The following is a 72,089-nucleotide window of genomic DNA, read 5'->3' as shown; positions in this document are numbered from 1 at the left end:
TCAACAAAATAATTATCATGTGAGGCATAATCCAATTGAAAACTAAAATCATGATGACAAGTTTCATGGTTATCATTATTCCTAATAGCATACAAGTCATCACAATAATCATCATAGATAGCTACTTTGTTCTCATAATCAATTGGAACCTCTTCCGAAATAGTGGAATCATCTCTAAATAAAGTTAACACTCTTCTAAATCCACTTCCATGTTCATCATAATAAGATTCAACATCCTCCAAAATAGTGGGATCACTACTTCCTAAAGTTGACACTCTTCCAAACCCACTTTCATCAATATAATCATCATAAATAGGAGGCATGCTTTCATCATAATAAATTTGCTCATCAAAACTTGGGGGACAAAAAATATCATCTTCATCAAACATAGCATCCCCAAGCTTGTGGCTTTGCATATCATTAGCATCATGGATATTCAAGGAATTCATACTAACAACATTGCAATCATGCACATCATTCAAAGATTTAGTACCAAGCATTTTAATGCATTCTTCTTCTAGCACTTGAGCATAATTTTCCTTTTCATCATACTCACGAAAGATATTAAAAAGAAGAAGCGTATGTGACAAACTCAATTCCATTTTTTTGGTAGTTTTCTTTTATAAACTAAACTAGTGATAAAACAAGAAACAAAAAGATTTGATTGCAAGATCTAAAGATATACCTTCAAGCACTCACCTCCCCGGCAACGGCACCAGAAAAGAGCTTAGTTGACGGGGTGTGAGTGCCGTTTACCTAGCATCCCCGGCAACGGCGCCAGAAAAGAGTTTGATGTCTACTACACAACCTTCTTCTTGTAGACGTTGTTGGGCCTCCAAGTACAGAGGTTTGTAGGACAGTAGCAAATTTACCTCAAGTGGATGACCTAAGGTTTATCAATCCATAGGCGGCGTAGGATGAAGATGTTCTCTCTCAAGCAACCCTACAACCAAATAACAAAGAGTCTATTGTGTCCCCAACACACCCAATACAATGGTAAATTGTATATGTGCACTAGTTCGGCGAAGAGATGGTGATACAAGTGCAATATGGATGGTAGATATAGGTTTTTGTAATCTAAAAATATAAAAAACAGCAAGATAACTAATGATAAAAGTGAGCGTAAACGGTATTGCAATGGTAGGAAACAAGGCCTAGGGTTTATACTTTCACTAGTGCAAGTTCTCTCAACAATAATAACATAGTTGGATCATATAACTATCCATCGACATGCAACAAAGAGTCACTCCAAAGAGAACAAACGAATATATTATGGTAGGGTACGAAACCACCTCAAAGTTATCCTTTCTGTTCTATCTACTCAAGAGTCCATAGTAAAATAACATGAAGATATTCTTTCCGTTCAATCTATCGTAGAGTTCATACTAGCATAACACCTTAAAACACAAATCAACCAAAACCCTAATGTCACCTAGATACTCCATTGTCACCTCAAGTATCTGTGGGCATGATTATACGATATGCATCACACAATCTTAGATTCATCTTTTCAACCAACACAAAGTACTTCAAAGATTGCCTCAAAGTTTCTACAGAGAGTCAAGACGAAAACGTGTGCCAACCCCTATGCATAGGTTCATGGGCGGATCCCGTAAGTTGATCACCAAAACATACATCAAGTGAATCACATGATATCCCATTGTCACCACAGATAAGTACGGCAAGACATACATCAAGTGTTCTCAAATCCTTAAAGACTCAATCTGATAAGATAACTTCAAAGGGAAAACTCAATTCATCATAAGAGAGTAGAGGGGGAGAAACATCATAAGATCCAACTATAATAGCAAAGCTAGCGATACATCAAGATTGTGCCATAGAGAGAACACGAGAGAGAGAGAGAGATCAAACACATAGCTACTGGTACATACCCTTAGCCCCGTGGGTGAACTACTCCCTCCTCATCATGGAGAGCGTCGGGATGATGAAGATGGCCACCGGTGAGGGTCCCCCCTCCGGCAAGGCGCCGGAACGGGCTCCTGAGAGGTTTTTGGTGGCTACAGAGGCTGGCGGCGGCGGAACTACCGATCTATCTTCGTATTCGATTGTTTTAGGGTATATGGGAATATATAGGTGAAAGAAGTCGGTCGGGGGAGCCACGAGGGGCCACGAGACAGGGGCGCGCCCAGAGGGTGGGCGCGCCCTCCTATCTCCTGGCCTCCTTGAAGCTTCCCTGGCTTGTACTCAAAGTCTACCAGATCATGTTCGTTCCAAAAATCACGCTCTCGAAGGTTTCATTTCGTTTGGACTCCGTTTGATATTCCTTTTCTTCGAAACACTAAAATAGGCAATAAAACAGTAATATGGGCTGGGCCTCTGGTTAATAGGTTAGTCCCAAAAGTTATATAAAAGTGTATAATAAATCCCATAAACATTCAAAACAGATAATGGGAGAGTTGTTGGTGATGATGCTGAAGATGATTTCCCCTTCCGGGAGGGAAGTTCCCTTGGTGGAATCGCTCCACCGGAGGGAAAAAGTGCTCCTGCCCAAGTTCCACCTCGAGGCGGCGGCGCTTCGTCCCGAATATCCTCCCCTTATTTTTTCTAGGTCAAAATGACTTATATACCAGAAGATGGGCACCAGAGGTGGGCCGAGGAGGGCAGCACCCACCAGGGTGCGCCTTGGCCTCCTGGCGCGCCCAGGTGGGTTGTGCCCACCTGGTGGCCCTCCTCTAGTACTTATTTTCTCCAATATTCCTTATTCCATAAAAAATCCTCGGGGAGTTTCAGCTAATTTAGAGTTGTGCAGAATAGGTAGCTTGACGTAGCTTTTTCAGGAACAGATTTCCAGCTACCAGAATCTCCCCCTTGGTGCATACCTTGCATATTATGAGAGAAAAGGCAACAGAATTACTCCAAAAAGCATTATCATACAATAGAACAACATAAATAACAGTAGGAAAACATGATGCAAAATGGACGTATCAAATGTTCATAGAGAGACAGGAGGTAGTTGGTATCTTCCATGCTCAGCGGTTTATTCTCAGGATGGGTGTTTATTCACTCACGATTGCATGAGAAAAGGGGCAGTAATAGGGATTCCCAGTCCCAAATTGCAAAAAGAATTTATCAATAATCAAACAAAAACTCCTATGGAGCAAAAACCTTTACTTTACCGCTTGGGAACTGCTACTAATTTGTTTAGCATGGAAGATGTTGATAACTGATGGTCGCGAAGTAAACAAGAAGGGTGCATGTCTCAAAATTTCATTTACCTCTGTTTTAAAAACTTGAGCTCTGACACCTCTGCAAATCGATGCTTCCCTCTGTGAAGGGACTATCTATTTACTTTTATGTTGTGTTATCACCTTCTCAAATAAGCGCCAGAACCTGAGAGCATTGCTGTCATGCTGATGCATTGTGTGTAGCTAATGTTGGGTGCATCATGACTGGATCTTTTCTACCATGAATTACAATGTTTAGTCATTGCTTAAACTTTGGGGGTGCTCTGCATTTATGTTTTATGGTCTCAGAAAGGGCTAGCAAGATACCACTATTGTCATATTGTATCATGGTTGTTTTAACAATGTGTTGCTGTTTGAGATGTCTTATTATTGCTCGCTAGTTTTTTATGTCATTGATATGAGTTAATATAATTTTTAAGAGTTATTGTCAACATGGTTAGTTATAATATTTGCTGAAAACCTGGGCGTTGTTTAAGCTTATTTATGGAAACGAGAGCAAAAGAGTTCATAAAAGTTTTTCTTTTTCACTTTCAGTTAATCAACTGAATTGCTTGAGGACAAGCAAAGGTTTAAGCTTGGGGGAGTTGATACGTCTCTGTTGTATCTACTTTTCCTAACGCCTTTCCCCTTGTTTTGGACTCTAATTTGCATAATTTGAATGAAACTAACCCGGACTGACACTATTTTCAGCAAAACTACCACGGTGTTGTTTTTTGTGCAGAAATAAAAGTTCTCGGAATGGAATGAAACTTTGCGAGGATTTTTTTATACAATAAAAGAGAATATCTGGAGCCAAGAATCACCGGGGGGCACCTGGGTGGGCACAACCCACCAGGGTGCGCCAACCCCTCCAGGCACGCCCAGGTGGGTTGTCCCCACCTGGTGGCCCCACAGACCCTGAAACCGACACTATAAAATACTATATTTCCAGAAAAAAATCAGGGAAAAAGAATGATCGCGTTTCACGAGACGGAGCCGCCGCCGTCTCCTATTATTCATCGGGAGGCCAGATCTAGAGTCTGTTTGAGGCTCCAGAGAGGGGGGTCTTCTATCTTCGTCATCACCAACACTTCTTCATCGCCAATTCCATGATGCTCCCCACCGAGAGTGAGTAATTCCTTCGTAGGCTCGCTGGTTGGTGAGGGGTTGGATGAGATTCATCATGTAATCGAGTTAGTTTTGTTAGAGCCTGATCCCTAGTATCCATTATGTTCTGAGATTGATGTTTGTATGAATTTGCCATGCTTAATGCTTGTCACTTTGGGCCCGGGTGCCATGATTTCAGATCTGAACTGTTCATGTTATCACCATTATATCCATGTTCTAGATCCAATCTTGCAAGTTATAGTCACCTACTACGTGTTATGATCCGGCAACCCCGGAGTGACAATAGCCGGGACCACTCCCGGTGATGACCGCAGTTTGAGGAGTTCATGTATTCACAATGTGCTTTTGCTTTGTTTTGGTTCTCTATGAAAAGGAGGCCTTAATATCCCTTAGTTTCCAATAGGACCCCGCTGCCACGGGAGGGTAGGACAAAAGATGTCATGCAAGTTCTTTCCATAAGCACATATGACTATTTACGGAATACATGCCTACATTATATTTATGAATTGGAGCTAGTGCCGTATCACCCTAGGTTATGACTGTCTCATGATGAATATCATCCAACGAATCACCGATCCAATGCCTATGAATTTACCTTATATTGTTCTTGCCAAGTTACTACTGCTACTACTGCTATCGTTACTGCTACAAAACCAATGCTATCACTGTTACCGTTACTATTGCTGCTACCACTATTATCAAAACTATCATATTACTATGCTACTCATCACTTTGCTGTAGATAATTAATCTCTAGGTGTGGTTGAATTGATAACTCAGCTGCTATTACTTGCAAATATTCTTTGGTTCCCCTGTGTCGAATCTATACATTTGGGTTGAATACTCTACCCTTGAAAACTGTTGCGATCCCATATACTTGTGGATTATCAAGGCCATGTCTGTACATGCTAGGCTCGTCAAGTTTAACCCAAGTATTCTGCATGTGCAAAACTGTCTTGCACCCATTGTATGTGAACGTAGAGTCTATCACACCCGATCATCACGTGGTGTCTCAACACGACAAACTGTAGCAAGGGTGCATACTCAGGGAGAACACTTTTACCTTGAAATTTAGTGAAGGAATCATCTTATAATGCTAATGTCATACTAAGCAAAATAAGATGCATAAAAGATAAACATCACATGTAATCGAAATATGTGACATGATATGGCCATCATCATCTTGTGCTTTTGATCTCCATCTCCAAATCATCTTCATGATCTCCATCGTCACTGGCTCAACACCTTGATCTCCATCGTAGTGTCATGGTCGTCTCACCAACCATTGCTTCTACAACTATCGCTGACGCATAGTGATAAAGTAAAGAAATTACATGGCGTTCGCATTTCATACAATAAAGAAACAACCATAAGGCTCCTGCCGGTTGCGATAACTTACAAAACATGATCATCTCATACAATAACTTTTATCACATCATGTCTTGACCATATCACATCACAACATACTCTGCAAAAACAAGTTAGACGTCCTCTACTTTGTTGTTGCAAGTTTTACGTGGCTGCTACGGGCTTCTAGCAAGAACCATTCTTACCTACGGTAAAAACCACAACAGTGATTCGTCAAGTTTGTTGTTTTAACCTTCTTCAAGGACCGGCCATAGTAAAACTTGATTAAACTAAAGTAGGAGAAACAGACACCCGCCAGCCACCTTTATGCAAAACTAGTTGCATGTCTGTCGGTGGAACCGGTCTGATGTGCGTGGACATGTAAGGTTGGTCCGGGCTGCTTCATCCCACAATACCGTCGAATCAAAAATAAGTCGTTGGTGGTAGGCAGTATGACTATCACCGCCCACAACTCATTGTGTTCTACCCGTGCATATCATCTACGCATAGACCTGGCTCATGATGCCATTGTTGGAAATCGTTGCATGGAAAACAAAAAAAATTCTACGCACACGCAATGATCTATCTATGGAGATGTGAGGGGGAGAGTGTGTCTACGTACCCTTGTAGACCGTAAGCGGAAGTGTTTCACAATGCGGTTGGTGTAGTCGAACTTCTTCGCGCTTCAACCGATCAAGTACCCAACGCACGACACCTTCGCGTTCTGCACACGTTCAGCTCGGTGACGTCCCTCGTCTTCTTGATCCAACAAGATGTCAAGGTATTAGATGAGTTCCGTTAGCATGATGGCGTGGTGACGGTGATGGTGAAGTGATCTCCGCAAGGCTTCGCCTAAGCACTACGAAAATATGACCGGGGGTGTAAACGGTGGCGGGGGCCCCGCACATGGCTAGGCAATTTTCTAGGGTGTGTTAGGGCGCTACCCCCCCCCCCATATATATATATAGGTGGGAGGGAGAGGGGAGGCTGCCAGGAGGCGCCCCAGTAGGCTGAATCCTACTTGGGGTCCTCCCCTTGGCCGCGCCCCCTGCCATGTTTGTCAGAGCGGGAAGGAAAGAGGGGGAGAGGGAAGGAAGGGGGCATCTTATTCCACTCTTTCGTTTCCCTACCCCTCTTTCCTTCTCCTCCTAGGCCGGCCATATGGGGGGCGCACCAGCCCCTTGTGGCTGGCGCGTTTCCCCTCTTGTCCCATAAGGCCCATATCTTTTGTCAGGGGTGCCAGGAACCCCTCCGGTGACGCCATAAGTACCCGGTACCCCCCGAAACACTTTCAGTGTTCGAATACCATCGTCCTATACATCAGCCTTTACGGGTTTCTCGTCATGTCTGTGATCTCATTTGGGACTCCTCGTCATGTTTGTGATCTCATTTGGGACTCTGAACAACATTTGGTCACCAAATCACATAACTCATATAATACTATATCGTCATCAAAGGTTAAGCGTGCGGACCCTACGGGTTCGAGAACTATGTAGACATGACCGATAAACCTCTCCGGTCAATAACCAATAGCGGAACCTGGATGCCCATATTGACTCCTACATATTCTACAAAGATCTTTATCGATCGAACCATTATGACAACATACGTAATTCCCTTTGTCCATCGGTATGTTACTTTCCCGAGATTCAATCATCGGTATCTTCATACCTAGTTCAATCTCGTTACCGGCAAGTCTCTTTACTCGTTCCGTAATACATCACCTCGTGGCTAACTCCTTAGTCATTTGCTTGCAAGCTTATGATGTGTATTACCGAGAGGGCCCATAGATTCCTCTCCGATACTCGGAGTGACAAATCTTAATCTCGTTCTATGCCAACTCAACAAACACCTTTGGAGATACCTGTAGAGCATCTTTATAATCACCCAGTTACGTTGTGACATTTGATAGCACATAAGGCATTCCTCCGGTATCCGGGAGTTGCATAATCTCATAGTCGAAGGAATATGTATTTGACATGAAGAAAGCAATAGCAATAAAATTGAATGATCATTATGCTAAGCTAACGGATGGGTCTTGTTGTTGGAAATATGCCCTAGAGGAAATAATAAAATGGTTATTATTATATTTCCTTGTTCATGATAATTGTCTTTTATTCATGCTATAACTGTATTATCCGGAAATCGTAATACACGTGTGAATACATAGACCATAACATGTCCCTAGTGAGCCTCTAGTTGACTAGCTCGTTGGTCAACAAATAGTCATGGTTTCCTGACTATGGACATTAGATGTCATTGACAACGGGATCACATCATTACGAGAATGATGTGATGGACAAGACCCAATCCTAAGCATAGCACAAGATCGTGTAGTTCGTTTTGCTAGAGCTTTTTCAATGTCAAGTATCTCTTCCTTAGACCATGAGATCGTGTAACTCCCGGATACCATAAGAGTGCCTTGGGTGTACCAAACGTCACAACGTAACTGGGTGACTATAAAGGTGCACTACAGGTATCTCCAAAAGTGTCTGTTGGGTTGACACGGATCGAGACTGGGATTTGTCGCTCCGTATGACGGAGAGGTATCTCTGGGCCCACTCGGTAATGCATCATCATAATGAGCTCAAAGTGACCAAGTGTTTGGTCACGGGATCATGCATTATGGTATGAGTAAAGTGACTTGCCGGTAACGAGACTGAACGAGGTATTGGGATACCGACGATTGAGTCTCGGGCATGTAACGTACCGATTGACAAAGGGAATTGTATACGGGGTTGTTCGAATCCTCGACATCGTGGTTCATCCGATGAGATCATCGAGGAGCATGTGGGAGCCAACATGGGTATCCATATCCCGCTGTTGGTTATTGCCCGAGAGCCGTCTCGGTCATGTCTACGTGTCTCCCGAACCCGTAGGGTCTACACACTTAAGGTTCGGTGACGCTAGGGTTGTATGAATATGAGTATGCAGCATACCGAATGTTGTTCGGAGTCCCAGATGAGATCCCGAACGTCAGGAGGAGTTCCGGAATGGTCCGTAGGTAAATAATTATATATAGGAAGTGGTATTTCGGCCATCGGGAAAGTTTCGGGGTTGCCCGGTATTGTACCGGGACCACCGGAAGGGTCCCGGGGGTCCACCGGGTGGGGCCACCCATCCCGGAGGGCCCCAAGGGCTGAAGTGGGGAGGGGAACCAGCCCATAGTGGGCTGGTGCGCCCCCCTTGGCCCACCCCCTGCGCCTAGGGTTGAAACCCTAGGGTGGGGGGGCGCCCCACTTGCCTTGGGGGGCACTCCACCCCCCTTGGCCGCCGCCCCCTTGGGAGATTGGATCTCCCAGGGCCGGCACCCCCTCCTGGGGGCCTATATAAAGGGAGGGGGGAGGGGGGCAGACGCACCCTGAAGTCCTGGCACCCCTCCCCCTGCTACACCTCTTCCTCCTCCGTCACGTGCTTGGCGAAGCCCTGCCGGAGTGCTGCTGCTCCACCACCACCACGCCGTTGTGCTGCTGCTGGATCCATCATCATCAACCTCTCCTTCTCCCTTGCTGGATCAAGAAGGAGGAGACGTCATCCGCTCCGTACGTGTGTTGAACGCAGAGGTGTCATCCGTTCGGCGCTAGGATCTCCGGTGATAGGATCACGACGAGAACGACTACTTCAACCCCGTTCTTTTGAATGCTTCCGCTCGCGATCTACAAAGTGGTATGTAGATGCATCTCCCATGACTCGTTGCTTAGATGAACTCATAGATGGATCTTGGTGAAACCGTAGGAAAAATTTTAATTTTCTGCAACGTTCCCCAACAGTGGCATCATGAGCTAGGTCTATGCGTAGTTCTCTATTGCACGAGTAGAACACAATTTTGTTGTGGGTGTAGATCTTGTCAACTTGCTTGCCGCTACTAGTCTTATCTTGCTTCAGCGGTATTGTGGGATGAAGCGGCCCGGACCAACCTTACACGTACACTTAAGTGAGACCGGTTCCACCGACTGACATGCACTAGTTGCATAAGGTGGCTGGCGGGTGTCTGTCTCTCCCACTTTAGTTGAAGCGGATTCGATGAAAAGGGTCCTTATGAAGGGTAAATAGAAGTTGACAAAATCACATTGTGGTTATTCATAGGTAAGAAAACGTTCTTGCTAGAACCCAATTGCAGCCACGTAAAAGATGCAACAACAATTAGAGGACGTCTAACTTGTTTTTGCAGCAATTGTCATGTGATGTGATATGGCCAGAAGTTGTGATGAATGATGAATGATATATTGTGGTGTATGAGATCATGTTCTTGTAATAGGAATCACGACTTGCATGTCGATGAGTATGACAACCGGTAGGAGCCATAGGAGTTGTCTTTATTTTTTGTATGACCTGCGTGTCATTGAAGAACGCCATGTAAATTACTTTACTTTATTGCTAAACGCGTTAGCCATAGAAGTAGAAGTAGTCATTGGCGTGACAACTTCATGAAGACACGATGATGGAGATCATGATGATGGAGATCATGGTGTCATGCCGGTGACGAAGATGATCATGGAGCCCCGAAGATGGAGATCGAAGGAGCTATATGATATTGGCCATATCATGTCACTACTATATAATTGCATGTGATGTTCATTATGTCTATGCATCTTGTTTACTTAGAACGACGGTAGTAAGTAAGATGGTCCCTTATAATAATTTCAAGAAAGTGTTCCCCCTAACTGTGCACCGTTGCTAAAGTTCGTCGTTTCGAAGCACCACGTGATGATCGGGTGTGATAGATCCTTACGTTCACATACAACGGGTGTAAGATAGATTTACACATGCAGAACACTTAGGGTTAACTTGACGAGCCTAGCATGTACAGACATGGCCTCGGAACACAGAGACCGAAAGGTCAAACACGAGTCGTATGGAAGATACGATCAACATGGAGATGTTCACCGATGATGACTAGTCCGTCTCACGTGATGATCGGACATGGCCTAGTCGACTCGGATCGTGTAACACTTAGATGACTAGAGGGATGTCAAATCTGAGTGGGAGTTCATTCAATAATGTGATTAGATGAACTTAATTATCATGAACTTAATCTAAAACCTTTGCAAATATGTCTTGTAGATCAAATGGCCAACGCTCATGTCAACATGAACTTCAACGCGTTCCTAGAGAAAACCAAGCTGAAAGATGATGGTAGCAACTATACGGACTGGGTCCGGAACCTGAGGATCATCCTCATAGCTGCCAGGAAACAATATGTCCTAGAAGGACCGCTAGGTGACGCTCCCGTCCCAGAGAACCAAGACATTATGAATGCTTGGCAGTCTCGTGCTGATGATTACTCCCTCGTTCAGTGCGGCATGCTTTACAGCTTAGAACCGGGGCTCCAAAAGCGTTTTGAGCAACACGGAGCATATGAGATGTTCGAGGAGTTGAAACTAGTTTCCCAAGCCCATGCCCGGGTCGAGAGATATGAAGTCTTCGACAAGTTCTATAGTTGTAAGATGGAGGAAAATAGTTCTGTCAGTGAGCATATACTCAAAATGTCTGGGTTGCACAACCGCCTGTCCCAGCTGGACATTAACCTCCCGGATGAGGCGGTCATTGACAGAATCCTTCAGTCGCTCCCACCAAGCTACAAGAGCTTTGTGATGAACTACAATATGCAAGGGATGGTGAAGACCATTCCTGGAGTATTTTCAATGCTGAAGTCGGCAGAGGTTGAAATCAAGAAAGAACATCAAGTGTTGATGGTCAATAAGACCACTAAGTTCAAGAAGGGCAAGGGTAAGAAGAACTTCAAGAAGGACGGCAAAGATGTTGCCGCGCCCGTTAGCCAGTTGCCGGGAAGAAGTCAAAGAATGGACCCAAGCCTGAAACTGAGTGCTTTTATTGCAAGGGGAAGGGTCACTGGAAGCGGAACTGCCCCAAATACTTAGCGGACAAGAAGGCCGGCAACACTAAAGGTATATTTGATATACATGTAATTGATGTGTACCTTACCAGTACTCGTAGTAACTCCTAGATATTTGATACCGGTGCCGTTGCTCACATTTGTAACTCACAGCAGGAGCTGCGGAATAAGCAGAGACTGGCGAAGGACGAGGTGACGATGCGCGTAGGGAATGGTTCCAAGGTCGATGTGATCGCCGTCGGCACGCTACCTCTACATTTACCTACGGGATTAGTTTTAAACCTCAATAATTGTTATTTAGTGCCAAGTTTGAGCATGAACATTGTATCTGGATCTCATTTAATACGAGATGGCTACTCATTTAAATCCGAGAATAATGGTTGTTCTATTTATATGAGAGATATGTTTTATGGTCATGCCCCGATGGTCAATGGTTTATTCTTAATGAATCTCGAACGTAATGTTACACATATTCATAGCGTGAATACCAAAAGATGTAAAGTTGATAACGATAGTCCCACATACTTGTGGCACTGCCGCCTTGGTCACATTGGTGTCAAGCGCATGAAGAAGCTCCATGTTGATGGACTTTTATAGTCTCTCGATTATGAATCATTTGACACATGCGAACCATGCCTCATGGGCAAAATGACCAAGACCCCGTTCTCCGGAACAATGGAGCGAGCAACCAACTTATTGGAAATCATACATACCGATGTGTGCGGTCCAATGAGCGTTGAGGCTCGCGGAGGATATCGTTATGTTATCACTCTCACTGATGACTTGAGTAGATATGGGTATGTCTACTTGATGAAACACAAGTCTGAGACCTTTGAAAAGTTCAAGGAATTTCAGAATTAAGTAGAGAATCAACATGACCGAAAGATAAAGTTCTTACGATCTGGTCGTGGAGGAGAATATTTAAGTCACGAATTTGGTACACACTTAAGAAAATGTGGAATCGTTTCACAACTCACGCCGCCTGGAACACCTCAGCGTAACGGTGTGTCCGAACGTTGTAATCGCACTCTATTGGATATGGTGCGATCTATGATGTCTCTTACCGATTTACCGCTATCATTTTGGGGATACGCTCTAGAGACAGCTACATTCACTTTAAATAGGGCACCGTCTAAATCCGTTGAGATGGCACCGTATGAATTATGGTTTGGGAAGAAACCTAAGCTATCGTTTCTAAAAGTTTGGGGATGCGATGCTTATGTCAAGAAACTTCAACCTGAAAAGCTCGAAGCCAAGTCGGAAAAATGTGTCTTCATAGGTTACCCTAAAGAAACCATTGGGTATACCTTCTACTTAAGATCCGAGGGCAAGATCTTTGTTGCCAAGAACGGATCCTTTCTGGAAAAAGAGTTTCTCTCGAAAGAAGTAAGTGGGAGGAAAGTAGAACTCGATGAAGTACTACCTCTTGAACGGGATAGTAGTGCAGCTCAGGAAAATGTTCCTGTGATGCCCACACCAACTGAAGAGGAAAATAATGATGATGATCAAGGTACTTCGGATCAAGTTGCTACTGAACTTCGTAGGTCCACAAGGACACGTTCCACACCAGAGTGGTACGACAACCCTGTCCTGGAAATCATGTTGTTGGACAACGGTGAACCTTCGAACTATGAAGAAGCAGTGGCGGGCCCAGATTCCAACAAATGGCTAGAAGCCATGAAATCCGAGATAGAATCCATGTATGAAAACAAAGTATGGACTTTGACTGACTTGCCCGATGATCGGCGAGCGATAGAAAACAAATGGATCTTTAAGAAGAAGACGGACGCGGATGGTAATGTCACCATCTATAAAGCTCGACTTGTCGCGAAGGGTTATCGGCAAGTTCAAGGGATTGACTACGATGAGACTTTCTCTCCCGTAGCAAAGCTTAAGTCCGTCTGAATCATGTTAGCAATTGCCGCATACTATGATTATGAGATATGGTAGATGGACGTCAAAACGGCATTCCCTAACGGGCATCTTAAGGAAGAACTGTATATGATGCAGCCAGAAGGTTTTGTCGATCCTAAGAATGCTAACAAAGTATGCAAGCTCCAGCGATCCATTTATTATCCCTAGAGGCAATAATAAAAGGGTTATTATTATATTTCCTTGTTCATGATAATTGTCTTTTATTCATGCTATAACTGTATTATCCGGAAATCGTAATACACGTGTGAATACATAGACCATAACATGTCCCTTGTGAGCCTCTAGTTGACTAGCTCGTTGGTCAACAGATAGTCATGGTTTCCTGACTATGGACATTAGATGTCATTGACAACGGGATCACATCATTAGGAGAATGATGTGATGGACAAGACCCAATCCTAAGCATAGCACAAGATCGTGTAGTTTGTTTTGCTAGAGCTTTTTCAATGTCAAGTATCTCTTCCTTAGACCATGAGATCGTGTAACTCCCAGATACCATAAGAGTGCCTTGGGTGTACCAAACGTCACAACGTAACTGGGTGACTATAAAGGTGCACTATAGGTATCTCCAAAAGTGTCTGTTGGGTTGACACAGATCGAGACTGGGATTTGTTGCTCCGTATGACGGAGAGGTATCTCTGGGCCCACTCGGTAATGCATCATCATAATGAGCTCAAAGTGACCAAGTGTTTGGTCATGGGATCATGCATTACGGTACGAGTAAAGTGACTTGCCGGTAACGAGACTGAACGAGGTATTGGGATACCGATGATCGAGTCTCGGGCATGTAACGTACCGATTGACAAAGGGAATTGTATACGGGGTTGTTCGAATCCTCGACATCGTGGTTCATCCGATGATATCATCGAGGAGCATGTGGGAGCCAACATGGGTATCTAGATCCCGATGTTCGTTATTGCCCGAGAGCCGTCTCGGTCATGTCTACGTGTCTCCCGAACCCGTAGGGTCTACACACTTAAGGTTCGGTGACGCTAGGGTTGTATGAATATGAGTATGCAGCATACCGAATGTTCTTCGGAGTCCCGGATGAGATCCCGGACGTCAGAGGAGTTCCGGAATGGTCCGAAGGTAAAGAATTATATATAGGAAGTGGTATTTCGGCCATCGGGAAAGTTTCGGGGTCGCCCGGTATTGTACCGGGACCACCGGAACGGTCCCAGGGGTCCACTGGGTGGGGCCACCCATCCCGGAGGGCCCCAAGGGCTGAAGTGGGAAGGGGAACCATCCCATAGTGGGCTGGTGCGCCCCCCCTTGGCCCACCCTTTGCGCCTAGGGTTGAAACCCTAGGGTGGGGGGGCGCCCCACTTGCCTTGGGGGGCACTCCACCCCCCTTGGCCGCCGCCCCCTTGGGAGATTGGACCTCCCAGGGCCGGCGCCCCCTCCTGGGGGCCTATATAAAGAGAGGGGGGAGGGGGGCAGACGCACCCTGAAGTCCTGGTGCCCCCTCCCCCTGCTACACCTCTTCCTCCTCCGTCACGTGCTTGGCGAAGCCCTGCCGGAGTGCTGCTGCTCCACCACCACCACGCCGTTGTGCTGCTGCTGGAGCCATCATCATCAACCTCTCCTTCCCCCTTGCTGGATCAAGAAGGAGGAGACGTCATCCGCTCCGTACGTGTGTTGAACGCGGAGGTGCCGTCCGTTCGGCGCTAGGATCTCCGGTGATAGGATCACGACGAGAACGACTGCTTCAACCCCGTTCTTTTGAACGCTTCCGCTCGCGATCTACAAAGTGGTATGTAGATGCATCTCCCATGACTCGTTGCTTAGATGAACTCATAGATGGATCTTGGTGAAACCGTAGGAAATTTTTTAATTTTCTGCAACGTTCCCCAACACTTGTCCATCACATCATTCTCCTAATGATGCGATTCCGTTATCAAATGACAACTCATGTCCATGGTTAGGAAACCTTAACCATCTTTGATCAACGAGCTAGTCTAGTAGAGGCTCATTAGGGACATGTTGTTTGTTTATGTATTCATGCATGTATTAAGGTTTCCGATCAATACAATTCTAGCATGAATAATAAACTTTTATCATGAATAAGGGAATATAAAATAACATGTTTATTATTGCCTCTAGGGCATATTTCCTTCATGATTTGCCTTTTGCTTTCCAGTTCCGGCCATGTCAACCCCTAGGCTGATGGGCCTGGACAGGGCTCTCTCTAAGGTGGTAGCTGGCGATGCTGTGTTCCGCCGTCGGTGTTGGTCCTTGTGGTGACCACTTCGTCATGTGGCGGCCGTATCATTGTGGGTTGGATGACCACTATAAGGTCTTCGTGAGGGTTCCTCCCTCTACATCCGGTAGTTGACTTTTGCGGTGATATGAAAATTGTGGACGACAGATTGACTCAAAGGGATGGTTGTGCAGCAACGATGGTCGCACAACGCTAGTTGTTGGGTTCTAGCAAAAGGGTGGCGACAACATGTGTAACGTCGATGGTGGTGTTACTCGAGAATCCAATCTCGAGCTCCATTGTGAAAGCCTAGGTCTGACCCTAGTTGGTTACACCTAGCAATGGCGATATTTATATGTCATTACGTTGTTGAAGATATTGATTAGATATGCTAAGAGTGGTTATTCATGGTGAAAACTAGATTCTAGCCTTGGTTGATTGGATTCGATGACGACGACGCTTGAGCATTGCACCCATCTCAAAGGTGTTTCTCATAGGAAACCTCATCATCTGTGTAGTGTCATGAGATGGTTGATGCGGATATGGTCATGGATGTAGTTTGATGGTTGTGGATTTGATCGTGTTTTTTTTCTCGCCTATGAATAACTTTATTCTTATATGAATTTGCTATTTACTGGCATGGTTTTTGTGTGCATGCGTTGGTATTGGTTGTGTGTATTCTACTTATGTCATGGTCGAGTGTGAGCTCATTGTGTTTGTATCCTCTTAATGCTTTATTTGATCCAAAAAATCCATCCTTGTCGAAAAAAGTGACAAAGACAGGATTACGTAATTTCGAATGTTGAGTAGGGTCAATTAGATAAAATTTCAAAATCTACATTGCCCATACATTTTCTTTGCGTAATTCACTTGGTTAGGGGAGTTGGGAATGTACAACCCATCCACTCTAGGTTCAAGTACTCATGGGGGCGAGTTTGAACTCTTAATACTAATATAAAAACCGTTGTAGGAGCCTTCTTGCTGTTTTTTATAAATAGGAACAACATTTAGTTAGTGAAGTATAGTGCATATACGATAGATGTCTCTAAAATGCCACATATCAATTTGTTTCTTGAAATGCTATATGAGGAACATTAGATTTTTTTACATTTCCTAGCAAACCACTCGTCGGCCATTAGATCATCAACGCGGATGTTAAAACAGTTCGGGTTGCCATGTCAGGAAGCCCAGCCCGTTGGCTAGGACTCCGGCCACAACGAACGCATACACATCTTTATCGATTCAACCAAGGAGTTCCCCCCTCTTTGCATGGTCATTTCTCTCGTCTTCGAAGCTCGACCAACTACCTTCTTGGCCTTCAACGCAAGGTTGGCATTCTGGGTCCCTTGCAATATTGCAAGAGTGTTCTTGGTCTTGGTCTCCAAAACCTTGCGAGTAGTGAAAGCGGCCACCACTTAATTTGGACTCATTTGATGATAGTGGGGGTGTTCACGGAGCAACATGACCATAGTGTGATACGTCAATACCATGGCCCCAATGAACTTCTCTTTGATGAACTTATCATCCGCCCAAGAGCAACCAAAATTCCTCAAACCCAACACAAGAGACTTTAGCCTATGATACACCTCCTTAGTGGTCTCTCCATCATGCCTTAAGGACAAGTTGACCTTTTGTAGAAGCAAGGCCAAGCGAGTATCTGTATATTGTCAACGTCTTCAAATATTTCTTCAAGGCAATCCCAAATTTCTTTGGGAGTCCTGAAGAGAGCAATGGCTGCCTCGCCTACACGGTGCCGGTGGTCGGCTGTCGCGGTACGACGTGGCTTGTCAGGTTGACATCAACATATATTTTCCATCTCTTCTTGTACTTCGATGTATATTTCAGATTAAATGCATATAATTCAAAAAATAAATTTACTTAGGAAATTTAAAAACAAAAATTTGAAAAAATGTTAACATAGTATACATATTTTGTTAGCGCAGGTTTAAAAACTATTGATAACTTAGAAAAATGTTCGTGACAATTAAAAAATGTTCCCGCATTTCAAAAATTGTATACCATTTTTATAAAATGTTTGCATAGTGCAATTTTTTCATAACACTAAAAAAATGTATGTCACATTTTATGGAAATATTCCCACATTTCAAAAATATTTCATGACATTAAAGATCGTGTAATTTTAAAAATGTTTATTTCTATTAAAAATGTACTCCCTCCGTTCCTAAATAGTTGTCTTTTTAGAGATTTTAAATAGACTATCACATACGGATGTATATAGACATATTTTAAAGTGTAGATTCACTCATTTTGCTCCGTGTAGTCACTTGTTGAGATCTCTAGAAAGACAAGTATTTAGAAACGGAGGGAGTACATGACATTTTAACAAAATATTCGCATGGTACCAAAAAATGCGCATGAAATTTTCAAAAAGTTTATATAATGTAAAATAAAATCTTTGCATAGTGTAAAATAAATGTGGCATTAAAAATGTACAATGTGTATTTGGAAAAATGTTGCCACGTATTCGGAAAAGTGTTCAAAAAATGTATTTCAAAAAATGTACATCATGTATTTAAAAAATGTACGAGGTTATCAGAAAAATATTTGACGCGTGATCTCAAAATTTACATTCTATACTAGGAGAAAATTAGTTATGTGTTGAGAAAAGGAAAACTGATAAAAAGTCACAGAAATAAAGAAAAGAAAAAAACAAAGAAAATGAAGAGAATGAAGAAAACCAAGAAAGAAACAAAGAAAACCAGAGTACAACAAAGAAAGAAAACCAAAGAAAATGAGAGTAAAATGAAGGGGAAAAAAGAAGAAAATTAGTGAGAAAACAAATAAAATTACAGGAAAAACACTAAAAAGGAATAAACCAGAGCAGAGCGAACCTAGAACTTCCAGTGAGCAATGCGCGCTAATGGGCCGACCCGTTAGTCATCACCCGTAGATTAACCGGTAATGGCCCGGCGGTGCAATCGGCGCCGATTACCAGTTCTCGAAATCACTAATTAAGGAGTACTCCTTGCCGAGATCACTCCAACTTCCTCAGGTTGCGACAAGTGGCGCGCTGTATATGCGCCACTTGTCGGAACCTGGGAGTTTTCCCTTTTTTCATAGATCCGTTTATTCAAAATGTTTTATCTCTTAAACCGTGCGTCCAAATCTCGAACCGCTTTCGCCATTGGATTCCTCGCGTCGAGATCTTCAAAACTAAATCCCATGTTGATACGTTTTGACAAACTTTTTTTCACGAATAAACCGGACGAAAAAAACCGACGAAAAAACCGAACCGAAAACACGGGTTTTTTTCCCTTTCCGAAAAAGGCACGCCCGTGCCTCTGACGAAAGCACAACCGTGCCTCTGGCGGAAGCAAAATGGTGCCTCTCGCGAAAGAAAAAAACAGAAAACGCGTTTTTTTCCTTTTTCGAAAGAGGCACGCCCGTGCCTCTCGCGAAAGCACAACCGTGCCTCTGGCGGAAGAAAAACCGTGCCTCTCGTGAAAGAAAAAAACAGAAAACGCGTTTTTTTTCCTTTTCGAAAGAGGCACGCCCGTGCCTCTCGCGAAAGCACAACTGTGCCTCTGGTGGAAGCAAAACCGTGCCTCTCGTGAAACAAAAAAAAATAGAAAACGCGTTTTTTTCCTTTCTGAAAGAGGCACGCCCGTGCCTCTCGCGAAAGCACAACCGTGCCTCTGGCGGAAGCAAAATCGTGCCTCTCGCGAAAGAAGAAAAAACAGAAAACGCATTTTTTTCCTTTTCGAAAGAAGCACACCCGTGCCTCTCGCGAAGGCACAACCGTGCCTCTGGCGGAAGCAAAACCGTGCCTCTCGCGAAAAAATATATTTTTTAAAAAAAAAAATTGTTCGAAAAGGTAGGGAAGACCAGTAGAAAACCAAAACGTCAAAACCCCCCAAAAAAACCTTTTAAAAAGCCGAAAACGCGTGGGTAAAAATAAAAAAAAATCCGGAGAAAGCGCCTAAAGCGCGACACGTAACGAATGGTTGTGAGCGCGCTAAGTGGCGCTGATCGTTGCGAGGCTCCCAAAGGAGCGCTCGTTAATTAGTTGCTCCCACCAGTTCTGGCGCCCATGCGCAAAGTGAAAAAACAGGTGCAACTGGCGCCCTCTAGGTAGGTTTTGGAGGTGCAATCAGCCCACGGAAGCGTCGATCTGCTGGCACGGTAGGTTGGGCCTCGAGCCTCTTCTAGTACAACAACAAAAACAATACGAGAAGAAACGAAAGAAAAAACTGTACATGCTTTCTGGAGTAATTTTATGGTAAGGACATGGCTTGTCCTTGCAGACACCGTAGTACAATAGCTTCGATACAAACTAGATGAGTTTTAACCTCTAAAGAACTAGACGAATTTTGTACAACACCCAAAACTGTACGAGAAGAACCACATGGCACAGGTGGTAAGAGTAACTTCAATTGTGCGACCTATTTCATCCGCAACCATTCGTTTGGGTCGGCGCGGACAAAAAAGACGGCCCAAGGCGCCGACCTAAAAGGATGCGCGTCCGCTTTCGTCCGCCTGCCGACCTATTTCCGACCCATTTTTGAGCCGGATTTGCGTCGGCGCGCGGACACAAGACGGACACGCGCGCGCCCCCTCTCTCCTCCCCGCGCGTGCACAACCTTCACCGCCTGTTTCGTGGCCGACGCCGCCGGCCATTTTTTCCGATGAAAAGTGATACATAGATAGTTCTTGCGTACACAGATAAAAGAAAAGATCAACTACTCGTCGGTTTCCGACTCTGACTCGGTAATGTCCTCCTTCGACGTCTAAATATAGGCGTCAGCAGCATGCTCGTCCGTGAAGTCCCACCCCGATGTTTCTCACAGCCTCAGTCTCATTTGAGCGGTCAGCTTCCGCGCACACTTGCCCCTCCCGATAGGCCGCTCGCTCCGTTCTCCTGGCCTTCCTCTCCGTCCTCCTCTGCTCATAGAACTGACGTTCATCGACGATGTCCTGCGGGAAGCGTTCGCGCCACAGCACCAAGGCTTGCACGTCCATCTCGGCGATGGCGAGGCGACGTAGCCGCCTCCGGTGGGCGCGACGATCCTCGTCGGTGAAAAGCGGCGGGAGAGGCGCCAGATCCTGCGCCCGCTGGCTCGACACGTCAGGAAAATTCATCTCCCGATTCGGCCGCCGGAGGCGCTACACCGCCGCGTCGTACACGCGGGCCGCCTACTCAGTGGTGTCGAAGGTGCCGAGGATGAGTCGTTTCTCGCCAAACAAGATCTCGACGGAGAAGATGACGGAGGGGCGCTCGCGGACTCCGCGAAAATCTGAAGTGCCGAGGATGCGCATCGACATGATGGCGCACAGGCGGCGAGGCTAGTGAGAGGGGGCGAGACGAGTGGGCGGCGGCGGACTGAGTGTGGAGGGAGCGCCATCTTATAACGAGCGCCGGCCGCGGCGCGCCAAAATGCGCGCGCGAACATTTCCCGTACACTGGAGCGCCAAAGCCAGCGCGCGCTAGGCCGCCCCCCCTCCCCCCCCCCCCCGCGCTGGCACGATCTAAAAGCGCGCGCGGTCATGAAATGGGTTGGCGCGTTGGGCACGCTGCCGACCCAAATCTAAAAGAGGGCGGACGCCGGGCGGCCGGCCGATCCAAACAGACAAAAAACGGACAAAAATGTCGTCCGTTTGGATCGGCTCGTTGGAGTTGCTCTAAGCAATTCAAACCATTTAAAAAAACAGTTTTGCTAGAACTCATCTAAATGAGATATAATTTGGTCTCATTCACCTTTTATAGCCATTGGATGTGATGCTATAAGATACGTGTGTGCTGACGTGGATTGTATTTGTTCTTATTTTCAAAATGAATGAGACCAAATTATTTCTCATCTAGATGAGTTCTAGGTATTCTCGTGACCATGACTCTTTGTCCATACTAGCACAGTACTACTACGTATCTACCTCACGTCGCTTTTGTCAGCAAAGCAGCTACTGCTCCTAGGTCAAAAGTCCTTTCTCACGCTGGGTAGCCTCGCCGCTATTTCTCTTCTTCTTCATAGATCCACACAGCTAGCGTTCGTCCGCGAAGCACAACTACTAGATAGAAACAAAAATAGGAAGAGAAAAAGGTTAACAGCACAGCAGCGACGCGTCACTCGCCGCTGGCCATGGAACTACGCGATCATGGCTACAGCGCAGCAGCAGCCTTGCGCGCGCCCTCTAGCTGTATACTAGTATAGTCCCGTTTAGGTCAGATGAAATCTCGGTCGCTGGCAAAAGCGAGGCCGATCAGCTCAGTCCGGTCGGCGCGTGGAGGAACGGGACGGCGCGGGCAGCTCAGACTAGCCACAATGGAGAGTAACATACATTAGTAACATACACATATTTCTAGACTATGTTACTACCTCAACACTGGGTAGTAACATAGTAACATAAGGCTGGTCATAGTGGGAGTAACATAGGTAGTAACATAGATGCCACATAAGCAAAAATGGTGATGTGGCAAGTAGTTAATGAGAAGAGAGGCAAATAGAGTAACATAATATATTACCATCACATAGCGGTTTCCAATGCATAATGAGTCTACAAAGTAATAAATGAAGGCAACTATATTACCACACCTATGACACTACCCACTATGAAGGTAATAACATAGACTAGTAACATATGTATGTTACTAGTCTAAGTTACTCCCCACTATGACCAGCCTAAGTGTGGTACTCCCTTCGTCCGGGTTTATTGGGCCCGAGAGCCACAGATGGTTGTACCATTTTATTAGGCCCGTACATTAATTACCTTGCTTTATTACCTGAAATCTCTCCCACGCATGCATCGTTGCAATGGAGCCGACGCAGGAACCTTGCCGATTGGGCATGCATGCAGGCTGCATGCGCACGCCGGCTGCTGCATGCTCTGCTTTGGTTAATGGGGCAATTTAATAGGGCAGTTAGAGAGCAAATTAAGCAGATTTATTTCCTAAATCTCAACATGCGTGTATCTCCTTGGTCTTTGTGTTGTGGCTTAAGGGCACAATAAACCCGGACAGAGGGAGTAACATGCAAAGCTTCACTTATTAGGTTATAGACTCATATTGCATTGGGACATGTGATGTTACAGTAACTAGCTAAGTTACTAGTATTATATCTCTCCTCATTAACTCACTGCCACATAAGCAAATTTGCTGAGTTGAACTCGATGTTACTACCGAAGTTACTCCCACTGTGGAAGTCTAATCCTTGACCGATCACATGAATAAGAAATCGATCAGTCTCGGATCGAAATCAAATCATCAAAAGGGTCGAGCGCCTCTTTCGATAAAAACAAAAGGGAAAGGAATCCCCAGAGCAGAGAGCCCGCCGTGGCTTTCCCTTTTGCTTTGCTCTCCTCTCCGGAGATCAAGATCAGGGTCGTAAAGGGAGGGAATGCTGGTTGGTGATTTTGAACGAGAAGATCCCTAGGACTGTGCGAGAGGAAAGGAATGTTACATGGGCCAGGAATATAATACTCCTACTTCGATTCGTTTTCCAAAGCAACGGCGTTCCTCCATAAAGCAGATCACGTTACACGTAGTAGGAGTACGAGTGTTGAGAAAAAGTAGATCACGCGACGTGTGTGTATATTACAGGCGGTCACGTAACGCGACCAAAACGGGGACGGATGAGCAATGCATATGGCATTATGGTTACCGTAACAGGATCACACCATTGAAGTGAAAGCCACGTACGTACTGGGATTACGGAACTTCATTATTACAAACAGCGCAACGCCGGCCCGGTTCCATGGCTGGTTCGGGGCGAGAGACACGCGCGTTGCTGGGTGTTTGGGCTGCTGCTGCGCAGCAAAGAACACAAGATGATTCCCCCTTTTTTCTATCAAGAACAGTGAGACGACAGGCTCAGCGCACGCTAATGAGCATGCCTCCATCGTGTCTAACTAGGCCCGAGCCACGTACGTACCTACACATATTTGAGGGTGATCGAAAAAAGAAGAAGTATTCCAGGCACTGTGGGCTGTGGTTTGTCCATGCTTTGGGAATTTCTGGCCCCAGCACACAGCGCGCCCACATGATTGACACGAGAGGGGGCGGGTCTACCGCCTACGGCTACTGGTTTGGTCTTTTCGTTTCTATTTCTTTTCATGGTAATACGTGTCTCGTTCATATTATAAAGATTAAAATATAAATCACGTAAGGATCGACGTGCTCAAACTGAAAATATAGCAGAACATCTCTGAGCTTGACAGTAACGGACATCATCTGCCTCCGGCACCACGACAGTAGCCATCGAAGAAGAAAAAATATGAATCGTCTTCTTACCCGAGCTCGACGCGGCTCCATCACTGATATGCAGCTTTGCGGACCTTCAAGATGGTTCATCAAAATTGAAGCCTTTATCATTGAACAAATCAGACCGGGACAACATCCCAGACACGCCATCGAACCCCAAATCTGGCACCCCACCGCGGCTAAGACGCTACAGAAGGAAACCATACCTGCCATTCACGAACCAGAAGCCCAACACATGTTCCGTCCAGATGTCGTCGATGCAGACCACAATCTACATCAGCTCTTAGACTACCTCTCAAGCTCCACGCCGACGCTGGAGCAAACACTATCGTAACGGCAGAGCCCAAGGACACAGGTCCATCACGAGGATGCCGCCGCCGCCACGCCATCCTTGCTTGAACAGACTGGTTTCTAAATACGTCTCCAACCATATGACTGATGGCCGTGTCAAGAAAGTATCCGAAAAATCTTTATTCAGCGCTGATTTTTGGTCTAGTACTCGTTACCAAGCCCGCTACAGCCAGTACACTCACATTTTATTAACACAGTACAGAGGCAGGGGCTCATAATACATACACGTAACTTTTTCTCTCATTAAAAGCACATCGCGGGAAATTCAGGACTTAAATTCTGATAGGCCGGGATACCACTGTTTCTCTGAACATCCAACCACGTTCGCATTACACTCACATTGTTATACGGTAAAATAATGTATAAGAAGGAAGTCCATCGGCAAACGAAACGGCAAGATCCAAGCGCGAAGCAGCAGAGGAGAAGGACTAGACACGACCCGGCCAGTACTATTACTACTGCTGCCTCGCCTCTGGCCTGCTCTGCCCTGCCATCATTGTCTCCACGGCACACAAGAGAGAGAAAGAGAGAAAAGAAGAAGAAGACGCGCTCTCTCCGCTACGAATTACCCGCGGCCCGGCAGTTGTGTGATCGTGTCCCCTTCCCCCTCCCCCCAACCTCTTTTGTCATCCTCCCGTTACTACACCGCCTCCATTACTCGGCGGGACACTCAAGGACAAGGAGTCAGCCAAGCCAAGGAGTGAGTGATGCAGTCATCTCGCCCTCCACCGCACGCCAAGCCGCCGAGGTCAGCCCCGGGCCACGCGCGCTCCCGCTCCCAGCTCGCGCAGGTGCGCCCAGATCCCGCCCAGGATTTCGAGTTCCGCTTCGACTTCCTGCCCGACGCCTTCCGCTTCGACATGGACGCCGGCGCCAAGCCGGCGGCACCCGCGGCCGCCAAGGACAAGGAGGAGGTCCTTGTTGCGTTCGACAAGGTGAGGCTCAGCATTGCGTCCAGCGAGGGCGACGACGACGACGATGACGGGGCGCCGCCGAGGAGCTCCTTCTCCGGGGCCAGCCACCCGCCGGAGCCGGTCGACGAGATGGACCCCGTGCTCGTGGCCGTGGACCACGGGCGGGGCGACAAGAAGGCGCCGCCGCCGCCAGCCAAGCCGGTCATCGTGTGGGACGCGTCCCCGCCGGTGAGCGGCGCCGCGAGCCCGCACAGCAGCATGGGCGACAGCTCCTCCGGCGGCGGGGCGGTCACGGCCACCTGCACCAGCATGGCGCCCAGCTGCACCGTCACCAGCCGGAGCGCCAAGACCAGCGTCAGCAGCAGCGCGGCCAGCGACTGGAGCAACGGCACCGCCGGCGCCGGCGGGAGCGGCGGCGTGGGCGGGAAGCCCCACAAGGGGGGCGACCCTAGGTGGAAGGCGGTCCTGGCGGCGCGCGCGCGGGACGGGCCCCTCGGGATGGGTGACTTCCGGCTGCTCCGGCGGCTCGGCTGCGGCGACATCGGCACGGTGTACCTCTCCGAGCTCAGCAAGGGCGGCGGCGGCGGCGGCGGCGCGGCCAGGGCGCCGTGGTTCGCCATGAAGGTGATGGACAAGGCGTCGCTGGAGAGCCGCCGGAAGCTGAGCCGCGCGGAGACGGAGCGTGAGATCCTGCAGCTGCTGGACCACCCCTTCCTCCCCACCCTCTACGCCCACTTCGAGACCGACAAGTTCGCCTGCCTCGTCATGGAGTTCTGCCCCGGCGGCGACCTCCACGCCCTCCGCCAGCGCCAGTCCGGCAAGCTCTTCCCGGAGCACGCCGCAAGGTACAGTTTCGATGCATTTTTGCAGCTAATCTGTGGAACAATTCGCGTTCCAAGCATGGGATATGACTCTCTTTCGCTCGTTCGCTCAGGTTCTATGCCGCCGAGGTGCTCCTTGCGCTGGAGTACCTGCACATGCTCGGGGTGGTGTACCGGGACCTGAAGCCGGAGAACGTGCTCGTCAGGGACGACGGCCACGTCATGCTCTCCGACTTCGACCTCTCCCTCCGCTGCGACGCCTCGACGACGCTGGTCCGGCCGACGCTGCCCTGCAGCGCCTCCGGCCCCAACGGCGGCGCCTGCATCCAGCCCACGTGCTTCATGCCCAAGCTCTTCGGCGGCCGGAGCAAGAAGAGCGCCTCCGCGGCCTCCAGATCGAAGAGCGGCGAGCAGCAGCAGCAGCAGGGCGCCATGCCGGAGCTCGTGGTGGAGCCGACCGGCGCGCGGTCGATGTCGTTCGTGGGCACGCACGAGTACCTGGCGCCGGAGATCATCAAGGGGGAGGGCCACGGCAGCGCGGTGGACTGGTGGACGTTCGGCGTGTTCCTGCACGAGCTCATGTACGGCAAGACGCCGTTCAAGGGGCAGACGAACCGGGCCACGCTGTTCAACGTCGTCGGCCAGCAGCTCCGGTTCCCGGAGGGCGGCCCGCCGACGAGCGGCGCCAGCAAGGACCTCATCAGGGGCCTGCTGGCCAAGGAGCCCCAGGGCCGGCTCGGCGTGAAGAGGGGAGCGGCCGAGATCAAGCAGCACCCCTTCTTCGAGGGCGTCAACTGGGCGCTCATCCGGTGCAGCACGCCGCCCGGCGTGCCCAGGCCCGTCGAGCCCATGGCCGTCGCAGCAATGCCGGCGAAGTCGGCATCCATGGACAGGGTGGAGACGAATTACAACAGCAGCAAGAGGGTGCCAGCAGGGCCAGGGGCAGACCATGTGGAGTCTGGAGGGAAATTCCTCGACTTTGAGTTCTTTTAGTTAGGGAATTTGAGTTTGTAGCCTAAAAAATTGCCGTGGTCTGAGCCTAAAAAATTGAAAATGTATCTCTTGTGTTTTTAACCTTAGAAATACTTGCTGTGGTCTGAGCTGCAGCTGTAGCTCCGTAGTGTCAGTATTTGGCAATGACATACATGACCAGTTTTATTGAATCTTGTAGCTTTCCTGAGCTTGTATAACATGTTAATCAGGCCTCGTGCCAAACATGGGGATTTTCAAGTGAAATTCATGCATTCCAAAGAATGCCAGATATTATTTCATGCAATGCTATATTTTGCAAATTATTAAAAAAAGGACAAATCAAGTGCTAGTTGCCCCACGGCAAATTCTTATATGATTTTTATTGAAAATAGTAGGTAGGTTGTGGGTTCGATGTTCACCAGGAAAACCCACTGCTTGTATACCTGAATACAAGCTATGGGGCAAAAAACCTGGTACAACCCTATTACAGAAAACGTAGTAGTCTCGTAAGTTCAAGCAACACCCAATTCTTCTTCAGAGAAAAGCTTAAAGCAGTTCTCAGCTCGGTGCCGAGGCTTCGACACCATCAAACGTCTTGCTTGATCTCACAGCATCCTGCAATGACTGTGGCCGAAGTCCTGAAACCAAAAAGGTTGGTAGATTAATTAAAGGTACAGCGCATACATGAATGGTGCAATGATAATGCAGCCATGGTGCTTGACAGTGCTCGGATTCCTTACCGACAGATCACTCCAGGTTCAGGAGGGGTTCTAAAGGTTGGGATTACTTCTTCTGGCGCAGGCTCCTTGATCCGATCCAACCTTGCAGCACTTCCTGCTTCCCTTTCTCTGCATTCCTTCACCAGATTCCATGGGAGGTTAGCACGTTGCGCCTGCTGGCGGCGTTGGCCTGTCTCCTTGCTCCTACGTCCTCCATGTTGTCTCGCCTCCCCCTTGGACAAATCCAGTTCAGTTTCTTCTCCAACAAGAAGCAACCCAAGCAGAGTGCGTTGCAGTTGCAACGGTACCAAAGTATCAACCGTGGTGCCTGTATCACAGGTAGTAGTAGGACCCTACAGACTTTTGTTCTTTGTCTTTCGTAGAGTCCAGCTTGTTTATCCGTGGCCTATAGTTGGTCGGGTCTCTTCTAAATGTGATGTCAAGTTGCTGCCACAAGACAATGTTGACCAAAAGAAAGAAAAATTAGTGGATGAAAACACCAACTGAAGTTTTTTTATTCTGAAACGGAGGTAGCCACCGATTACACTATGTAAAGATAAAGGAACAAATAGGTCAAATTCAGAGTTGAAGTTAGGAAATAAGAAACCAACTTGAGCTCGTACTGTTATTATAACTTTTGTTGACAACTCTGGGTAGCTGCACTTACCGATAAGAATTTATTCATCCCAGATAGTAAAGTCTGAGGTGCATTAGCAGTACAGTCTACAGAAGGCCGTCCCTCGTAAACAATAACCTTATCAGCTAAGTAGGTTGCCATGATGAAGTCATGCTCAACAACAAATGCGGTTTTCTTTGCATGAAGGATGAATCTTTTGATAACCTTTGAGGCAACAATGCGCTGCTCTGAATCAAGAGATGCACTTGGTTCATCAATCAGATAAATATCTGCAGGCTGAAGAACAACTTCAAAGTTAGGATCCACAAGCTGATAGTATTTACATTCTTAGTCTGAACAAACACAAGCATATGTTTGACAGGATTGTGGAACATGCATATAGTAAACGATTTTAAACAACACAGTAACAAAAGCAAAAGGAAGAATAATATTAAGTACATAAAATACCCAAAAGGCAGACTCAGGCAAAGAGCAGTAGATACTGATAGTAGGACATATATTAAGTACATATGGTATCTATAAACAATTTTACATAATACAGTAACAAAAACAAAAGGCAAAAAGGATAGTAAGTATTAAATATGCAAAAATAATCATCCCTGAAGTCCTGAATCTTTTGAACACCACAGAACACAGAAACAATATATATGTTATTCTCTAAAAGAAAATTTATTTTATAAAGCTATTAAACAAAAGTTCAGGCAAAAGAAGGAAATACCTTTCCAAGGCAAAGACATAATGCCACTCTTTGGCGTTCTCCACCCGATAAATTTGTAACTACCCGGTCCATGAGTTGCTCAATTTGTAGTGGTTTAATGACATCAGACCTAAATTGAGGATGAGCACATGATTCTGGTATTTTCTGATGAAGCAATTGACTCACTGTACCCTGGAATTTTGTTTCAAGCTGCTGAGGCTTGTCGGACACATAAAATTTAGGAATTTCAATCTCAGCTCCTTCCACAGTATCTGGCTGCAGCCGCCCAGCCTGTACAGTCATAACAAACAATGAATACAAGATACCAGATGTCTAATCTATTGGATGCAAATAGATTACTTCTTTTATCCAGATTAACTATGCATAACTTAAGGAATCTTGTAAAACTTGTAAAATCAGAAGACATCCAGTGCATCATCATCACAAGGACTAGTAAAACCTTAATTTTGATAAAATGCACACTTTCCAGGAAGCTGACAGTAATAGAAGACATTTTTGACTTAGAAATGTAGAAAAGAAAGTACAATGCATCAAACTGAAATCAGAATCTCAACTAACAGCAAACTCAATTGTATCCTTCACGTTTCCATCAGCACCAAATTCACGTTAGCGAAAAAACAGTAAATTTTGGCACGGGTCATTTTTATACAAAACTTAGTGCTGATATGGCACTCTAGAACCAGAATCATCGCATGCTTATAGTACTACTAGTAGACAGTATGTATTGCCAGCACCAAATTCACATTAGCGAAAAAACAGTAAATTTTGACACGGGTCATTTTTATACAACCCTTAGTGCTGATATGGCACTCTAGAACCAGAATCATTGCATGCTTATAGTACTACTAGTAGACAGTATGTATTGCCTTTGGAATTTAAACATTACTAGGAAACTCGCTGTAGTTTTCAGAAGAGGTAGAGAAAACATTTCACAGCACCAGACACCATTACTTATTGCAACCTTGATATGAATCCTCATGGTAAATGCCATGAGGAAAAAAATTGATTTATACAATTTATAGTTCGACTGTTTTGTATTCATTCCAAGACTCTCAATTACTTGAATGATAAAAATGTTGACAGAGAGATCAGAGATGGGAGGTGGTGAGGAAGGAGTGGAGATAGACATACCAGCATTTTGATGAACGTAGTTTTCCCTGTCCCGTTCTCACCCAGCATCACAACAATCTGAGAATCTGTGAATTCACCTTCCATGACAGTGAGCTTGAAATTTCCAATTGTTTTGCTCATGGTAGGGTACTTGTATCGCTGGTATGTCTCAATCTCTTCAGCATTTTCCTGGGCTTCAACAATCTGAAAGCCGGCACTAACATAAGAACAAACTTCATCCTGAAAAGGGTTCTCAAATCATGTGTGCATATGTTAGCTTACCTTAAATGTAAGTGCTTCATCTCGAAACCGAAGATTTTCTGTTGGAACAAATCCAGCCAGGAAAACATTGATACCTTCTCGGACTGAAAATGGCAGCGTAACTACACCAAATGCTCCTGGTTTCCCATATGAACAGCAAATAAAATCGGACATGTAATCCAAGACACTCAAATCATGTTCCACAACGATCACATAGCTGAAAACAAAACCAGAACGTGAGCAGCTGATACTGAATTTCTAAAAGCTTATATTTCAGAGTATTGGAAGATAATCATGGTAACAAATATGCATTACCTGTTTGCTCTAAGCAAGGACCTAATGACTTGTGCAGCTTTAAGCCTCTGCTTGACATCGAGGTAAACTGATGGTTCGTCAAACATGTAAATGTCTGCACTTTGTGCAGCAGTGCCTGCTATGGCAAATCTCTGCAGCTCACCACCTGAAAGATCTTCTACATTCCGGTCCAGAACTTGGTTCAATTCAAGGTCAATGCACAATTGAGCTTTAACACCCCTCTGGTCTAACTTGTCAAGTAGTTGACCGACATTCCCTTGAACTGCTTTCGGAATGCTTTCAACATCTTGACGCTTTATGATTGCCTAGAGAAGTAGAGTGGGATCAGAAATGTTCAATAGTGAAAACAACAGCACAAATCGTATACTGAAACAGGCTGTCATAATATGCCATAATATGTGTCATGAAGTAACTAAGAGCACAGTAACAGCTCCAGGACCTCAACAATATTAGACTATGTACACTCCTATGGCTGAATGTATAGGTGGAAGAGAACATTGCTACTAGCCTACTTCGATTGAATATTTAGGTGTACTGAAGATGCTTTATAACAATGCATATGATGGTACAGAACAGAAAAACAACACAGCAAGTGTGCTGTGATTGTAAAGAGGACATCAAGATCTTCCTATATGTGTCTCGGTGTCTGAACGACATATAATGAGTAAAAAGCACCTTGAGATTATCCTCCAATAGACGCGTAAAATAATTCTGAAGTTCAGACCCCCGGAAGTATGTAAGGATTTCCTGCCAGTCAGGCGGATTCTGCAAAACAAAAGAAGATAGAAAGCTAAATAACAATCGCTTGTGCAGTTCATAGAAGAAGGACAAAACAAAACAAACTTTTTATCCCAAAAGAAAACTAAGGTGGTAGCAACACATGAAAAAAAAACAAGGTAGGAAATAGGGATTATACATTGAATTTTCCCAAATTAGGTTTCAACTTGCCACATAACACCTTAAGTGCAGTCGACTTTCCAATCCCATTGGCTCCAACAAGGCCCAAAACCTGGCCAGGTCTTGGAACAGGCAACCTGTAAGCGCTAGATCATCAGTAATAATTCTGGATAAGGGCAGCTTCAAGCATAACAGATGACAGCAGCCTTTCGAGCAAATTACCTGTGCAATTTGAAGGTGTTTGCGCCGTAGCGATGGGTGGTATCTTTATCCAGATCTTTTGGGAGGTTGATGATCTGAATGGCACCAAATGGGCATTTCTGAAGCAAAGGTTTGCAGACAGCACAAGTGCATGAGAAGACAATTATACTTACACAGTACATACACATAGGAACCCCACATTTTAACAGCCACTCCCTCCGTCCCATAATATAAGAACGTTTTTTCAATCTAACATAGCTTTAAAAACGTTCTTATGGGATGGAAAAAGAGTACATTGATAAAGCCTAATTACAAGGCATGTACCTTGACGCAAATACCACAACCAATGCACAGCTCTTCAGAGATGAACGCGGTCTTGGACGCCGGAGTAACTTCAATGCAATGCTTCCCTGCACAGGAAACCATCATCTCATGACGTTGTCATAACAATCCAGTTGAAGGCAGTAGAGGACTTTCTAAGCATGCTGAAGAGAAGCGTAAAATTGGTGCACATCACATATACTCCCTCCGTTCCTAAATATTTGCAACTACATACGGAGCAAAATGAGTGAACCTACACTCTAAAATATGTCTATATGCATTTGTATGTGGTAGTCCATTTGAAATATCTAAAAAGACAAATATTTAGGAACATAGGGAGTAATAATCATGTCGAAACAACTATTACTAGCACGCAGTAGCACAAGCCGCCTCCTGCGCCGGCCTGAGCAGGAGGAAGGTACGGAAGGGAAGATGCCCCGACGCCGGTGGGGTCGATCGTGGGGAATTCGATTCCCGAGCCGCCGGGGCGTAAACAAGTTGATTACAGTCAGCAAATTGAGAGCTCATAGAAATCGAGGCTGTGCGCAACGAGCACGGGAAGGAGCGCATCAATCAGCGCCGGCCAAATCGAGACCACGACGCGAAGGGCAGATTTAGGGCTTTACACGAGAGAGAGTACAGGATGATGGGTCCTCACCGGTCTTGACGACGGGGCAGCTCTTCCTGCACTCCTGCCGGCACTTCTTGGGCTTGCACCTATCCTCGTTGATGATCGCGATTCGCGCCGCCATCTGGGATCGCGGTGGAGAGCCCTGGCGGCAGCGGCGGCGACGTTCGACCGAGTTGGGGACGTATGCGGAGGCGGTCAGACTTTTCTGGCTTTAAGACCAGCTTCTGAAACAAGCACAAGAGTTTTACACGCGTGATCAGAGTCCGTTCAACAGACGCCTCTCCTCTTACCCACGACTTTGGCAAATCCGGCCGCTCAAACGTCCGGAACACGTCCGCGCGAACTGACCGAACACCCATCAAATATTGTGTCGCATATTTATATACCGTAAATTTTGATCTCAAATCCATACAATTCATGCACGTCCATCATACGTACAAATTGTTTGAAGGCCAAAATTCAAAACAAAGCAAAGCAAAGTAAATCATAGTTTAACAAATCGGACATGGCAAAATGAAAACAATGTCCGAGCGTGACGGATGGCCTCGGATCACTGACGGGGCGTGATACGGGACGCCTCGAAAACGATCTTTCACGATGTCAAAGAACTCACAAGGAGCAGCAACAAACTCACTCGAAATTTGTTTCAACAAACTTTGTTACTCTCAAGTGGCAAGAACAAGAGGAAACACTCTCAGATAAATTGCAGCGGATAACTAGCTTGGTTTACAAGGATGCAACCCAAACTATGAAGCTTGTGAACCTATGAAGAATCACAAGAGGGAACCACAAGGATCCTATATGAATTGAGGACAGGCCCTCCAATCCACACACACGAGCTAACACTCAACAATACTAGTGCTCACAGCACAACACAACCTCACTGGCTGTCTACAAACATAAACTCAGAAATCTCATCCCCCTCATATGGAACAGCTGGGGAGTATTTATACTAGAAGCACCCACTAGTTAGGTGTGAAAACAACTCAAAAAGAAGGGTAAATTCGTGAGCCCCAAGCTGTAGCAGGAGCAAACTTGTTGAGCCTCGCGCTGTAATAAATTCCTGGACAGCTTGCATGGAAACTTGCACAACTTTTGACTCAAGACCTCAAATGATGCACCATCTTTTTGAATGAAAGCTGACTTCTAAGACCATCTTTTCCAGCCTCTATAAGGTGCTAGAGACTTCCAGAATTAATTAGGTTTAGGTGGGAAGTTGCAGCTGGAAATCTGATGTGTCATTTCTCGCAAAATAGGCACCGGAAGCTTCCCAACTAAGATAATGGTTTTGCCCTTGTCTTCCTTTGGATGCTCTAATGGTTCAGCATTTGTGCTAGCATTAACCTCACTCTTGCATGCCTTGGTCATGATCTGGTCCACATCATCCTCCCTTCCTTCAAACAAAATCGTCGTCGGTTTTGAGGTATTCTTTTTTGGCTTCTTCACTTGTGGGAATTGCTCAACCTTGAGTACTTGATCCACCATAGGTTCCAAGACATGGTTCACTCCTTGATGCATGAAAGAATACTTGTTAGACCTCCCATGGTGAGTAGCATCATGATCAAACTGCCACGGTCTTCCCAAAAGAAGATGACAAGCTTGCATTGGCACCACATCACATACCACTTTGTTCACATAACTTCCCACTGAAAATTGCACCCTAGCACGATGCGTAATCTTCAGCTTACCAACACCATTCAGCCTCCATGTTGATATACCAAGAGCATGGACAAGATCACTACTAATGATGTTGTTGTAGCTGCCTCCATCGATGACCACCTTGCAGTTTTTGTCCTTGATCTTGCAAATGAATTGGAACACATTTTGTCGCTGGCCCTTCTCAATAATAGGAGCATCATCATGAGCCACTTTGCGAACCATGAGATTAACACCATCTCCTCCATCTGAACTCAGAGGTGCTCCGGTCTTAAAAGTACAATAATTTGCATCTTTCTTCTCAGATTCAGATTTGTCACTTGAGTCATCAGTGACATATGCATCATTTGTGCGTAAAACCTTCTTCGGATTAGGACAATCCTTCTTGAAGTGACCTCTACCCTTGCATGTATGGCACTGAATATTACTAATGCGAGTGGCAGGAGTATTGGAAGATTCAACCTTTGATGCATTAGCTTCTTTTGTAGTCATCTTGTTGTGTGAGCGAAAATCTGCAGCAACACTTCCTTCTACTTCTCGCTAAACTGAACCTCTCCAAGTGCTTGATGTATAGGTTTGGCTGCGATTTTGGCGACGCTTCAGCTGCTGCTCTACACGAATAGCTTGATGCACAAGTTCTTGCAAATCTTGATATGTAACCATCTCTATCCTTTCTTACACATCTTCATTCAGTCCATGAAAGAATCTTGACATTGTGGCCTCCTCTGGCTCATTCACTGCTGCCCTAATCATCAAAATCTCCATCTCTTTATAGTACTCATCAATACTAGAATTACCTTGGCACAACCATTGGAGTCGATTGTACAAGGTTCTTGTGAAATGTTCAGGAACAAACCGTCTCCGCAACAGATTTTTCATTTGCACCCATGTCTCCGAACGACCTCCAGCACGACACAATTGGTTCCACCAAATCAAAGCATATCCAGTAAACTCAATGGATGCATATCGTACCATCTTCTCCTCCGTATAGCGGTGGCTGTCAAAAATCTGATCCACACGCATCTCCCACTCCAAATAATCATCGGGTTCGGTTTTCCCATTGAACGATGGTATGGTAAGTTTGAATTTACCAATCCCATCATCTTCATGGTCATGATGAGCACGCCCATGACCTCTTCCTCCCATGGCAAGGCCTTCTTGGCCTTCTCCGCGACGATCATGATGAACACGTCGTGGTCGAGGCTCGTAGTAGTTTCGAGCATCATCGGAGTGGTCGTTCCAATGCTCTCCGTGGTGGTCCTGCTGTATGGGGAGTTGTCGATGTCGACCCCGTGCAGCAAGCCCATCTCATGGTGGCGACAGTGGCGCCCAAGTAGCACCTCGCTGGTCGTAGCGAGCACGCCGAGGTGGTGCAGCGTAGTAGCTATGAGCATCACCCGAGTAGACGTGGTTGTGCTCTCCATGCTCCTCCTCAAGGTGGCGTTGACCCTGCTGTTCGGGGATTTGTCGATGTCGACCCCATGCAGCAAGCCTATCTCGACGGAGTTCCTCGGTGAGGGAGTCGATTCTCCGGCCAAGGTTGGTCTCCACGGCCGATATGCGCCTCTCCACCTTGTTCAACACATACTCTCGTGTATCCTCCAATGCCAGCACATAGGCGGGCTGCAAGCTTGGATCGTACACGGGAAGTGGCAGCTCCTCCTCCATGAGGTGCCTACCTCCATGCACACCATCAACACTGTTGGATCTCCTCGAACCCATGGAAGCTTCTCAAGAACAAAATCAGCAAGAGAGAAAATAGCACCGCGAACAACCTAAAGCTCTGATACCAAGATGATACGGGACGCCTCGGAAACGATCTTTCACGGTGCCAAAGAACTCACAAGGAGCAGCAACAAACTCACTCGAAACTTGTTTCAACAAACTTTGTTACTCTCAAGTGGCAAGAACAAGAGGAAACACTCTCAGATAAATTGCAGCGGATAACTAGCTTGGTTTACAAGGATGCAACCCAAACCATGAAACTTGTGAACCTATGAAGAATCACAAGAGGGAACCATAAGGATCCTATATGAATTGAGGACAGGCCCTCCAATCCACACACACGAGCTAACACTCAACGATACTAGTGCTCATAGTACAACACAACCTCACCGGCTGTCTACAAACATAAACTCAGAAATCTCATCCCCCCTCACATGGAACAGCTGGGGAGTATTTATACTAGAAGGACCCACTAGTCATGTGTGAAAACAACTCAAAAAGAAGGGTAAATTCATGAGCCCCAAGCTGTAGCAGGAGCAAACTTGTTGAGCCTCGCGCTGTAATAAATTCCTGGACAGCTTGCATGGAAACTTGCACAACTTTTGACTCAAGACCTCAAATGATGCACCATCTTTTTGAATGAAAGCTGACTTCTAAGACCATCTTTTCCAGCCTCTATAAGGTGCTAGAGACTTCCAGAATTAATTAGGTTTAGGTGGGAAGTTGCAGCTGGAAATCTGATGTGTCATTTCTCCCAAAATAGGCACCGGAAGCTTCCCAACTAAGATAATGGTTTTGCCCTTGTCTTCCTTTGGATGATCTAATGGTTCAGCATTTGTGCTAGCATTAACCTCACTCTTGCATGCCTTGGTCATGATCTGGTCCACATCAGGGTGCCTGCTCCGAGCGGAATGCGTCTTGCTGCGGGCGTTGCCGCAACTTGCGGGCGATGTTCTCCACCTTGCAAGTCGCCGCCGATGAAATTACGCCGCCGGCGGACGAGGCGGACTACATCTCTGTCGTAGCGGTGTGGGCCGGATTGGACGACATCTCCGGCGGTTGATCGGGACCAGAGGTGAGGATTGTGAGCAAGGGTGGAGGACAGCGAGGGTCCAAACGCGGAAATGGTTGGAGGACGACGGGAGGAGGAGGAAGGGTTTGGTGGATTTTGTGCAATTTGAGGTGGGGTCGGGCTATCGGGTCCGACGTGACGGGCGTGCCCGGGCGCCCCCATATCCGCCCCATATTTGGGCTGGATATGGGGGGTGCCGGTCAGGCCGGGCGTTTGAGGCCCGTCTGGATAAAAAAATCGTGACCGTGCGGCCTGCCCGGGCTTATGAGACGGGTTTGAGAGGCCTGGTTGTAGATGCTCTTAGGAACCGGTCAAGACGGCGACTCCGGGCATCATACCCCATAAATTTTCCTTTCTGTAAGAAACAATTGTAATAAAAGTTTACATTGGGCACATCTAGATTCCTTCATGTTGGTCGGCCGAAGCTTTGCCCGGTCGAGCTCGCGTCACTGGATATATTTAAACCGTAGCGCATACATTGAGCCACCTCATCCCACGCCCATCAAAACTCATGAATATGGGGACCCATGCATCACTCATGACCGCGACTACTTCTCTTATCCACTTGATCCCCATTTTGCTTCTTCCCCAGCGCAGAGACCCCCTCACCCCACTTCATCGCTCCCAATCCCACCGCCAGGTCGCCAACGTCGAGTGACCTCACACCTCCTCGCCTCTCTTTCGCAAACACGCGAGTCACTGGTGCACCCGGCTAGGGAGGAATGCGCAGCCGGGCACGCTCGTCGCCTTGGCCGCCCGCAGCTGGGACCGCTCCTCTCCATGGCCGTCGCAGTCGGATGCGCTAATCACCATGGCTAAGCTGCAATCGACCACGCTGACGAAGATCGGGATTTGGTCCCTGACAATAACTCTGCATTGACGAATGAACTTCTTCACATTCTTATTAGATTCATCAGGTCCGCCATTAGATTTGATGACATCGATGTTGTACTTTATGCCAGTCGGCAACATTTTGGTCTGGCCTCGAACTGCCCTGCTGCTTGTAGAAGATTTGCTCGATCCGGAGGGCTAAAAGAAGAAAGATTGATTCGTTAATATATATATACAAATCGATTAAAACATGTGATGCTCACCAAATGCCTTATATAAATATACCTCGCCGGTCTTTGTTATTTGAAGAACAACATTTCCTTCTCATCATTGTTCTAGACTTCATCTATCCGTTCGTCTTCATCGAACATCATACCATCACCGGTATTGTTCAGATATTGTGAGCCGTCATCTTCTCCATTCTCATCTGGTCTTGGGAAGCGTATGATCTCGAGCAGGGCCTCTTCTCCTTCTCTATCGGTATTGTCCATAGCTTTTATTTAACTATTCCAGAAGAAAGATAAAACAATTTAGTATTCAAATTAGAATGCATGCATGCAATCAATAAGGAAAAACTGAATCATAGTAGATAATATATATACATCTCGAATAATCCAGATAATTAATTAATATGCATCATCATAATCTTGAATACATCGTCTCGAATATTAGCGAATAATATAATCTCGAATACATCGTCTTGAATATTATCGAATATAATCTCGAATACATCTCGAGTATTATGACTAATACATCTCAAACATTATCATATATATAACATCACTAGCTAATACAGATCGAATACTATCAAAGAATCTAGTTCACTCGCGGTTCTTGAGGCGCGGGCGGTGGACACCCAAAGAGAAGGAACGATCATAAGATCATATCTTGGGTGAGATCCCTGAAGAACCTGCCAGGTATTGGAGAACCTAACGTCCAACACATCCATGCAGCGGCGGACGTGCTCGTCCTCCTCCCTGACACGGCGACATACCACCTCCGGCGGGGCCGGCTGCCTCCGCATCGAAAGTGGCTCGCCCGAACACCACCAAAGGAGCTCCGGGTCGACGACGGGACCCGGGGCCGGTTTTCTCACCAAGTTGCGCGCCCCTGAAGGTAGCACCTCCCAGTGCCAGCCTGGCGGACCCAGTCCCGAACATGGGCCTCTGAAGCAGGACGTCGTCGCGAACGAGTTGACGACGAGGATGCAGGCCGGGCATCATTGACGTTGAGAACAAATTCTATGCAAATTTAACATTTTTAAAATGCTTGATTGTCAATACATGGTCAACTTTTTTCTATGCAAGTTTCTCCTATGCAACTTTTTTCTATATAAGTATAAAAAACTAAAAAATAGAAAATCTATGCAAATTCCACTGTTCATCTATAACAACTAAAACATCAAAATAAAACTTTATTCTATACTATACATATGGTCAACTTTTTTCTATGCTTGGTCAAAATTGCACCCTATGGTCAAAAAATTTCCTATGCAAATTTATTATACTATACATGGTCAAAAATTTTCCTATGCAAATTTATTCTACTATACATGGTCAAAAAAATTCTATGCAACTCTTTTGCTAAGCTAGTCATCTACTAGCTAAGCCATCTACAACATCTAGTGCAAATTTAGATATGTACATATACAAACTTTTTTTTGAAATTACAACATTAAGACATTAAGATATTAAAATTAAGAAATTACAACATAAAGCTAGAACTTTTGATGTGGAATGTTGCCTAACATGTTCATCACATTTCTTTTCTTTATAGCATGGACATATGGACTTTTATATGATTCAAAGCAATATTTTAGTTTTGACATGAAGACTTTAATACTCAAGCATACCAACAAGCAATCATGTCTTTCAAAATATCAACACTAAAGCAAGTTATTCCTAGCCCATTATGCTCAATCATTGATCCATTCATGAAACATACTCAAATATTAGCTACACCCAATGCTCAAATACGATCATAGTGCCCCTTAGTTGGTTCTTTATAAGAGAAGATGGAGACTCAAATTCAAAATAAAAATTGCATAAGTAAAAGAAAGGCCCTTCGCAGAGGGAAGTAGGGATTTGTAGAGGTGCCAGAGCTCAAAGCTTAAATTGAGAGATAAAAATATTTTTGAGAGGCATACTTTTCCCACCAACGAAAACGATTTAGATATCCAAACACTTTCCATGTTAGATACATCATAGGCGGTTCCCAAACAGAAAATAAAGTTTATTCCTTTTTCCACCATTACTTTCACTTTCCATGGCTAGCCGAATCCACGGTTGCCCTCCATACCAACACTTTCCAAGGAATTTATTATTTGACAACATAAAGTAAATTCATTTTTCATTTCGGGACTAGGCATCCCTAATACCTTTGTCATACTCTCGTGCAATGAGAAGTGAATAAACACTCATCGAGAGAATAACACATCTAGCATGGAAAATATTGGTCACCCTTCACCGCCTCGCGAGCTAGAGCACACAAAAGAGAAATTAATTTTGAAAATTAGAGATGGCGCATGCAAATTTGCTTAGAACGGCATGGAAATACCACATATAGGTAGGTCTAGTGGACTCATAAGGCAAAACTGGTTTAAAGGGTTTTGGATGCACAAGTAGTGATCATACTTAGTGCAAAATGAAGGCTAGCAAAAAGATTGAGAAGCGACCAACCAAAGAGCGAAAAATCTCGTACCCAAGCATTAAGCATAAGTAACATCGAATAATGCACCATAAGTAGGATATAAATTTCATTGCATAACTATTGAATTTCGTGCTTGCATAGGGAATCACAAACCTTAACATCAATATTCTTACTAAAGCACAATTACTCATCAACATGACTCACATATCATATCGTCATATCTCAAAACCATTACTAAGAATCAAGTTTATTTTGTTCAATGATCTTCATGAAAGTTTTTATTATATATTCCTTGGATATCTATCACCTTGGGACTATTTTCATATGTTGCTTTTGATAAGCTCAAACAAATATAAGTGAAGATCATGAGCATATTTTTTATCTCAAAATAATCTAAGTGAAGCAGGAGAGAATTTCTTAAAATTTCACTAACTCCCAAATAAATCTAAGTGAAGCATGAGAGCATTTCTTCAAAAATAACAAAGCACGCCGTGCTCAAAAAGATATAAGTGAAGCACTAGAGCAAATACATGGCTCTAAAAATTTAAGTGAAGCATAGGAGCAAGCATAGCATAATTTTTGGCTCTCTCAAAAAGGTATGTTCAGCAAGGATCCAATACTTGAAACACAAAGCAAAACAAGCAAAGACTCATATCATACAAGACGCTCCAAGCAAAACCCATAATATGTGACAAACAAAAATATAGTTTTAAGTAAAATACCGATGGTTGTTAGAAAAAAGCGGGGATGCCACTCGGGGGCATTCCCAAGCTTAGTTGCTTGCTACTTCTTTGAATATTATCTTGTGGTGCCTCGGTCATACCCAAGCTTAGCCTTTTTCTAATCCTTATTCCTTCATCCATCATAAGATCACCCAAAACTTGAAAACTTCTATCACACAAAACTCCAACAAAACCTTCGTGAGATCTGTTAGTATAAGAAAGCAAACCACTACTATAAGTATTGTTGCAAACCTATTATTATTTTGTTTTTGCATTATATCTACTTTATTCCAACTTTTCTATGGCAAAAACTCATCAAAGAAGACAATAGAATCATCAAAACAAGCACACAACACAAAGAAAACAGAATCTGTCAAAAACAGAACAGTCTGTAGCAATTTGAATATTTCAAAATTAGGAAAACATGGGTAATTTGTATATTAATTTTCTTCAAAAAGAATCAACTCAAAAGAATGCTTATGTTATTTAATAAAACTATTTTCGTGAGTGCATAAGTTTCTGTTTTTCAGCAAGATCAAATCAACTTTCACCCAAATCAACCCAAAGGCCTTGCTTGGCACAAACACTAATTAAAACACAAAAAACACAATCATAACAGTATCATAATTGTGCTAACACACAACAACAAAAAGCAAAAAGCAAAAATAAATTTTATTCATTGGGTTGCCTCCCAACAAGCGCTACTGGTTAACGCCCCTAGCTAGGCATAACGCGTAGGATCTATGTTTTGTCATCTTTGGTTCTAGATCCATAAGATGCCCTCATGATTGATTCATATGGTGGACTAATTATTGTTCTAGGGAAGTGTTCCACTCCCTTCCTTAGTGGAAATTGAAATTTAATATTGCCTTCTTTCATACCAATCACGGCCCCTACAGTACGTAAAAACGATCTACCAAGAATAATTGGACAAGACGGATTGCAATCAATGTAAAGAACAATAAAATATATGGGCACATAATTCCTATTTGCAAGAATAATAACATCATTAATTCTTCCCATAGGCTTTTTAATAATAGAATCCGCTAAGTGCAAATTTAAAGAGCATTCTTCAATATTGGTAAGACCAAGGACATCACATAAAGATTTCAGAATTGTAGAAACACTAGCACCCAAGCCACATAAAACAAAACATTCATAATTTTTAATTTCGACTTTGATATTAGGTTCCCACTCATCATGCAATTTTCTAGGAATTGAAACTTCTAATTCCAACCTTTCTTCAAAAGCTTTCATCATAGCATCAAAAATATGTTTAGTAAAAGCTTTATTTTGTTCATAAGCATGGGGTGAATTTATCATGGATTGCAACAAAGAAATACAATCAACCAAAGAGTAACTATCATAATTAAAGTCTTTGTAATCCAAAATAGTGGGCACATCACTAGTTAAAGTCTTGACCTCTTCAAACCCACCTTTATCAATTTTCTCAACAAGATTTTCACCCTCTGAACCATAGGGACGCCTTTTAACTAAAGTTGACTTTTCTCCAGTCCCTTTTTCATCAATCTTAATTTTACTAAACAAAGAATCAATGGAAGAAACACCAATATTTTTAAGATCTTCATCACTTTTATGAAAGTAATCACTAGAAAATACCCTTTCTAATTCTTTTTTATCTCTAAGCATAGCGTTCTTTTCTTACTTTCATCCGTAGAAACATAAAGAGCTTTAATTGATTCTTCAACTTTAGGCACAAAATTTTTCATCTTGAGAGTTTCTACATCATGAGAAATTCTATCAATACTTATAGACAAATCATCAATTTTATACAACTTTTCTTCTATCGAAGAGTTGAAAGCTTTTTGTGTATTGATAAATTCTTTAATATTGCTCTCAAGATCAGAGGTGTTTCTATTATTACTATAAGTAGGATTACCATAGGAATTACCATAATTATTAGAGGAATTACTAGGAAATGGCCTAGGATTGAAATTACCTCTATAAGCATTGTTATTGAAATTATTTCGCGCGGCAAAATTCACATCTATGGCATCACTATTTTGCTCAATCAAAGTAGACAAAGGCTCAACATTAAAGCCAATAGGAGCACTTTTATTAGCAACCAACTTCATAAGAGCATCAACTTTTTCACTCAAAGAATTTATTTCTTCTATCAAATTGACTTTTTTTACTAGTAGGAGCTCTTTCAGTATGCCATTATGAGTAATTTGCCATAATATTGTCTAGAAATTTAGTAGCTTCACCCAAAGTAATTTCCATAAGAGTACCCCCCGCGATGGAATCTAAAAGATTACGAGAAACAAAATTCAATCCCGCATAATTTTTTTGTATGATCATCCAAAGATTTAACCCATGAGTTGGGCAATTCCTTAGCATCAATTTCATCCTTTCCCAAGATTGTGCAACATGCTCATGTTCAACTTGCTTGAAATTCATGATCTGGGTTCTAAGGGAAATAATTTTCGGATAATCGATTTTATGCCCCTAGTTGTGTCCCACTCGACAGTTTTGCCCTTAGTTTTTGAAAATCCTTGGTTTTGCCCAAGGCGACTTGCTCCTCTTGTGGTTTTGCCCTTCCGTCACGTTTCCATTCAGTTAGTGCCGTTTGACCGTGTGTTGACCGTCTATGGATTTTTCGCTCGACCATTTTGCCCCTGCTTTGTCACTCTTTGAATAGACACTTCCAAGTGGGACCCACCACTGAGAAAACCATCTGTCACTCTTCTCACTATCATGTGGGACCCACAATGGACCAAATATCTCTAATGGACACTGCCATGTTGTAAACATAACATCAATTTTGCAATCCTTTTTTATGCAATAATTAACACAACATAAACTAACTAAAACACCAGTGATTAAGACAAATCAGTACTTAAGGTCTGTTTCATCTCGAATATAATTAATCATTAGTCTATAGTTGCTAGCTATAGTAGCTAATTACATTGTGTCAAGTGTTAAAAAATGTTGGGCCAACGATTTAAAAAACGCCCTTTGTAGGAGGGGGATGAGCTCGCCGGAGCCAAACGAATCGGCGCCGGAGCTCGCCGAAGCCAAACGAATCGGCGCCGGAGCTCGCCGGAACCAACAGAATCGGCGCCGGAGCTCGCCAAATCCTCCCCGCCCGTGCGTCCTCACGATGAGCGCTTGGACTCCGCCGCTGCAGCGTGGAAGGAGGCCTGGGCGAGGCGCGTGCCACCCTCCTCCACCATCTATCCCCACCGTGCGTCCCCCGGTCATCGCGCGCCACCCTCCATACCATCTCTCCCCACTGTGCGTCCCCGGCCGCCGCATACATTGGCCACCGACGAGATATGTGCCTTCCTTGGGGCGCTGTGGATCTGGGCCAGAGGGAGGCGTCGGTGGAGGCTGACCCGCGTTGGCGTGGACGAGGGTCAACAGGGACACATGCACTGCAGTTCATGCCTCACACAATCCATCACCAGATCGAACAGGGCTCGCGGCGGCGGTGAATGGATCGAGAGATGGACCTCCATGGGCAGTGACATGGTGGCTTTGGGGTTGCTCCCTGCTCCTATCGGTGAAGAGAAAAGAGGAGGGTGAGAGAGACAGAGAGAATCGATAGAGAAAGGGAGAAGGAAGGTGCACGGGCAGGGCGGCGCTCGCGCCCAACCCCGACGAACGACTGCAGAGATGAGGCGTACCTCAGGCACGGAAACGAGGCGGGTCAGGGTGGTTTTGCTCCTGCGGGCCGTTGAGCCCAACCCCGATGGGATCCGTGGCTCCACCATCGATGGGACCTCCGCTAGCCTTCCTTCGTTGGCCATGGACGGGATGTGTGGCCCCAGCGCCAACGGGATCTGAGAGAGGGGCGAAGGGCATCCGGGACTAGGGTTTGACCGGCAGGAGAGAAATAAAAGGGAACATGGGATGGTGATGGGTCCCACTTGGCAGTGTCTCGACAGAGAGTGAAGAAGCAGGGGCAAAATGGTCCAACGAAAAGTCCACAAACGGTCAAGACATGGTCAAACGGCGCTGACTGGACGGAACCGTGACAGAAGGGCAAAAACACAAAGCAAGCTAACTGAGTTGGGCAAGACCGCGTGTTTTACAAAACTAGGGGTATTTCTATCGAGGGTGACATAACTAAGGGCTCAAATACAATTATCCCAGTAATTTTTGCAGGCAGAAAATACTTAGTGATAAAAGCATCTTTGCATTTGTTCCAAGAATTGATACTATTGCGAGGCAAAGAAGAAAATCATTTTTTGCATGATCTCGCAAAGAAAACGGAAATAATTTCAACTTCACAACATCATTGTCCACATCTTTTTTTCTTTTGCATATCGCATAATTCCACAAATGTGTTAAGATGGGATGCGGCATCCTCATTAGGAGTACCGACAAATTGATTTTTTATGACAAGATTCAGCAAAGAAGTATTAATATCACAAGACTCCGCACTAGTGGCGGGAGGAGCAATCAGAGTGCTAATAAAATCATTGTTGTTGGTATTCGAGAAATCACACAACTTGGTGTTCTCTTGAGTCATGATGACTTCACAACAAGATTGCACTCAAAAACAGAACTGATGGGAAAACGGTGAACGAAAAAGAGGGCGAAATAAAGCGATAAAGTTTTGTGAAGTGGGGGAGAGGAAAACGAGAGGCAAATGACAAATAATGTAAATCGTGAGGAGATGAGATTTGTGATTAGGAACCTGGTTGATGTTGAAAATCCACCACGACAATGGTGCCAGAAATTCTTTTTGATGTCTGCTAGAACTACGTCGGTATTTCCCCAAAGAGGAAGGGATGATGCAGTATAGCGACGGTAGGTATTTCCCTTAGTGATGAGACCAAGGTTATCGTACCAGTAGGAGAACCTCCTCACACCACGTAAATAACACCTGCACACAAATAACAAATACTCGCAACCCGACATGTTAAAGGGGTTGTCAATCCCTTTCGGGTACAATGCCTCAAGATAGGCAAATAACATGAGGTAAAAGTGGTAGATAGGATAAATAGATCGCGGAACAAATAAATTGCAGCAAGGTATTTTTGTGTTTTTGGTTTAATAGATCCGAAAATAAATGCAAAGTAAAATAGATCGCAAAGGCAAATATGATGAAAAGAGACCTGGGGGCCGTAGGTTTCATTAGTGGCTTCTCTCGAGAAAAATAGCAAACGGTGGGAAAACAATTACTATTGGGAAATTGATAGAACTTCAAATAATCATGACGATTTCCAGGCAATGATAATTATATAGGCATCATGTCCAAGATTAGTAGACCGACTCCTGCCTGCATCTACTACTATTACTCCACACATGGACCGCTATCCAGTATGCATCTAGTGTATTAAGTTCATGGAGAAACGGAGTAATGCAAATAAGAACGATGACATGATGTAGACAAGATCTATTTATGTAGAAATAGACCCCATCTTGTTATCCTTAATAGCAACGATACATACGTGTCATTTCCCCTTCTGTCACTGGGATCAAGCACCATAAGATCGAACCCATCACAAAGGACATCTTCCCATTGCAAGATAAATAGATCAAGTTGGCCAAACAAAACCCAAGTATTGGAGAAGAAATACGAGGCTATAAGCAATCATGCATATAAGAGATCAAAGAAGACTCAAATAACTTTCATGGATAAAAACATAGATCCGATCATAAACTCAAAGTTCATCGGATCCCAATGAACACATCGCAAAAACGCTTACATCATATGGATCTCCAAGAGACCATTGTATTGATAATCAAGAGAGGGAGAGGAAGCCATCTAGCTACTAACTATGGACCCGCAGGTCTACAAAGAACTACTCACGCATCATCGAAGAGGCACCAATGGAAGTGCTGAACCTATCCGTGATGGTGTCAAGATTGGATCTGGTGGTTCTGGACTCTGCGGCGGCTGGAATTGATTTTCGTTGACTCCCTTAGGGTTTCTGGAATATTGGGGTATTTATAGAGCAAAGAGGCGGTTCAGGGGGTACCCGACGTGGGCACAACCCACCTGGGCGCGCCTGGGCCCCCACGCGCTCCCTGGTGGGCGCTGCCTCCCTCGAGGCACCCCCAAGTGCTTTTTTGGCCCACTGGATGTCTTCTGGCCCAAAAAAATCCTCAAAAAGTTTCGTTGTGTTTGGAATCCGTTTGGCATTGATTTATGCGATGTAAAAAACATGCAGAAAACAACAACTTGCACTGGGCAGTATGTCAATAGGTTAGTACCAAAAAATGATATAAAATGACTATAAAATGATTGTAAAACATCCAAGAATGATAATATAAGAGCATGGAACAATAAAAAATTATAGATACGCTGGAGACGCATCACTGCCCTATTGGGCCTACTGGGCCTTGCGGGCCTGCATCCTGGCCCAACTACAGGTTGGGTTTCTAGTCGTATGCAGGCCGTTATGGCCGAGTAGGCAGGCTTTTTTAATTTATTTATTTTTCATTTTTTCTACTTTATTTATTTTCTTTTGTTTCTGAGTTGTTTTTTGCTTTATTTAGAGTTTATTTGTGAATCCTTTTGATTTAGGTATAAAATTATAAACTTTCTTTTAGTGCAAGTAGTTTTCAAATTTGAATAGTTTAAAATTGAATTGTTTGAAATTTGTGTGAATCACTAGTTTGTGTATAACTTTACTTTAAAAATAGTTTTTTTAGTGATTCTTTTTTTCTGCTATTTAATATTAGTGTGTTTTATCATATATTCAATTTGGTAATTCTTAGGTTATTTAGAAAAATGAAATGCCTTTGTAACAGACGAGTTTTCGTCAGAAACCCTGATACTTCGAAAGAGATTGTCCATGTTGTACACGAAGTGCATCCAAATTTTGTCGTAACCCTCTCAACTTTTTAGCACATGCTATGTGGGTGAAATGATGATGACATGCCAACTTTCAACCTTTTAAGAGTTCATTGGTAGTCCTTTTCAATTTCAGGGTCATTTAGCTCAAAAATTTAGTAAATGAATGAAAAATAGCAAATGAAGTCAGAAATGGTTGAAAATTGATGACATGGCTTCGAATGGTGCATACTGAACACACAAAAATACTAGAGTTGAAATAAGTTAAAAAATGAAATGCCTTTGTAACAGATGAGTTTTCGTTCGAAACCTTGATACGTGTCCATTTTGTACACGAAGTGCATCCAGTTTTTGCCGTAACCCTCTCAAGTTTTTAGCACATGCTATGTGGGTGAAATGATGATACCATGCCAACTTTCAACCTTTTAAGAGTTCATTTATAGTCCTTTTCAATTTCAGGGTGATTTGGCTCAAAAAAATCAGTAAATGCATGTAAAATAGCAAATGAAGTCAAAAAGGGTTGAAAATTGATGACGTGGCTTCTAATGCTGCATACTTAACGCATAAAAAGTCTGAAGTTGAAATAAGTTTAAAAAAATGAAATGCCTTTGTAACAGACGAGTATTCGTATGAAGCCCTGATACTTCGAAAGAGATTGTCCATTTTGTACACGAAGTGCACCCAGTTTTTGTCGTAACCCTCTCAACTTTTTAGCACATGCTATGTGGGTGAAATGATAATACCATGCCAACTTTCAACCTTTTCAGAGTTCATTTGTAGTTCTTTTCAATTTTACGGCCATTTAGCTCAAAAATTCAGTAAATGCATGAAAAATATCAAATGAAGTCAGAAAGGGTTGAACATTTGTTTGTACATAATATTTCTTTGCGTTTCAAATGCCAAAACACATAAGTACCCTAACTATGACAAAGATTCCCTATGGTTTGTCCGAAGTGGCACTTTCCAGATATATAAGTCTGAAAACTCACTAGAGAAGAAAGCGGTGACAGTGAAGCCGGTCACATCCCAAAGTGGGATCTTTGGGTATAGAACTTTTTCTTCGTGTGTGTCCCTTTGTGCTGTAACCATGGACAATCTTCATCATTTAACTGGATGCTCGGGTCAATATTCACTGTGAAGGGAGAAATTTCATGAAACTTTTCATAATCTTCTAACATGTCTATCTTGTCCTCCACTCCCACGATGTTTCATTTCCCTGAAAGAACTATGTGGCGCTTTGGCTCATCGTATGATGTATTCGCTTCCTTATCTTTTCTTTTTCTCGGCTTGGTAGACATGTCCTTCACATAGAAAACTGATACGTCTCCAACGTATCTATAATTTTTGATTGTTCCATGCTGTTATATTATCATTCTTGGATGTTTTACAATCATTTTATAGTCATTTCATATCATTTTTTGGTACTAACCTATTGACATAGTGCCCAGTGCTAGTTACTGTTTTCTGCATGCTTTTTACATACCAGGAAATCAATATCGAACATAGTCCAAACGCAATGAAACTCCTAGAGGATTTTTTTGGCCACTAGAAAGCCAGTGGGCCAAGGAAGCACCTGGGGGGCTGCTCGAGGGGGGCAGCACCCACCAGGGCACACCAGGAGGCCCAGGCACGCCCTGGTAGGTGCTGCCCACCTCGGGTGCCCCCTGAACCGCCTCTTCACTCTATAAATACCACAATATTCCAGAAACCCTAGGGAAGTCGACGAAAATCAATTCCAGCCGCTGCAGAGTCCAGAACCACCAGCTCCAATCTAGACACCGTCATGGAGGGGTTCACCACTTCCATTGGTGCCTCTCCTATGATGCGTGAATAGTTCTTTGTATACCTATGGGTCCGTAGTTAGTAGCTCGATTGCTTCCTCTCTCTCTTGATTATCAATACAATGGTCTCTTGGAGATCCATATGATGTAAGTCTTTTTACGGTGTGTTTGCTAGGATCCGATGAACTTTGAGTTTATGATCAGATCTATCTTTTTATCCATGAAAGTTATTTGAGTCTTCTTTGATCTCTTATATTCATGATTGCTTATAGCCTCGTATTTCTTCTCCGATATTTGGGTTTTGTTTGGCCAACTTGATCTATTTATCTTGCAATGGGAAGAGGTGCTTTTTAGTGGGTTTGATCTTACGATGCTTGATTCGAGTGACAGAAGGGGAACGAACACGTATGTATCGTTGCTACTAAGGATAACAAGACGAGATCTATATCTACGCAATAGATAAATGGATCTTGTCTACATCATGTCATCGTTCTTATGGCATTACTTCATTTTCTCATGAACTTAATACACTAGATGCATGCTGGATAGCGGTCAATGTGTGGAGTAATAGTAGTAGATGCAGGCAGGAGTCGGTTTACTAATCTTGGACGTGATGCCTATATAATGATCATTGCCTGGATATCATCATGATTATTTGAAGTTCTATCAATTGCCCAACAGTAATTGTTTTCCCACTGTTTGCTATTATTCTCGAGAGAAGCCACTAGTGAAACCTACGGCCCCCGGGTCTCTTTTCATCATATTTTCCTTTGCGATCTATTTTCCCTTGCATTTATTTTCAGATCTATTAAACCAAAAAATACAAAAATACCTTGCTGCAATTTATTTGATCCACGATCTATTTATCCTATCTACCACTTTTACTTGATGTTATTTGCCTATCTTGAGGCCCCGTACCTGGAAGGGATTGACAACCCCTTTAACACATCAGGTTGCGAGTATTTGTTATTTGTGTGCATGTGTTGTTTACGTGGTGTGAGGAGGTTCTCCTACTGGTTTGATAACCTTGGTCTCATCACTGAGGGAAATACCTACCGTCGCTATACTGCATCATCCCTTCCTCTTTGGGGAAATACCGACGTAGTTCTAGCAGACATCAAAAGGAAATTCTGGCACCATTGCCGAGGAGGATCTTCAACATCAACCAAGTTCCTAATCAAAAATCTCATCTTCTCTCAATTTACATTATTTGCCATTTGCCTCTCATTTTCCTCTCCCCCACTTCGTAAAAAATTGCCGTTTTATTCGCCCTCTTTTTCGTTCGCCGTTTTCTCGTCAGATCTGTTTTTGAGTGCAATCTTTTTGTGTAGTCATCGTGGATCAAGAGAACACCAAGTTGTGTGATTTCTCAAATACCAACAACAATGATTTTATTAGCACTCCAATTGCTCCTCTCGCCACTAGTGCGGAGTCTTGTGATATTAATACTGCTTTGCTGAATCTTGTCATGAAAGATCAATTTGTCGGTACTCCTAATGAGGATGCCGCGTCCCATCTTAACACATTCGTGGAATTATGCGATATGCAAAAGAAAAAAAATATGTGGACAATGATGTTGTGAAGTTGAAGTTATTTCTGTTTTCTTTGCGAGATCGTGCAAAAAATTGGTTTTCTTCTTTGCCTTGCAATAGTATCGATTCTTGGAACAAGTGTAAAGATGCTTTTATCACTAAGTATTTTCTGCCCACAAAAAATATTTCTCTTAGAACCCAGATCATGAATTTCAAGCAACTTGAACATGAGCATGTTGCACAATCTTGGGAAAGGATGAAATTGATTCTAAGGAATTGCCCAACTCATGGGTTAAATCTTTGGATGATCATACAAAATTTTTATGCGGGATTGAATTTTGTTTCTCGCTATCTTTTAGATTCCGCCGCAGGGGGTACTTTTATGGAAATTACTTTGGGTGAAGCTACTAAATTTCTAGACAATATTATGGCAAATTACTCGCAATGGCATACCGAAAGAGCTCATACTAGTAAAAAGGTCAATCCGATAGAAGAAATAAATCCTTTGAGTGAAAAAGTTGATGCTCTTATGAAGTTGGTTGCTAATAAAAGTGCTCCTATTGATTTTAATGATGTGCCTTTGTCTACTTTGATTGAGCAAAATAGTGATGCCATAGATGTGAATTTTGTCTCGCGAAACAATTTCAGTAACAATGCTTATAGAGGTAATTTTAATCCTAGGCCTTTTCCTAGTAATTCCTCCAATAATTATGGTAATTCCTATGGTAATCCCATCTATAATAATAATATAAACACCTCTGATCTTGAGAGCAATATTAAAGAATTTATCAATACGCAAAAGGCTTTCAACACTTCGATAGAAGAAAAGTTGAATAAAATTGATGATTTGTCTAGAAGTGTTGATAGAATTTCTCATGATGTAGAAACTCTCAAGATGAAATTTTTTGTGCCTAAGGTTGAAGAATCAACTAAATCTCTTTATGTTTCTATGGATGAAAGTAAGAAAAGATCCGCTATGCTTAGAGCTAAAAGAGAATTTTAGAAAGAGCATTTTCTTGTGATTACTATCATAAAAGTGATGAAGATCTTAAAGTGATTGGTGTTTCTTCTATTGATTCTTTGCTTAGTAAATTTAAGATTGATGAAAAAGGGATTGGAGAAGAGTCAACTTTAGTTAGAAGGCGTCCCTATGATTCGGAGGGTGAAAATCTTGTTGAGAAAATTGATAAAAGTGGGTATGAAGAGGTCAAGACTTTAACTAGTGATGTGCCCACTATTTTGGATTACAAAGACTTTAATTATGATTGCTCTTTGGTTGATTGTATTTCTTTGTTGCAGTCCATGATAAATTCACCCCATTCTTATGAACAAAATAGAGCTTTTACTAAACATATTGTTGACGCCATGATGAAAGCTTTTGAAGAAAAGTTGGAATTAGAAGTTTCAATCCCGAGAAAATTGCATGATGAGTGGGAACCTACTATCAAAGTCAAGATTAAAAATTATGAGTGTTTTGCTTTGTGTGACTTGGGTGCTAGTGTTTCTACAGTTCTCAAATCTTTATGTGGTGTGCTTGGTCTTACCATTATTGAAGAATGCTCTTTAAATTTGCACTTAGCGGATTCTACTATTAAAAAGCCTATGGGCAGAATTAATTATGTTATTATTCTTGCAAATAGGAATTATATTCCCATAGATTTTATTGTTCTTGATATTGATTGCAATCCGTCTTTGTCCAATTATTCTTGGTAGACCGTACTTGCGTACTATTGGTGCCGTGATTGATATGAAAGAAGGCAATATTTAATTTCAATTTCCACTAAGAAAGGAAATGGAACACTTCCCTAGAACAAGAATTAGTCCACCATATGAATCAATCATGAGGGCATCTAATGGATCTAGAACCAAAGATGACAACACTTTGATCCTACGCGTTATGCCTAGCTAGGGGCGTAAAACGATAGCGCTTGTTGGGAGGCAACCCAATGAATAAAACTTATTTTTGCTTTTTTTTCTGTTCTTGAGTGTTAGCAAAATTCTGCTATTGTTACGATTGTGGTGTTTTTTTGTCTTAATTAGTGTTTGTGCCAAGCAAGGCCTTTGGGAAGACTTGGGTGAAAGTTTATTTGATCTTGCTGAAAAAACAGAAACTTTTGCACTCACGAGATTATTTGTCACTTTTTACAGAAGAGTGATTTTAAGTTGATTATTTTTGCATAGGATGAATAGACAAATTCCTCACATCCAACAATTTATTTCATAATTTTTGGAGTTACAGAAGTATTCAAAATATTTAGATTACTACATACTGTTCTGTTTTCTTTGGGTTGTGTGCTTGTTTTGATGATTCTATGGTTTTCTTTGATGAGTTTTTGCCATATAAAAGTTGGAATACAGTAGATATAATGCAAAAACAAAATAAGAATAGGTGTGCTACGGTACTTATAGTAGTGGTTTGGTTTCTTATACTAACAGATCTCACAAAGGTTTTGTTTGAGTTTTGTGTGATTGAAGTTTTCAAGTTTTGGGTTGTCTTACGATGGATGAAGGAATAAGGCTAAGCAAAAGGCTAAGCTTGGGGATGCCCCAGGCACCCCAAGATAATATTCAAAGAATTAGCCAGCAAGTAAGCTTGCGGATGCCCCCGAGTGGCATCCCGGCTTTCTTCTAACAACCATTGGTATTTTACTTCAAACTATATTTGTATTCGTCACATGATATGAGTTTTGCTTGGAGCGTCTTGTATGATATGAGTCTTTGCTTGTTTTGTTCTGTGTTTTAAGTGTTTAATACTTGCTGGAGACAACTTTTTAGAGAGCCAAAAAATTATGCTATGCTTGCTCCTATGGTACACTTAAATTTTTAGAGCCATGGATTTGCTCTAGTACTTCACTTATTCTTTTTGAGCACGGTGTGGTTTGTTATTTTTGAAGAAATGCTCTCATGCTTCACTTAGACTTATTTGGGGGTTAGTAAAATTGAAAAGAATTCTCTCTTGCTTCACTTAGATTATTTTGAGAGAAATAAAAATTTTTATGTTCATGATCTTCACTTATATTTGTTTGAGCTTATCAAAAGCAACATATGAAAATAATCCCAAAGTGATAGATATCCAAGGAGGATATAATAAAAACTTTCATGAATATCATTGGAAAAAATAAACTTGATTCTTAGTAATGGTTTTGAGATATGACGATATGTGAGTCATGTTGATGAGTAATTGTGCTTTAGTAAGAATATTGATGTTAAGGTTTGTGATTACCTATGCAAGCACAAAACTCAATAGTTATGCAATGAAATTTATATCCTACTTATGGTGCATTATTCGGTGTTACTTATGCTTAATGCTTGGGCATGAGATTTTTCTCTTTTTGGTTGGTCGCTTCTCAATATTTTTGCTAGCCTTCATTTTGCACTAAGTATGATCACTACTTGTGCATCCAATACCCTTTAAACTAGTTTTGCCATATGAGTCCACTATACCTACCTATATCCGGTATTTCCATGCCGTTCTAAGCAAATTTGCATGTGCCATCTCTAATGTTCAAAATAAATTTCTCTTTTGTGTGCTCAACTGATCACGAAGCGGTAAAGGGTAGCCAATATTTTCCATGCTAGATGTGTTATTCTCACGATGAGTGTTTATTCACTTGTCATTGCACAAGAATACGACAAAGGTAATAGGGATGCCCAGTCCCGAAATGATAAATGAATTTACTTTATGTTGTCAAATAGTAAATTCCTTGGAAAGTGTTGGTATGGAGGGCACCCGTGGATACGGTTGGCCATGGAAAGTGAAAGTAATGGTGGAAAAGGGAATAAAATTTATTTTCTGTTTGGGAACCGCCGATGATGTATCTAGCATGGAAAGTGTTGGGATGCTCCAAGTCGTTTTCATTAGTGGGAAAAGTATGCCTCTCAAAAATAATTTTTATCTCTCAATTTAAGCTTTGAGCTCTGGCACCTCTACAAATCCCTACTTCCCTCTGCGCAGGGCCTTTCTTTTACTTATACAATTTTTATTTTAAATTTGAGTCTCCATCTTCTCTTATAAAGCACCAACTAAGGGGCACTATGATCGTATTTGAGCATTGGGTGTAGCTAATATTCGAGTGTGTTTCATGAATGGATCAATGATTGAGCATGATGGACTAGGGATAACTTGCTTTAGTGTTGATATTTTGAAAGACATGGTTGCTTGTTGGTATGATTGAGTGTTAAAGTCTTCATGTCAAAGCTAGACTATTGCTTTAATTCATATAAAAGTCCATATGTCCATGCTATAAAGAAAAGAAATGTGATGAACATGTTAGGCAGCATTCCACATCAAAAATTCTATTTTTATCATTTACCTACTCGAGGACGAGTAGGAATTAAGCTTGGGAATGCTGATACTTCTTCAACATATCTATAATTTTTTATTGTTCCATGCTGTTATATTATCATTCTTGGATGTTTTACAATCATTTTATAGTCATTTTATATCATTTTTTGGTACTAACCTATTGACATAGTGCCTAGTGCCAGTTGCTGTTTTCTGCATGTTTTTTACGTGCAGGAAATCAATATCAAATGGAGTCCAAATGCAACGAAACTCCTGGAGGATTTTTTTGAGCCAAAAGAAAGTCAGTGGGCCAAAAGAAAGCCAGTGGGCCAAGGAAGCACCTCGGGGGCTGCTCAAGGGGAGCAGCACCCACCAGGGCACGCCAGGAGGCCCAGGCGCGCCCTGGTGGGGGCTTCCCACCTCGGGTGCCCCCTGAACTGCCTCTTCACTCTATAAATACCACAATATTCCAGAAACCCTAGGGGAGTCGACGAAAATCAATTCCAGCCGCCGTAGAGGCCAGAACCACCAGATCCAATCTAGACACCGTCATGGAGGGGTTCACCACTTCCATTGGTGCCTCTCATATGATGCGTGAGTAGTTCTTTGTAGACCTACGGGTCCGTAGTTAGTAGCTAGATGGCTTCCTCTCTCTCTTGATTATCAATACAATGGTATCTTGGAGATCCATACGATGTAAGTCTTTTTGCGGTGTGTTTTTTGGGATCCGATGAACTTTGAGTTTATGATCAGATCTATGTTTTTATCCATGAAAGTTATTTGAGTTTTCTTTGATCTCTTATATGCATGATTGCTTATAGCCTCGTATTTCTTCTTCAATATTTGGGTTTTGTTTGCCCAACTTGATCTATTTATCTTGCAATGCTAAGAGGTGCTTTGTAGTGGGTTCGATCTTACGGTGCTTGATCCCAATGACAGAAGCGGAACCGACACATATCTATCATTACTATTAAGGATAATAAGACGAGATCTATATCTAGGAATAGATAAACGGATCTTTTCTACATCATGTCATTGTTCTTATTGCATTACTCCGTTTTGTCATGAACTTAATACACTAGATGCATGCTGGATAGTGGTCGATGTGTGGAGTAATAGTAGTAGATGTAGGCAGGAGTCGGTCTACTAATCTTGGACGTGATGCCTATATAATGATCATTGCCTGGATATCGTCATGATTATTTGAGGTTCTATCAATTGCCCAACAGTAATTGTTTTCCCACTGTTTGCTATTTTTCTCGAGAGAAGCCACTAGTGAAACCTACGGCCCGCGGGTCTCTTTTCATCATATTTGCCTTTGTGATCTATTTTCCCTTGCATTTATTTTCAGATCTATTAAACCAAAAAAATACAAAAATACCTTCCTGCAATTTATTTGATCCGCTATCTATTTATCCTATCTACCACTTTTACCTCATGTTATTTGCCTATCTTGAGGTGCCGTACCTGGAAGGGATTGACAACCCCTTTAACACGTCGGGTTGCGAGTATTTGTTATTTGTGTGCAGGTGTTGTTTACGTGGTGTGAGGAGGTTCTCCTACTGGTTCGATAACCTTGGTCTCATCACTGAGGGAAATACCTACCGTCGCTATACTGCATCATCCCTTCCTATTTGGGGAAATACCGACGTAGTTCTAGCAGACATCAGAACCTGCGCCACATCATTGGCTAGGACGAATGGTTCGTTTGCGTATGCAAGATTGTTGAGATCCACTGTGTCATTCCATACTGCGGGTCTTCCGTTACCACGCCTCCTGTCAGATTGACCCATTTGCACCGAAACAAAGGGACCTTCAAATCACGTCCATAGTCAAGTTCCCATATCTCCTCTATGTAACCATAATATGTGTCCTTTGGCCTATTGGTGTTTGCTGCATCAAAGAAGACACCACTGTTTTGGTTGGTGCTCTTTTTATCTTGGGCGATCGTGTAAAATGTATTTCCATTTATCTCGTACCCTTTGAAAGTCAATATATTCAAAAATGGTAACTTGGATAGCAAGTAACTCATCTTCAACAACGTCTTCATGCATGAGAGGTGTGTGCAACCACCCGACGAAAGTCCTCGTTTGTTCATGTGTAATCCAGTCGTCAGACTGCTCCGGGTGTTTGGAGCGTAGAATATTCTTGTGTTCCTCGATATACAGAGCCACCAAGGAGGAATTTTGTAGAACCGTGTAGTGTGCTTGAGTGAGAGAATGCCCGTCCATACATATTATTGCTTTCGGTCCTAGCGTGCCTTTTCCACCCAGTCTGCCCTCATGTCGCTATTCAGGAACACCAATCGGCTTAAGGTCAGGAATAAATTCAACACAAAACTCAATGACCTCCTCATTTTCATGGCCCTTGGAGATGCTTCCTTCTGGACTAGCGCGATTATGAACATATTTCTTTAAGACTCCCATGAACCTCTCAAAGGGGAACATATTGTGTAGAAATACAGGACCCAGAATGGCAATCTCTTCGGCTAGGTGAACTAGGATGTGCGTCATGATATTGAAGAAGGATGATGGGAACACCAACTCGAAACTAATAAGACATTGCACCAAATCATTCTCTAACCTTGGTATGATTTCTGGATCAATAACCTTCTGATAGATTGCATTGAGGAATGCACATAGCTTCACAATGGCTAATCAAACGTTTTCCGGTAGAAGCCCCCTCAATGCAACCGGAAGCATTTGCGTCATAATCACGTGGCAGTCATGAGACTTTAGGTTCTGGAAAATTTTCTCGGCCATATTTATTATTCCCTTTATATTCGACGAGAAGCCAGACGGGGCCTTCATACTGAGCAGGCATTCAAAGAAGATTTCCTTCTTTTCTTTGGCAAGAGCGTAGTTGGCACGACCCTGATGTATGCCGTCTTTTCCGTCCATACGTTGTTGGTCCTCCCGTGCCTCCGGTGTATCTTTTGTCTTCCCATACACGCCCAAGAAGCCTAGAAGGTTCACGCAAAGATTCTTTGTCACGTGCATCACGTTGATTGCGGAGCGGACCTCTAGGTCTTTCCAATAGGGTAGGTCCCAAAATATAGATTTCTTCTTCCACATGGGTGCGCGTCCGTCAGTGTTATTCAGAATAGATTGTCCGCCAGGACCCTTTCCAAAGATTACTTTTAAATCCTTGACCATATCAAGTACATCATCACCAGTACGGTGGTGAGGCTTCTTCGGGTGATCTGCCTCACCTTTGAAATGCTTGCCTTTCTTTCTTACAAGATGCCTGCTCGGAAGAAATCGATGATGTCCCGGGTACACATTCTTCTTACATTTATCCAAATATATACTGTCAGTATCATCTAACAGTGCGTGCATGTGTGGTATCCCTCGTTTGTCTGTCCTGAAAGGTTACTGAGAGCAGGCTAATCATTGATGGTCACTGTTGGTGTCAAAACCGGCGGATCTCGGGTAGGGGGTCCTGAACTATGCGTCTAAGGCTAATGGTAACAGGAGGCGGGGGACACGATGTTTACCCAGGTTCGGGCCCTCTCAATGGATGCAATCCCCTACTTCCTGCTTGATTGATCTTGATGATATGAGTATTACAAGAGTTGATCTACCACGAGACCGTAGAGGCTAAGCACTAGAAGCTAGCCTATGATTATGATTGTTGTTTTCCTACGGACTAAACCCTCCGGTTTATATAGACACCGGAGGGGGCTAGGGCTACACAGAGTTGGTTACAGAGAAGGAGATCTACATATCCGAATTGCCAAGCTTGCCTTCCATGCAAAGGAGAGTCCCACCCGGACACGGGACAAAGTCTTCAATCTTATATCTTCATAGTCCAACAGTCCGGCCAAAGTATATAGTCTAGCTGTCCGAGGACCCCCTAATCTAGGACTTCCTCAGTAGACCCTGAACCAGACTTCAATGACGATGAGTCTGGCGTGCAGATTGTCTTCGGCATTGCAAGGCGGGTTCCTACTCCGAATACTCCATAGAAGATTTTGAACACAAGGATCGTGTCCGGCTCTGCAAAATAACTTCCACATACCACCGTAGAGAGCAGAATATTCCACAAATCTAATCTGCTGATGATTCATAGCATGACATCACGCCGCGACCCGGTTATCACGAACCGCTTTTTCCAGCCTGCCACTGCACGTGTTGTGAGGCGGTTTTGTTGGCACGTCTTGTCGAAGCAGAGATCCTGTTCCCCTTATCATGGGATTCTCATCAATACGGGTGTGGGTAACCCAACCGTGCTTGTTAGTATGACTCCTCGATTTTAGGCAAGTTCCAAACGGCCACGCGGGCGACGCTTGATATTCGCCCTCTTTATAAAGGGGCCAAGGCATGTCCTTTTCTTCCCACGCTCAATCCTTCCCTTCCCCCACCTCGAGTTCCAACACCCAAGCCTCAAGCTAAGCGCTTTGGACCTTCAACCATGTCCAGATCCAACCTTCAAGGCCGGTGGATGGCCTCCTCTGTCACAGAGGAGGATATGAAGAAGCTTAGGGAGGCCATGTATCTTACCGCTGAAATCCTGCACAGGCTGCCTGCTCAAGGGCAGGTCATCCCCACTCCCGAACCCAACGAGAGTGTCGTATTTGTTTCCCACTTCCTCCGAGGGCTAGGTTTTAGTCTTGATCCCTTTGTGAGAGGGCTCATGTTTTATTATGGGCTAGACTTCCATGATCTAGCTCCCGATTCCATCCTCCACATCTCATCATTTATCGTCGTATGTGAGGCCTTCCTCCGCATCACCCCACACTTCGGCTTATGGCTCAAGACCTTCAATGCGAAGCCGAAGATGATCGATGAGCGACTCGCAAAGTGCGGAGGTGCTACAATAAGCAAAGGCGCTGACGCCCCATGGCTAAAGGGTTCCTTCCCGGAGGCATCCGATTTATGGCAACGGGAGTGGTTTTACATCACAGCTCCCCGAGGTACAAAGCGGGCGACCGCCCCCGCCTTCCGCTCGGGTCCTCCGCCCCAACTGGCATCATGGGTCAACAAGGGGCTGGACTGGGGGTCGGTTAATGACGTGCTGACATTGCAAAGACGCATTCGAGATCTCCTCAAGAGGGATGTCAGTCTTGTCAAGATAATGCAAGTTATGCTAGTTCTTCGGATCCTGCCGTGCCAGCGTTGATCTCTCCGTATGTGGGAGTTTAACCCGGAAGGACCACAAACTATTCAACAAATCTTCAGCGTGACGCTCAAAGAGATGTATGAATTGTTCTTCGGATCACGAATAAAGTGTCCGGACACCACTGAGGATGCGGGTCTCAACTGCAACCATCCAGATACTTAAGTAAGTAATTCCGTGACCGAACATGCTGTCTTTTTATTTGTCACAACATCATTCTGAAAAATTGCTCTCTGCCAGGACTGGATAAGAAAGGCGGAGAGGATCAGGTGTTCGCCCCCCCTTCCCGAAGGCTCACGGGATCCTATACTGACTAGGATGCTTGAGCGTGCACCTTGCCATTAGGAGGAGATGAAGGGAGGAATAAGGAAGCCGAAAGTGGGCTTCACACATTACACATCCAAACTGGGGGAATTAGTGTTTCCGCGAAGGAGGATAGTCGGGAAGGTGAATCCAGAATCCCCTCTCCCCAAGGAAAGAAAAGGGCCGCCTCTGAAGACTTGGAAACAGAGGCTTCCAAACAAGGGAAGAAACCTTCGCCAGGGGGCCCCTGCCACGGAGGGCGTCCTTTCCGCACAGTGCCCGCAAAGGGGCCAGCCCTCCACCAGCTGTAAGTGGATCAAAAAGTAATTTGGTAAATATATCCTGCTTCATCTCTGAGAATAATAACCGAGACGTATATCTTGCAGTCCGGCTCGCAGCCCTTCTCAATAGAGTTCGTCTTCGGGGGATCTTCTTCTGGAGATGATGGAGAGCGAGACGCCTCCTCCTGCCTCCCTGCCTCATGGGGCGAATGACCCTGAGTTGTCTTCACGGAGGATTTCTCCTGATCCGCCAAGGCTAGAAGTTAACTCTTCGGCCGCCCGAAGTCCGGAGTATTCAACTCCGAAGGGGAGCAACAGAAAGAGTCCGGGACCGTTCGGTGCACAGCCGGATACACTGATGGGTTTTCTGGAGCAAGCGGCTATCTCAGAGGCGCATCGTACCCTAACGGGTACGATGGTTGAGAGGATTTCATCCGCCAAAAGCGGGTTGAATGAAGCTTTTACGAGCCTGTTAAGAGGCTTTGAGGTACGCCAAGTAATATATGTGTATTTTGGACAGTACCGCACACGCTAGGTGTGCTCTGTATAGGTAGTAGCCCCTGAGACTCTGGTTGCCGTCCAGAGGCGGCAAACAGAGGATCGTAGTCCCAGGTAATGATCGCGCTGCTTTTATGTGCAGGCGGCTGATGGTCCGGCGGTTGACCAGACTGCTGATTTTGCCGAACTAAAGCGACAACTTGACGTGGTGGATGCCGACATCGCACTTGTGAACAAGCAGCTTGACGAGGCACAGGGTATGTATTTTCGGCTTGTCAGCAAATATTAAGAGGAGCATGATGCTAGTATCTATAATATGTTGTGACTGCAGATGGAGCTGCTGCCGTGGAGACCCTTCAGGCAGAGCTTGCTTGAGCCAAGGAACAACCCAGGATAAGTGATGCGGCTGCCCTAAAGGCGGCCGAAGAGTTAAGAGCCGAACAGGCTACTCATCGCTAGAGCAAAGATAAAATAGCCAAGATGGCTATTGAGTTGAAAGATGCCACCGGGCGCTATGAGCTCCTTGAAAAGGAAAGCCAGGCGAAAGTGGCCGACCTAAAGAAGGCCTTGGAAGCGGCCAAGGAAACTCACTCTAAAATTAGAGGGATAAGGGAGGAGCTTCGTGAAGCCAGAGATATCACGGTTGGGAGGCCCTTTTTGTTGCAGATGAAGTTTGGAGATCCAAAGTATGCCCCTTTGGATCAGTTATGGAGTGCTACAGACGCGTATGCAGACTTGGCAAGGAGTGCTGCGGATGCGATTGAGTTTTTGAAAGATCGGAAAGATCATGAGGTGGAAAGGTTGTTCTAGTCGCAGTTCAGTGCCCCGACGCGTCCACTGCCGTTGAATGAGAATGGCCGCATGGGCCGAGCTCCATAGGTTGTCCGGGCTTGCTATGAGGTCTGTCGTGGATCATCTTTGGCCAAAGGGACCAAGGCCGGACATTTATTTTGGTTTAGTGCAACAATTTCTTGGTGCTATGTCGCAAATCGATGCTGTGAAGAGGTCGGCGTGCATAGAGGGTGCGCGGATGGCTCTTGCCCGTGTTAAAACATATTGGGCTGGGATGGAGGCCACCGCTATTGCAACCCGGGGTCCGGCGGGAAGCCAGGACCTGACCGAGCACTATTTTGGAGAAGTCCTAGAAGGCGCCCGTTTGATAGAGGCTCAGTGCTCGAAGAGTACCATGTTTGAGTGACATGTATCTGAATTGTAAAAACAATGCTATTTTGATTATAAAGGTTGTATTTATACTTTTGCCCGAAAGTATTATATCCTGTGCGGCCGTTTATGTATGTATATAACCTAAAAGTTTGTAGTCGTCGGCTTCAGCCCCCACGCATATAATGAGGGGGTGTTCGAAAAAGCGCGTCATCACACTTGATCCAACGTCTTGGTCCGTTAAGGAGGTGATAGCACGGCGAACCAGGCAATTAGACTATATAGCTTTAACTCTTTCACTTAGCTATAGGAGTTTGACGGTGGGGCTACTATATAGCCCCTGGTACTTCCGCGTTCATCCAAATACGGTGCGCATTCATACATGATCAGAAAACCGGTCCTTCATTAATGCAGAGGAATCGCGAAGATTCCGCTAAGTCATCGAGTGGTTGACCAGTCTCTCGCTATATCATGACAGTCAGTTTTCGGCTTTCTCTACTGAGGTACTCATCCAGATGAACCAGGGCACAATCGCTCTAGTTCTCCCGGTGCCACCTTAGCCGATAGAGCGGAACGTAAGGTAGCAAAACACGGGAGTCGGGCAAACCCAACATTTGACCAAAGACATGATTCGGAGCTGATGCATATAAGGCCAAACTCGCGACCCTGAGCACTCCCTAAGGTATTCAGACTTTACAACATATACTGGGCTAAGTAACGCCCTCGATAATAAGCCCTGAGTTTCCAGGTACATGCATTAGTCTGGCACGACGAAATGCCAATAACGCTAGTGTCCCTCCCGGTTGTGTTAAGTGACCGGAGGGTATGAAGCAACAAGAGACATAAAAAAAGGTTTACGCAGGGTCTTAATCTAAAAAGAAACCTTTGAGTGGGGCCCTGCTGCACGTCTGCGCCTTTGTCTCCGTTGTGCCGTATCCTGGAAGGGTGTAGCATGATGATCACCTGTAAAAAGGAAAAATCCAGGTGAAAGACTTCGTGCGAAAAGGTGGTTATTCTGAACGAACCATGAAAATGCAATCTGTTGTTGTATTAATAGGGTCAAGCCGAACTATGGGCTTTTTACATGACGGTAGCCCCTAGCACCACCTATGGGGGTATATCCATAGACCCAAACTCAGGTTTACCATGGCTGTTACAACCGATGGTTCGCCAGACTCGTCTAACCGTGTCGGTGGTCTTGACGACCGATCATTTATTCTGGTTGGAGAGGCCGTTCAGTGTTCGGCTGCTAGAGCCGCCACATATTCTTCCGCACGTAGGGAACGCTCTGTATTTCCGCTAACTGTGATGACGCCACGTGGACCGGGCATCTTAAGTTTAAGATAGGCGTAGTGCGGTACTGCATTAAAACGAGCGAAGGCCGTTCTTCCGAGTAGTGCGTGATAGCCGCTTCGGAATGGAGCGATGTCGAAGATTAATTCTTCGCTTCTGAAGTTGTCGGGAGAACCAAATACAACCTCCAGTACTAGAGAGCCTGTGCGGCGGGCCTCTACGCCTAGTATTACTCCTTTAAAGGTAGTATTACTTTGGCTAATTCTTGATGGGTCTATCCCCATTTTGCGGACAGTGTCCTGATATGTCAGATTAAGACTACTGCCGCCGTCCATAAGGACTCAGGTGAGATGGTATCCGTTAATTATTGGGTCGAGCACCAAGGCAGTCGATCCTCCGTGCCGGATACTAGTCGGATGATCCCTGTGATCAAAAGTGATCGGGCAGGCCGACCAAGGATTGAACTTGGGGGCGACAGGCTCTACAACGTATATGTCTCGGAGTGTGCGTTTGCGCCTTCTCTTTGGTATGTGAGTTGCGTAAATCATATTCACTGTTTTGACTTCTGGTGGGAATGTTTTCTGTCCCCCAGTGTTCGGCTGGCGAGGATCATCCTCGTCTTCACTTGGGGTCTCCCTCCCTTTGTGTTCGGTGTTTAGCTTGTCGGCCAGCTTGAAAACCCAGCATTCTCTATGGGTGTGATTTGCAGGTTTTTCTAGGGTGCCATGAATCTGACATAATCTGTCTAGAATCTTATTTAGGCTGGACGGTCCATTTCTGCTGCCTTTAAATGGCTTTTTCCATTGACCGGTTCGAGAGCCCCTGAATCCGGTGTTGAACGCCGTGTTATCTGGGCTGTCTTCATTATTTTGACACTTGTTTTTATTGCATCGCGGCTTCCCATTTCCATCCCCGACTTCGGATGTGCCTGGGTCGCTGGTGCCCCTACGGGCCAGCAACTATCCTCGCCCGCGCAAAAGCGGGTCTTGAGGTTTGTTAGGGCTGCCATTGTCCTCGGCTTTTCTTGGCCGAGGTGTCTGGCAAGCCATTCGTCCCGGACATTGTGCTTGAAATCCGATAAGGCTTCGGCATCCGGGCAGTCGACGATTTGATTCTTCTTAGTGAGAAATTTGTTCCAAAGCTTTTGGGCTGACTCTCTGGGCTGTTGAATTATGTGACTTAAATCGTCTGCATCCGGAGGTCGGACATATGTCCCTTGAAAATTGGCCCTAAAAGCGTCCTCAAGTTCCTCCCAACTATCGATTGAGTTTTCGTGGAGGCTTTTCAACTAGTGCCGAGCTGGTCCTTTCAATTTGAGGGGCAGGTATTTTATGGCATGGAGACCATCTCCGCGAGCCATGTGGATGTGAAGGATAAAGTCCTCAATCCAGACCCCAGGGTCTGTTGTTCCGTCGTATGCCTCTATGTTCACGGGTTTGAATCCCTCTGGAAATTCATGATCCAGCACCTCATCGGTGAAGCACAGGGGGTGTGCGGCACCCCTGTATTTGGATGTGTCATGGTATGCTATCGACGGTTGTTGTGTTCGATGTTGATTCCGAGCTGGTATTCGATCAATATGATCGTTTTGGTTGCTGTGATTCTGCGCCGGAGCACGCTTCCTAGATCCATAGATGGACCTGGCCAAACCGGCTTTTTTGTCCAGGAGCTCACGTAAATTGTGTGCTCACTTGTGTGCGGCATCATTAGCCGCCCTGTCGCGGCCACGGGGTGGTCGGTCCGGCTGATCGGCCGTTTTATTTTTTGGCTGGATGGGCTCTATAGCCTCGTCGTTGAATTCGAGCAGCAGCTTGCGCTTTGGATAGCTCTTTGTGTGGCGATCACCACCGTATTTTTCTTCAGTGTCGAGCACTTTGTTCCATCTACGGTTGAGCGTATCCTGCGTAGCCTTAAGCCTTTGCTTCTGCTTCTTCAAGCTCCTCGCGGTGGCAATAAGCCTTCTTTGGAGGTTCTCTTGTTCCCAGTGTTTTTCTGGGATGATGAGTGCATCGTTGTCCGGACTGTTCTCCTCTCCAGAGACATGTTGATGAATTTTGCCCTCGGGGTCGCCATTATCGGACATCTGCTCCGGACTATTTCACCGTCCCCTGGCTCATTCTGCTCCATCGCTGGGTCCATGGGGTCATCGTTTCCTTTGGAGTCGACCGGGGTGTTATTCTTTCTTGCGCTGTTATCGCTATCTTTACTGTGGCGGGATTTAGAGCGGCGCCTTCATCGTCGCTTTGGTGGCTTCTCGAGGGGATTATCCTTCACATCCTCGCTGTTATTTCCTTTGGTGTATCCACCATGAATATGTCATATGATGAGGTGGTTGTCCAGTGCCCTTTAGGCGGTGGTTCCTGTTCTTCTCTTGTATTGTCGTCCATACCGTCGATATCTTCGGAGTCGAAGTCAAGCGTGTCGGTTAAGTCGTCGACAGTGGCTATCAAGTGGGTGGTGGGTGGGGAACGAATTTCTTCGTTGTCCGCTTCCCACTCAAGTCGGACATAGTTCGGCCGAGAGTCTCCTGACAAAGAGAGAGACTTTAATGAATTTAGCACGTCACCCAAGGGCGAGTGTTGAAAGATATCCGCGGAGGTGAACTCCATGATCGGTGCCCAATTAGATTCGATAGGAACGGATGCACGCAGTTCGGAGCCTGTGGCTGGAGACGAGTCCGAGGGTCCGATGACACCGACCTTATAGGAGATGAAGCCAGTGTTCGGCTCTATCACCGCTGAGTGTGCGGCCTCCATGGCGGGGTCCATCCACCCGTCCTCGGATGGCATGATCTACTCCGGATTGAGGGCCGGGGCAGCTGCAGGTGTGATTTCCCGAACAGTGTCTGATGGCGGATCTAAGTCATGCTTGTCGTGACGGTTCGGCGCACCTGACATGGGCTCGAATCCGTCGAAGATCAAGTCTCCACGGATGTCAGCAGTATAGTTCAAGCTTCCAAGCCTGACCTAATGGCCAGGGGCGTAGCTATCTCTCTGCTCTAGATGGCCAAGTGAGTTGGCCTGCAGTACGAAGCCGCCGAATACGAAGATCTGTCCGGGAGGAAAACCTCGCCCTGGACAGCATCATTGAAGATGATTGAAGGAGCCATCAAGCCTTATCGTGACGACATAGTGGAACTCTCAATGAAAGCACCAATGTCGGTGTCAAAACCGGCGGATCTCGGGTAGGGGGTCCCGAACTGTGCATCTAAGGCTAATGGTAACAGGAGGCAGGGGACATGATGTTTACACAGGTTCTGGCCCTCTCGATGAAGGTAATACCCTACTTCCTGCTTGATTGATCTTGATGATATGAGTATTACAAGAGTTGATCTACCACGAGATCATAGAGGCTAAGCCCTAGAAGCTAGCCTATGATTATGATTGTTGTTGTCCTACGGACTAAACCCTCCGGTTTATATAGACACCGGAGGGGGCTAGGGTTACATAGAGTCGGTTACAGAGAAGGATATCTACATATCCGAATTGCCAAGCTTGCCTTCCACGCAAAGGAGAGTCCCACCCGGACACGGGACGAAGTCTTCAATCTTGTATCTTCATAGTCCAACAGTCCGGCCAAAGTATATAGTCCAGCTGTCCGAGGACCCCCTAATCCAGGAGTCCCTCAGTCACAAACAACAACGCATGTAGGTCAAATTCCTCCTGTCCGTGCTCATCCCACGCACATACACCTTTTTCATTCCACAGCTGTAAGAGTTCTTCAACTGATGGCCTTAGGTACACATCAATGTCGTTGCCGGGTTTCTTAGGGCCTTGGATGAGCACTGGCATCATAATGAACTTCCTCTTCATGCACAACCAAGGAGGAAGGTTATACATACATAGAGTCACGGGCCAGGTGCTATGAAAGTTGCTCTGCTCCCCAAAAGGATTAATGCCATCTGCGCTTAGACCAAACCATAGGTTCATTGCATCATCTGCAAAGTCCTGACACTTTCTCTCAATTTTTCTCCACTGCGACCCGTCAGCGGGTACTCTCAACTTCCCTTCTTTCTTACGGTCTTCTCTGTGCCATCGCATCAACTCGACATCCTGTTTGTTTTGGAACAAACGTTTCAACCGTGGTATTATAGGAGCATACCACATCACCTTGGCAGGAAACTTCTTCCTGGGGCGCTCGCCCTTAACATCACCAAGGTCATCGTGGTTGATCTTATAGCGCAATGCACCGCATACCGGGCATGCATTCAAATCCTCGTACTCACCGCGGTAGAGGATGCAGTCATTAGGGCATGCATGTGTCTTCTGCACCTCTAATCCTAGAGGACAGACAACCTTCTTTGCTTCGTACATACTGTCGGGTAATTCGTTGTCCTTTGGAAGCATCTTTTGTAACATTATCAGCAACTTTTAAGAACCATTGTCAGATACACCATTCTCTACCTTCAATTGCAATAATTCCAGTATGGTGCTCAACTTTTTCTTGTCATCTTCACAATTTGGGTACAACAATTTCTTGTGATCCTCTAACATGCGCTACAACTTCAGCCTCTCCTTTTCACTTGTGCAGTTTCTCTTTGCATCGGCAATGGCCCGACCAAGATCATCAGCGGGCTCATTTGATGACTCTTCTTTAGCTTCTTCCCGCATTGCCGGCTCAGCTTCTTCCCCCATTGTTGCACCATCGTATTGAGGGAACCATGGCCAGGATAGCTGTCGTCATCCTCTTCTTCTTCATTCTCTTCCATTAGGACCCTCTTTCTCCGTGCTTGGTCCAGCAGTTATAGCCGGACATGAAACCGGACTCAAACATGTGGACGTGAATGGTTCTTGAGTTATAGTAATTTCAATCATTCTTACAGTCAGCACATGGACAACACATAAAACCATCCGCCCGCTTGTTTGCCTCAGCCGCAAGTAGAAAAGTATGCACGCCCTTAATAAACCGGGGAGAGCATCGGTCATCGTACATCCATTGTCGGCTCATCTTCATTACACAACACCGAAAATACCAAATTAATACAGTTTCATACATAAAGTTCATACACACTTATTCTCATAAAACAACATACAAACTCTCTAGCTAAAGCATTTGAGTGCAACAACAAATGCGATCAAGATCGCAACTAAGGTACCAATTGATCCAACATCACAATGATACCAAGCCTCACTATCAATGGCATATTTTCTAATATTTCTAATCTTCAAGCGCATTGCATCCATCTTGACCATGTGATCATCGACGACATCGGCAACATACAACTCCAGTTTCATCTTCTCTTCTTCAATTCTTTTCAATTTTTCTTTCAAATACTCGTTTTCTTGTTCAACTAAATTTAACCTTTCGACAAGAGGGTCGGTTGGAATTTTCGGTTCACATACCTCCTAGATAAAAACATCTATGTCATGTTGGTCGACATAATTGTCATAAACACGAAATGCAACAAATAGTTATAAAAGAGAATATGTACCACATCCGAATCATAAACCAGACGAGGGCCGACGGGGATGGATATCAAAACCATGCCACTATGTATAACAAACAACGTACGAGTAAGAAAATTATACAAGTAACTATCTAAATCATACAAACATGATTATCTTTTTATAAAAAGGATAAGAACAAGAGGCTCACCAACGTGGTGCCAGCGACGGGATGATGCAGGTGATCGGCGGTGGTTACGACGGGGACGGGAAGGCACTAAGTAAACCACACCTACATATGCAAACTAAAAAGTTAATTTGAGCTCAAATTGCATATAAATCAACTAAACTACCACATATAAATACTCCCAAACTAAAACCCACAAATCACTATACTTATAGAGCATTGCAAGAGCTAATATAGCAATGAGAGATGAAAGGACAAAGTTGGTAACTTTTGTGAACACTTGGATGGATGGGGTGCCTTCAAATCTTGACAAATTTTGGCAAAAATGGAGAATTACCTCGAGAGGAGAGGAAAGGGGAAGAACAGAGAGCTCACGGGCTGGACGAAGGGTTTATATAAGAGCATCTTTAGTCCCGGTTCGTGACACAAACTGGGACTAAAGGTTAGCCTCTAGTCCCGGTTCGTGACACGAACCGGGACTAAAGGTGCTAGTAGGGCCCCAGCCTGCCACCAACCCTTTAGTCCCGGTTAGTGTCACGAATCGATACTAGAGGTTCAACATGAACCAGGACTAATGATGCCCGCCCCCCTAGCTGTTGGAACCGGCACTAATGGTCACATTAGTGCCGGTCTGTTTCTAAGCCGGGACTAATGTCCCTCACGTAAAGTAGTTTTTCTACTAGTATGGCCATGTCCAGCGGCCGGCTACGCTCCCCAGAGTGTTGGACCGGTCGCCGGCAAGGTAGAGTAGGGCATGGGACACGAGCTAGCTCATGGGACTCAAGACTCCGTGCGTCAACGGAGGGGTTGTGCGTCCGCCACCGCGATCGGACGCCAGACGGGCCGCACCGCCTCCGGCGAGGCAGCTACGACTGCCCTAGCGCCGGATCCATGCGCCATTTGGACAGACGCAATGGATTACCGACGGAAGGATTCCGAGCGCTACCGTCCATGGGCCTTCTCTCGGGAGCGGCAGAGCGCAAGCCAAACGATCATCTCCTCCTTGGGGCCGCGTGGGATGAGCTCGGGTTCGACGGATCTGGAGGTGAAGGACTCGGATCCGCTGCATGCCATGCCGAAGATGGCCAGAAACTGCCGAAGGTGGTGGCGGCTCTGTGAAGATGGAATAAGCTTCTCATTGCCTAGTTTCGGTCTTGGTTTTGCGTCGAGCATCGTCGAAGGGCACATGAAGATGTGTTTCCGACGAATCTCCCGGAATGTGGTCGGTGGTTGTCTTTGATGGATCTGCTTGGATCTAGCCTTTGCTCGTCTTTGTTTATGTGTCTTCAGGTGAGATCCTCCTGATCAAAGAAAAACGTCGGTTGTGACAAACGAGGCACCGTAAGAAAAAAAACACCTGGCCTCCAATTCCTTGGAGCTTAATAACTGTACTGATGTTGGCATTCGAATACGTAGTAAGCACACGTACCGCTCAGCCACACTGAGTCTTTGCATGCATGCATTTAGGATATCATACGTATGCAGCTGCTAATCTAAACAACGCATGTATAGATGCACTAGTGTGTGCCTGTGTGCGTTGTCCAGCTAGTTTACTTGTATAGTTAGGGATATCATCCACGTTAAAAGCTAATCTGAGCTAGGTTTATACGTGCATGCATGGCACTGTGCTTTTTGGTTTTGGCGGCGACGAAGAACACGTCTTCGGCCAACGGGCGAAAGAAGAGAAACACTTCGGCCAATGTGCTACTAAGTGAAGCTTTTCGGCCTGCGCGCGGATGAAGTGTACTTCTTCGGCCTGAGCTCAACCGAAGAGTCACTCTTTGGCCAGCACGCGGCCGACAGGGTAATATAACTGAAATATCTTAAAACGAGTATATAGTTTTGCAATTTCTGAAAAATAAAATAATTTTTTTAATTCCTAAGAGCATGCATCCGGAGGAAAACCATCCAGCCCCCGCCAATTTCGAGAAACGTCAAGACTAGAGCACCTGAAAGCTTCTGAACCAAACGACTGCAGCGCACAAGTTGCTTTTTTTTTTCATTATCCTGGTGAAAGTTACATATGATTAGAGTAACTAAGTAGTGAGTACATTGTTACACGACGAAGTTGTCTGGCGCCGCGCCGACGAGGCCCGGCATGCCGGCGG

At 44.7% G+C, this 72,089-nt stretch overlaps 3 protein-coding genes across 4 annotated transcripts in view; 1 reads left to right on the top strand and 2 right to left on the bottom strand.

The window, feature by feature from the left end:
* Window positions 1-24,613: 24,613 nt before the first annotated feature.
* LOC123128417 (serine/threonine-protein kinase D6PKL1) lies at window positions 24,614-27,225 on the top strand. The gene is made up of 2 exons (XM_044548416.1): window positions 24,614-25,973; window positions 26,063-27,225. Exons 1-2 carry the CDS (start codon window positions 24,922-24,924, stop codon window positions 26,940-26,942), a joined length of 1,932 nt encoding a protein of 643 aa, XP_044404351.1. The 5' UTR covers window positions 24,614-24,921; the 3' UTR covers window positions 26,943-27,225.
* A 40-nt stretch (window positions 27,226-27,265) lies between these two features.
* LOC123128424 (ABC transporter E family member 2) lies at window positions 27,266-32,984 on the bottom strand. Of its 2 annotated transcripts, none has more exons than XR_006463117.1 (12): window positions 32,759-32,983; window positions 32,104-32,189; window positions 31,801-31,898; window positions 31,598-31,715; window positions 31,357-31,446; window positions 30,682-30,986; window positions 30,388-30,583; window positions 30,127-30,309; window positions 28,996-29,265; window positions 28,308-28,553; window positions 27,662-28,087; window positions 27,266-27,559 (listed from the first exon to the last, which is right to left on the bottom strand). XR_006463117.1 is itself a non-coding variant. In XM_044548427.1 (12 exons), the coding sequence occupies exons 1-12, from the start codon at window positions 32,850-32,852 to the stop codon at window positions 27,508-27,510; spliced, it is 1,854 nt and encodes a 617-aa protein (XP_044404362.1). In that variant the 5' UTR covers window positions 32,853-32,984; the 3' UTR covers window positions 27,266-27,507. The 2 variants fall into 2 exon arrangements, 1 of the variants encoding a protein (XP_044404362.1); XM_044548427.1 differs by having other exon boundaries at window positions 27,662-27,777; window positions 32,759-32,984.
* A 38,957-nt stretch (window positions 32,985-71,941) lies between these two features.
* LOC123092017 (protein BRANCHLESS TRICHOME) overlaps window positions 71,942-72,089 on the bottom strand; it is a 1,203-nt gene continuing 1,055 nt past the window's right edge. Inside the window, exon 1 of the mRNA XM_044513658.1 lies at window positions 71,942-72,089. This exon is cut by the window's right edge and continues 1,055 nt beyond it. Coding sequence (XP_044369593.1) covers window positions 72,037-72,089 — 53 coding nt within the window. The 3' untranslated portion in view covers window positions 71,942-72,036.

Source organism: Triticum aestivum, chromosome 1B (genome assembly GCF_018294505.1).
Source record: "Triticum aestivum cultivar Chinese Spring chromosome 1B, IWGSC CS RefSeq v2.1, whole genome shotgun sequence".
Taxonomy (NCBI): domain Eukaryota; kingdom Viridiplantae; phylum Streptophyta; class Magnoliopsida; order Poales; family Poaceae; genus Triticum; species Triticum aestivum.
Note: the sequence above shows the minus strand (reverse complement) of the source record. Positions and strands in the feature narration are given on the sequence as shown.

Coding starts and splice junctions, on each gene's coding strand:
- LOC123128417 (XM_044548416.1), top strand. CDS start 24,922: ATGCAGTCATCTCGCCCTCCACCGCACGCCAAGCCGCCGAGGTCAGCC. Junction 25,974..26,062: donor TTCCCGGAGCACGCCGCAAG/GTACAGTTTCGA, acceptor TCGTTCGCTCAG/GTTCTATGCCGCCGAGGTGC.
- LOC123128424 (XM_044548427.1), bottom strand. CDS start 32,852: ATGGCGGCGCGAATCGCGATCATCAACGAGGATAGGTGCAAGCCCAAG. Junction 30,987..31,356: donor TATTGGAGGATAATCTCAAG/GTGCTTTTTACT, acceptor CTACTTCTCTAG/GCAATCATAAAGCGTCAAGA. Junction 30,584..30,681: donor TCCTTGCTTAGAGCAAACAG/GTAATGCATATT, acceptor TTTTGTTTTCAG/CTATGTGATCGTTGTGGAAC.